Raw genomic sequence first — 72,089 nt, forward strand, 5'->3', positions numbered from 1 at the left:
GATCTTCCCGACCCAGGGATTGAACCCAGGTCTCCCACATTGGAGGCAGACACTTTAACCTCTGAGCCACCAGGGAAGCCCATTTAAGAGTAAAGAAACAGGCAAAGTCAGCAGGACTAGCATTTTTGTAAAATACATGTGAATGGTGTTCTGCAGAGTTGTGCAGCACGACAGTTCTTATGGACTAAGGTGGATTGCCACTGCATTTGAGATATAAGAGGGAGAAATTACCATGAGTGGCTTTAGAGATTCCAGGACAGTTTTCATATTATCTAATAATTATTGATCTTTCCCCCTTAGGGTATGACTTTGATCCTGGGGAAAATATACACACAGAAGGGAGTGTTTACACTAAAATATTTTCACTTCATTACATTTTACTGTGCCAGGACAACTGGGAGCAATTTCAATGGGGAAGTAAGAGTGTTAAGGCACCCTGGGGTGGGATGGGAAGTGTGTCAAGAAATCTTCATGTACTTTCCAGTTCTTTTTTTGAGATTTAGCACAACCTGAATGTTGAATCCTCTAACAAAGGGTGTTTGTCTAACAAAATGTTCTATTGGTCTAACTAAAACTAGTTTAATCAAGGCAGAAAATTATTGAAAGAACACGGGAGCATTTCATGGAACACAAAGCAACTTGACCTAAGAACTAGGGCCACTCACTGTTCTCTCTGCATCATATAGGGTCCCTCTTGACTGCTTCTCTGTTCATATCTATTGCATTCCTTTATTCACTGCAGTTTGTCTTTGCATCCCTGCACATACCCCCGAACTCCGTAGTTTATGCATTTTATTACTAGCTCCATGCAGAGAACAATTCCAAATTAATGGGCAAGAGAAACAGAGGGGGCTAGCTTAAGGCAGGAACCATCTCTGATGTGTGTAATCACCTCTGACCAGGGGTACAGGGTCATGTGGTGCAAATATGGCTGCCTGCCAAGCCTTCTAATGTTCTCAGAAAAATCATCATGGGTGGAGCCTAGACTCCAAAGCTGATCAACTATATCAGCCTTTCAGATTTCTACCCTCATAAAACTGGTCTTATACCACACAGTTTTGACTAAATAGTAAAGATCCAACTGTTAGATCTCCTATTCCCATATATATATATTTCCAATTCTTATGCTCTCTTTGTATATTTTCATAGACTGTAAACAATTCTAAGAATGCACTGATTTCAAAATAAAAAATATGTGCAAAACATTCTAAATATAAAAACACACAAATTTGTATTTATAATCGTAAATCGAAATGAGCCTACCTTTAGGAAAACAGCATGCTGCATGTGTGCGTGTGTTTTCGCCATCCAAACAGCGCAGTAGCCAAACAAGCCTAACTGAAATCAAATAGTGCTTTTGACTTGAATGGATATAAGAAATCTTAATTGTTGACGCAACTTTTAGAGCATTTCTGGTTTAAAGATGTCATGCAATCAGCAGCAGCAGGAGGAGGTTGCCCTGTTTAGGTTCATACTTGAATTTCCTAAAGCTTAAATATCTGCCCCAATACACACTAATATTTATTGACTTTCTGATACAAATAGGGAAAAAAATAATTATACCCATGCCTGAAAAAAATGTGGAAAAGAAACTCAGAATTTTCCGTATCTTTCAAGTTGGCTAGAAAGATGTGCTAAATATTGAGGTTTGCAAAGAAATATTCTGAGAATGGATTTTCCAAAATTCTGCTTCATTAAGCATTTAAAAATGTAACTGAAAATTTTATATGAAAAATATAACTGGAAATTTTATATGAAACATGCCTCTATAAGGATTTCTATATCAAATTTATGCAAATTTGTTCCATAGTGAATAGCACCCATAACTTGGGAGTTGAATGAGAAGCATACTTTTCATCCCTACTGTATAGCACATGGAACTATATTCAAAATCCTGTGATAAATGATAATGGAAAAGAATATATATATATATATATCTGAATCACTGTATCTGAATCACTGTACAGTAGAAATTAACACATTGCAAATCAACTACATGGGCTTCCCAGGTGGTGCAGTGGTAATGAACCTACCTGTCAATGCAGAAGACACAAGAGATGTGGGTTTGATCCCTGGGTGGGGAAGAGACACTGGAGTAAGAAATGACAACCCACTCCAGTATTCTTGCATGGAAAATTTCATCGGCAGAGGAGCTTTGTGGCCTACTCCAACATAGCATCACAACATTTCATTCTGCTTTTTTCACACATGCCGTGACTCAAATAATTAACATAGACATAATGGCTGGATAATGTGTAAGAACAATTACCTTAAAGTTAAAAATTGAAAGACTTGTTCTTGATGTTAAGAATCGTCATTATTACCACTGAGTAGTGATATGGCCACAAAGGGGAAGTTACTCTCCAAAAATGGTTTGATCCACAAGTTTTTCAGGGAGAGGGAGCATGATAGCATTATTTCTATCTTTTGTTAAAACACATTATCAAAGTCGAGTGAAGTAGTTTCTCCTCCATTTAACCCTTGATAATATAATTCTCCATTCATAATAATTTTAACAGAAATGTCTTCTCTTCAGGTTTAAAACAATTTCTTTGAACTCTTCATTGTGAACTATTTTTACCAAAAAATGAAATAGGTTGTATGACAGTTTTACCTTTATGATGATAAATTCAAAGCAACCAAGGGGCAGTCTTGAGTACCATCATCACATATATGTAAAGTGTTTTAACTCTATGCCTCTCTTTTGTAGTATAAGAAATGTCTTCAGGTCACCCACAGAACATCCTCACTCAAATCAAAATTGGTGTATAAACTTTATATACTTATATAAAGTATACACATATAAGTTATATATATATATAGATGGTGATTGCAGCCATGAAATTAAAAGACGCTTACTCCTTGGAAGGAAAGTTATGACCAACCTAGATAGCACATTAAAGAGCGTCTAGTCAAGGCTATGGTTTTTCCAGTGGTCATGTATGGATGTGAGAGTTGGACTGTGAAGAAAGCTGATCGCCAAAGAATTGATGCTCTTGAACTGTGGTGTTGGAGGACTCTTGAGAGCCCCTTGGACTGCAAGGAGATCCAATCAGTCCATCCTAAAGGAGATCAGTCCTGGGTGTTCATTGGAAGGACTGATGTTGAAGCTGAAACTCCAGTACTTTGGCCACCTGATGCGAAGAGCTGACTCATTGGAAAAGACCCTGATGCTGGGAAAGAGTGAGGGCAGGAGGAGAAGGGGATGACAGAGAATGAGATGGCTGGATGGCATCACCAACTTGATGGACATGACAGGGAGGCCTGGCGTGCTGCGATTCATGGGGTCACAAAGAGTCGGACACGACTGAGTGACTGAACTGAAACTATATATATAGTATACATACTATACATAGTGTAGATACTATTTTCTTCATTGATCCATGACACATGCAGAAACTGTTCAAGGTTTTTGCTGGTTTGATGACATTTTCCAGCACTTGTTCCAAGCTTCTTTTATAATCACTATTTCTATGAAGTCATTCAACTTGAAAATAATTGCTTGCCAAAACTGAGTTTCTCTGGTGAGCCACTCAACACAGTTTTAGTTTTACAAAGAACACCATTCTTTGTGTGCTGTTAATCTTGGCTTTGAAACACCACATATTATCCTTCGCACTTGAACAGTTCAGCTCCTGTTCTCTTGGTTACACTTTGGAACCATTAGACTTAACGGCTGGAATATCAATGTGAGTCACCAAGCTGGTGACTCTTTGAAAAAAGATTTTCCAAGTATGGATATATGGATCCTCTGCTCATAGCAACATCTAGTAGTTGTTAAAAATGTGAGGACTTCCTGAACAGTCTGCAAACCTGCATTTAACCAGAAAAATTGTTCGCATTTATTACATGGAGTTTTTAGTCTAATTTTAACTTTGACTTTAAGTATCTATGACATTGTGTCCCCAATACTTGACACAGAAGTCATTCAAGTTAAATTATTCAAATAAATTAGTGCTTCCTGTGAAAATACTAAGAGCTTAATTTTCATTTTTATTTGCTCCTTTAATCTTATCTCATTTAAGACTGCACTTCTAAAAAGCTATTAACAGAAGGTCATAACATGAAAATTTGATCAATAAATTAAAAATCCAGGTATTCAATGGATTATTCTACAGAATACAAAATAATTTCACAATCAGTTCATTTTCTAATCAAAATGACTTAAAAGACTACCAAAATGGAACATTTTGTTGACAAAGCATGGGCCTGACAATAAAACAAACCACAAATTGACTATATGGCCATTATGGAAAAGCAAATTAAAACTGTTTTCCTATTTCATGTTCACAATGAAATCTCTGAAGGCAGTGAATTTTCCCTTGTCAAATCCTAGTGAGGTTATGTCTCCATGTCTTCCAAATTCATAGAAACTGGGTCATGGATAATTACCAGGCTAGACATGTTTGTAAAAGTGTTTTGTACATGAGAATTCTGTATGAAAATGAAAGTACTTTATACTGAAAATATAGTACATCAAATGAATGATGCTACTCCATCAAAGTAGAATAAGGTCACTGAAAAGCAAAATTTCTACAATGGTAGAAAATTTGTGAAAGTGTTAGAATTTATTTGGATTGGCCAAATAGTTCATTCTGGTTTTTTATAACATCTTTTTTTAAAAATTTATTTATTTTAATTGGAGGCTATTTAACATCTTACAGAAAAACTTGAACAAACTTTTTGGCCAACCCAATATAACTTAAACATGCATACTTTTCAACATCTGATATTAAATATCTCATAGATTTACTAATGATTTATAATTTTTCAGCAGAAAAATATACTGTGAACCTGTCAAGATTTGAGGGTTCATATGAGACATAAAAGGATGTCTTCATGACAAAAATATGTATTTTTATTTAAACTGATTTTATCAACACAGAAAGTTTGCTCAATTATATATGGTTCTATTTCTATCTTCCAGAAATTTTCCGACAATCATATAAATAAATTTTTTGCTCTACTATAAATTCCTTTCCAAGTATACTCACAATTTATTTAGCACAAAGGGTGATAGGAAATTTGGACTTACAATTTATGAACTTCTTCACATACACATACATACATATGAAAATTTTAAGTGTCTAATTAAAAAACAAATAATGCAGGGAAGTCTTCTTTAATGTACACTGCAACTACTGAAAACTGAACAAAAACCAAAATAGAGGATCAAATCCTTCACTACTCCTCTTTCTAGCTGTGCGATAAAGAGCAGGAAAAAGGATAACCTACACTCTATCTCCTCTCTATGCCTTTTAAAATGAAAGTTTTAAAAAAGACATTGAATATCCTTTATTTTATTGCTCACATAACTCAGCTGCAGTGGACAGAAAGGATTTGGGGAGATAATTTGAAACAAAAAAAGTTTAAAAAAATTTTTACACAAAATGAACATGTCATATCAAGCTATGTTTTCTAAATAACATATATTTTACAAAAGAGAAAATGAAGACATAATTTAGAAACCTGTTAAGAGAGTCCACACAGTAGAAAAGACACAAAGTCAAACCACATCAGGGAAGCCACTTTTATTTTTATTTTTTCCACATAGATAATTTCATGTCAGCTACAAAAATCATGAAATGAAGAACTGATCGTGAAACTGCAAACTCAAAAACCACTGGAGTGATAAACAGGATCTCCCCAAAGGACTGTTAAAAAAATAACCAAAATACCATGAATTCATATTTAAGTAGTAAACATGTCATATATTTTAAAATAATAAATATAGAACAGCAGTAGAGAAACTAATAGCATAAACAGCATGGAGTATATTTTCTTTTTAAGACAGATGAAATTTCTAGGCACAGTTTTAGGCATTAAAGAGGACACAGAGGCATAGGTTAGTGTGTGCTGCTCTGTACAAAAATACAGTCTGAATAAATTACACTGCTAGCCATACAATTAGACGCCACTTACCAGTCAGCTCATTGCATGTTTAATAATATACAGTTACATGCTAATCCATATATATCATTTATATTTCAAACACATAGGTCTCTCTATATTTATGTCTTTAAAATTTACATGTTGAACTTACAAAAAGCTAAACTGCTGTGCAAGAAATCCAAATAACTAGCCCTGCTGAGTACTTTATGCTATATGTAGGTGTGTATGTCTCTCTCTCTCTCCCTGACAAACAATGGGATTAGAGTTAATAGTTTGGCTAGTAAGAAAACAATAAACAAACCTAAAACTGCAAAGACATAATAGTATTGTGGGTGAAAAATTCACTTGTGTTTATTCTGATAGACGTAACAATATTTCGAATGAGCCATGATAATTTTCATGTTGTACTGAACTTGTTAGTAATGAAACACTTTCAACTATTAGTGATGGTAGATATATAGCAAAGGACTCTTCACTGGAAAGGGGAAAAATAATATAAGAAATTTACTTTTCATTAAACTGCAAATATGTGTGCTTTAGCTATACCATATTCTGTCACTTCCAGCTTTTTCAAATTGACAGAGAATGAAAACTTGATCAAGACTCGAGATGTGATATTGGTCTAACAGCACACTGCATCCTCTACCAGGACTAAGAAAAGTGCCTCATTGATGTCAGCAGCGCCAAAGTACTGTTCTTCCATTATTCAGGAATAAAAAGATTCTCTCACAACAGAGAGTGTTTAGTAGCCGAAATCCCTATCCAACAAATATCGTATTTCCCATGCTGTTCTGATAATATGCAATTAACTACAATATAGTCTGGCCCAGATTTTACTATTTCTCAAGAAAATTGCTTCAAAAGATTTTATAATAGTAATATCTTTCTGGAAAATATCCACTCATAGTTTCTTACGATTCTATACAGGATTATATACTTTTATAAAGGTTTCTGTCTAGAATGCATTTAATTAGTTTTGTCTGTCATTGCTAAAATAAGAATAAGCCTGGTTCTTCAAATTTACTTCATGATTCCATAGAAAAGTCACAAGATAAGAGGTTTTATTTTATGCATTTGAATAATAAAATAGTGGATTTTTTCCTGTTGCTTTTGGCAACAGTTCTTAAGACAAGCTGAGAGCAGAACTCTGCTTTGGGAGGTAAAGCAAATTATTAAACACTATTGATGTAGTCCTGTTCTTAACGGATTTTACAATACAACAGAAGATAAGTATTTTTTAAAATGGTTTCTCCAATGTTTCTTTCTGCAAGAGGGCCAAATAGTGTCCTTGTTAACAAAAATAATTATTTATAACTTTTATATTAGAACTGTATATTTGCTATAAAAATATGTTTATAATTAAACTATCCAAATTTGTATATTAAACAGGATTAACACAAGTTTGCAGTGTAAGATTCGCTGCAAACTTATTCCCTATTATTATTTCCTTCCATTTGAACAATTAATAAATGATTCCCTTACCATAAATCCATCTTAATTGTGTGCACAAATCAGTTAGCCCATTAGTTAACTTCAGAGGACCAGGTGATAACCAGATGAAAATCAGATGAATTCTACTCCTCTACTGACAATTATATAAATCTATCACTATTCCTTTTTTAATGAAGACATTTAAAATACTTGGGAAAAAAAGAAGCCTTCTATTTTAATGACTTTTAAACAAAATGATCATCCTAATTGCTACACTCTTTTGAACTACAGTGCTTACAAAAGAATCATTAATTTTCAGATTAACACCATTTCGATTTTTCTTCTTATACAATTCTATTTAACACTTTCCAATGAGAACATAGAGCAAAAGCTTTAAGGTATATGCACTTTTGTACAGTAAGTAAGTGTGAATACCGATCTAAGCCTCTTAACAACGTGTACAAGGTTAGTGTTCAAATCACTTCACTAGAGCAAATATTAATTTTATGTGCAATAGGCAAATGCAGGTGTAGGGTTAGGGAACAACTTATTACCATTTATACTAATGGCTGACCTTCTATAAAAATACTTAAGCTTGTTACATATGCACAATTGTTTGCTGTAATGTTTGGTAAGTGATTTAAAGGGTACTTAGGACAAAAGCAATCATGCATATTTCTTTCTAGTTGCCCCAGGGAAAATAGAGATTCTCAATTTTTCCTCATTCTAGATATGGCTGAGGCACAATTTCTAACCACATAATGAAATGCACATGTCTCCAAATCATGACTCCCTTCCCAGAGAGATACTCATTGCCAAAGCATAACCTCCCATTAAAAACGTAGGTGGAATATGTATCATTAACCCAGTTACATTCAGAACTCCCATTAGATGCTGAAGGGAAGTTTACTTTTCAAGAGTTCACTCAAGCAAATAACCAGTGTAGTCATTGCATGGGATAAGCAGGCGATAAGGACTCTAACAGTGGAATCCTTGTTAGCGCAAAGGAACTTCTAAATGTTGCTTATGCCAGCTGTTCCCCTGCAGGCAATAGGAGATTCAGGCATTTCTCATTCCAACTAGTTTCTCACAATGGTTGCTGTCATATAGACCCTTCACTTGTCAAGAAAAGTGACATGAATATATTGGAAGTTTGCAGCATTTGCCTATGTCTAATCAGCTCTCTTAATTTGTGCAGGTCCCTAAAATGGATGTAAAATCTGGTTATGATGTTGACAGCCAAAAGGCAAAAGATATTAAATCAATTGAGCAAATTGTTTGATGCTCCGCAAGTGTTTTAGAAAATGATGAATTAGAAAAAATGCAGACGTAATCCTTTTGTTGGATGGTTGATTTTTTTTTTTAAATTTGAGACTATTGGTTCTAGTAATAGTCTTCGTAGTTCTTAGGGTTCAGGCAATAAAGGATGGCACCCCCAAATGAAAATATAGTTGCACCCCAGGCCAGGCCATAACCCCAGTTGAACTCATGGTAAATTTTCAAGCTCACAGTTTCAATGAACTTGATTGGGTAAAGAACCAGGCTGCAAACCTGTAAAACAACTGAAAGAAGAAAAACAAATCAAAATTAGGAAAATGTTATTTACAGGAAATAAAATGATATACAAATATACATATGTATGAGAATTACACTTTAATCAAATAAAAAAAGTCAAAAAATTTGAAGCATTGCTTATTCTAGAAGGTATACTTTAAAATACTGACAACTTTTTCTGTTTAACACTACTTCACAGTACAGTAAGGATCACTCTATTAATAATTAGCAATTACTATAATAGTATTTGATGAAATAGTATAATATACTAATTTTATATGAACATACAAAGTAGTGATTCTCAGCTTATAAACACATATAATTATCACTATTATGGCAAGTAGTACTAGTTTAGGTAAACTGTTTTACTATATAAAACTTGTAAATAGCTTCCCAAGAATAGTGACCCCAAATACCAGATAAAAACCTTTGTTATTTATTTATACTCTTGAGAAACTGGGGAATCTGAATTCATTTGTACCAATTAAACTGGTATACTTGTGATTCAAGATGTACTTTTGTTGTTGTCACTTCTCAGTACCATCTAACTCAGGCCAATACTCGAGAAAATCCTACCTTGATGTCCTTACTTATATTACTATTTTTATTCTTTTCTTCTCATCTAGTTTATACCTCTCATCTTTTAAAATGGGTTCAAAAGTCATCTTTGTCAAGAAGCCACACCGACTCATACCCTATTAGATATAACAGATGACATTTATATATTTATACCTCACTTACTTTCAAAAAAGAATAAAGTCTCTGAAGGCACGGAACATAATCAGACTAGAAAACCTAAGCTAATGATGTCTATCACAATAGGACACAAAACTTAGCTTTTATTTCTGAATTAAATCTTAGTTCTGAGTCAGGGCTAACAGGGAAATGTGATGAGTCATACTTAGTAAAATATTTATATGAGCGACGGTGGATTACACAAGAGATGATATCTTCCATTCAAAATCATAACCTTCTATTATATGTAGCATTACAACTGCTACATAATTTCTCTTTTATTTCAATCAATTTAACGAGAATTTACAGGATGCATCTGCCTTATAGATGCATCTCTACTATATGATGGCTCCTACTCTCAAGAAAGAGACAACCTTCTCCCTGAAAACTCTGAGATACACATATACTCTGAGTATGTGACATGGGTTGGCAAACTACCAAATCTGGTCTGCTATTTATTTTTGAAAAAAGTTGTACTGCAACACAGGCCCATTCATTTATGTACTGTCCATACTACCATGGAAGAGTTGAATGGATCCAACAGAAACCATGTGACCCACAAAGCCAGAAGTATTTACTATCTGGCCCTTTATAAAAAAAGTTTGCCCACCCCTAATATATAACATAAATTCTGGGTTAAAATGATTCTTATTTAACTCATCTTAAAAATGCTATAAATTCCAAAAATGCAACAACAAAAATGTGAATAATGTGTAGAAAGCAAGAATAAACTTTGAAAAAGTAAAAGATGATACAGTTTATTACATTTTTTTAAAAAGAGCAGCAGGATTGATAGCATGTTTAATTAAACTGGAATTTCGTGCTTTAAAATCTACTCTCATCTATTCTCAGTACCTGTAAAATATCATTATTACCAATATGATTACTGTTCCTAGAAAGTCTACGTAACAGTCATCTGGCTCTGGCATGAAACTGATGAAATACAGAAAACTCATGAGGGCATGATTCCTCAAAATCATTATTTCCGATAAGGCTCAGACTTGGAGTGACGTGACCTTTCTGAAACCAGATACAAGAATTCCAAACATTTTTGCTATGTAGCTCAACACTCCTCTGGGCCAGCACTGGCCTACCATACTTCCACATTACTACTGAGCTGTTGTTTGCTATTTAGTCAGTAAGTTATGTCCAACTCTTTTGCAACCCCATGGACTGGAGCCCGCCAGGCTCTTCTGGCCACATGATTTTCCAGGCAAGAATACTGGAGCAGGTTGCCATTTCCTTCCTTCTTGTGTTCCTACTTTCTTGTGTTATCACATCTCTTAGCAACACCTGCCACATTTTGTACTTCTTTACTAATAATGGACTGCCTAACCATGAGGGTAGCAACTTGTGTTACCAATGCCTTAAACTGCATCACTTTAGAAACATTGAAGCATTTGTTGAATGAGTAAATGAATTTTACTCATTTACTAAATGAGTAAATATACTAAATCTACTACATATTTAATATTTAATTCGATCCTGACCCAGGGATTGAACCCATGTCTCCTGCTTGGCAGGCAGGTTCTTTACCACTGAACCACCTGGGAAGTCCTTACTACTGAGAGTGGATAGATAAACAGGTCCATATAAAAGGAGAATCTCTCAACATTCAAAATAGAAATCACACTTTGTTTATAGTTTAAAAATCTCAGAAAAAGTTTTAAGTCATTGTTAGAATAACTAACAGCATATTATGTAATTTACACTTCTATTTCCAGCCAGTAAGTGCTAAATGTGTATTAATTTAAAACCATTCAGCTAGGTCTGTGCTTTTGTGAGGGAAAGGGTGCTTTCATGTTTTAAATGTCTTAAAATTAACAAGAAGTCAATTAGTATCAACTGTGAAATACAGAAAAAAATATGTCAAAATTACTAAGTTAAAAAGAAAAAATAGTATTTTTCTCCTTTGGTTTCTATACTCTGGTCACTAATCAAATCATGACTGATCCTGCCAGGATATGATTGAAATATGAATGTGAATTAGGAATAGTAAAATTCATTTACTCATTCAACAAATACTTGAATGTTTCTAAAGTGATGCAGTTTAAGGCACTGGTAACACAAGTTGCTACCCTCATGGTTAGGCAGTCCATTATTAGTAAAGAAGTACAAAATATGGCAGGTATTGCTAAGAGACGTGATGATACAAGAAAGCAGGAACACAATACAGAGAGCTGCAGGCTGCTCTTTCAGATGAGACCTGAAGAAGGTCTCCCTGGAGAGTAGTCATTAGAATACAGACCTGAATGAAGTGAAGGGTGCAGGTCAATACAGTAGGAGGTGAGAGATCCTGGGTAGAGGGCACAGGCAGAAAACAAATGAAGGAGTACATTATGTATAGTGGAATATCAGTAAGGATGCTGCAGATATAGTACAGCAGTACAGAGGGCAAGGAAGGGAACAGCATGAGATGAGATGGAAAAGACAGCCAGGAGGCCATTCAGAAGTGGTCTTGTGAACCATGGTCAGGGGTCTCGATTTTGTTCTAAATGTGATGAGCAGCTCCAAGAGGAGTGTGAGCAGAGAAGTAATAACTGATCTGAATTATATTTTAAATGGATTATACTGCTTCTTTGTCAATCGGTCAGTCCCTGGAGTGAGGTGTTTAACTAGCCTGCTTTTAATATTCATTTCAATGTGTTTTATTTAGCAAAAATTTGGCCTCCATGGTATAATACAAATATAGTTTCCCTCTAGTGGGAAAAATAAAAATACAACTCCATTAGGCTTCACTGGCCTCCTCCACTCTTCTGAGCAGCTTTCTTAGAGACAGAATTTTATTGTGTTGTTTGCCAGATGAAAATGACCCTAAAATGCTTTATGCTTCTTAATTATTTTTACTCTCTTTGGAATCACTGAGAAAAATGTGTGCAATGCAAAATTGAGAAAAAAATATAAGCCTGCATTTGTAAATGATTTTCTTCATTTAATACAATATACAGATGCAGGTTAAAATGTCTCCTTGCCTTTTGGTGAGCTGCAAAGGAAAAAAAAAACAAATCTAGAGTCCAGAACTCAAGAAAATACCACCATACTCTACCACCAACCAATGAAACATAACAGATGCTGGTCATGGTATTTTCTATGCTCTATCTCAGAGACATAAAGTAAAGTTGTGTAGCATTTTAGAATTTGAAGGGAATTTGAGGTTCATTTTATCCCCTCACCCTACTTACTGGAAAAGAAGCAACAAAACTACCAGCCATGAAATTCTGCAGACAAAAACAAGACAAGAACTCAGAGGTTCTTATGTTATTTCTAGTTTTCTTTAAGGGGATATTTTTCAATGTTTTCAATACTGAAATATTCAAAACACTCAATACTGAAATAGTCAATACTCTCTAACATGGGGATAGTTCAATATTTCAACAAATATTTATTGGACATCTACTGTATTCCAGGTGAAAGGGATAAGACAGATAAGACATGGCCCTTGTCCTTTGATATTTCATACCCTATCGTGGATACAGACACACAGATACAAACAAATGCGTTCAACAGTAGTAGTAAAGGCATGTTCACTTATAATACATTCAGCACGTTTATTGAGCTCTAATGATACTCCAAGTACCACTTCTGCCTGGAGAAAGAAGGGAGGACTTCAGAGACGAAGCACTATTTGAACTTGTTCTTGAAGAGAAAGATGAAAAGACCTCTAGGAAGAAAAGACAGCTTGCATAAAGCTTAGATATAAGAGGGTGTGCCTATAGAAAATTCACATGGATAGAATGAAGGGTAAAGTCACACGGAGATGTTTGGTTTAGACTATAAAAGGCTTAGAAGAAGAAGAAGAGAAGTGGCTCAATCGTGTCCAACTCTTTGCGAGTCCATGGACTGTAGCCCACGAGGCTCCTCGGTCCATGGGATTTTCCAGGCATGAATACTGGAGTGGGTTGCCATTTCCTTAAGACTGGTTTCTATAGGGAGACATCTCAGAGGTTATTTGAACTATAGATGGTGTTGGTACCCTATCCATATGCTCTCATTCTCATCATTCCAGTACATGTCAGCCTGACTTCCAACTGTCAGCACCTACACTTCTTTGCCCAACTTTTCCTCTGGCCACTAAAGCTACTTTGTCTGACTGTGGGGCAGACACAGTGTTCTGAGGAATTAACACTACTGTTGTTCCATCATCATCATCATCACCTCTTACCAATGACTATCAAAATTTGGTTTATAAATACTCCAATTCCCTAGTCCTTCCAGTGAGGTAACTCTGAAGGGCATGTTGTGCACTGGTTTCCAGAATTTTTCCGGGAAGATGAAGCTCCAGGTGCTTACGGTGACAACTGGTTTGATAATGTACTGTTTATTGGTTGCCTTCTCTTCCCTGTCTCATTTTTCATATCTGCTCTTTTACCTCCCAGATTAAGTACTTGCACTTGATTCGTGCCTTAGATTCTGCCTCCGGGGAAACCAAAAGAGCAAATGATAAGACCAGATTTGTATTTCAGAACTATACCTCATGTGTTTGTATGCAAGATGACTAAATGGGGAGGAAACTGGAGAAGAACAGGCTCCTAGGAGATAAGTCTGGGCATGGATACCTGTGCAAAGTGATGATTAGGTAATGTCAGTGGGAAAGGTCAGGGAAAGAACGACTATAAAAGAAAAACTGAGTAACTGGATTCTAGGAAAGGGAAAGGAAGGACTCACATACACAGTTTTAAGTAAACAGAAAAATAAAACAAATTAGGGGGAGATTCAAATTTGGGAACTGAGATGTTCCACTTCAGGAAGAGATATTCTCTCAACTAAGACAGTAATGGTGGTGTATTAAAAAAAGCTACAGATTTAGAAGATAATTTAAATGCAGAATTGATTGGACTATCCAGCCAAGTCTTCTATCAAATTTGCATAAGGGAAACAATCATTTGGAAAATAAAAAGCATTTACACAGGAAAGGTTAACATGAAACTATCAATTTCCTTCTCTTTTAATTTAATCTGTTACTACTTCAAGGTAAGCAGCACATATGAAATGAATTATTGGTGGTGATACTGTAAATTGTTCTAACCAAAGGGCAGTTTGATATGGATAAAGATCTGCGAATGGAAGAACTCATTTTCAATTTGAAATATAAGCTGGATACTGATTTGTCTGTCAAACTCTAGACTTGAGATACCTCCAGCCATCTCACTGCTCCTGATAGGATAGCGTGAAGGTCTGCAAAACACAAGCCTTTAGTCAGAGATGGAAAGCAGGTGCAGGATCCACCCCCAAAAAAATATCCCCATCCTGCATAAACAATCATTTACAGGAGGCTTTCTGCAGCAAAAACAGAAAGGAAACATCCTTAACAATACAATTAGTGGGGATTCTGTTATTTAAAATCTAGATTGTGAATGACTCTCAATTTTCTGCAACTTGTCTTAAAGGCCATGGGGTGGGGGGCGGGGAAGGAAACACTCATCCTAACTCCCAGTGGGGCAGGGCCTAAAAAGATTCACAAAACCAGACAATAAAAAGGGGGCCAGAAGAAGGCAACCCTTCTAATTTCACTAAGTTTTTAGTGAGAACTAGACGTCAGGTATCAGAATCTCATCATGCATTATCTGTCACTGTCAATTATACAAAAAATAAACATGCTATAAGTCAACTGTACTGGACATGTGCACAGTTTTCACGATGTACCAGGGTTCAGTCATGCTGTACTGATTAGTCTGTGGTCTTTATAACACTTTGAGTTGCTGCTGTCCTTCAGGTATTGCTCTTAAGAAGACGGAGTAACTCGAGTTATAAGATGGACTCCAACTACAGTACACAGTTGACAGCTGACTTGAAAAATTCAAGGCTGATTCAGCTCTTGTTTTTCTACGTGTTACACATACCCCAAAACAGGTGACTTGTGAAACTTCACTTGGGCTCTCAAGTCAGAGTGATACCCTGAATTGAAACCCTGGCTCTATGACTTATTGGTTGGACAACTCCAGAGAATTACTTAACCCTTCTGATTCTGCTTCTTCACTGATAATATGGAGAAAATAAATACCTAATCTTAAGACTGTTATAGCAGAGATAGGAATGTGCCATGGGTCTAGCAGTATGACACACGGTAGGTGCCAAGTTAATTATTATCATTATCAACATTATTATAAATAATCTATTATTCTGAACTCTAAGTTCATAGGACCAAAAAGTGGAAGAGTTGTAGAATACAGATGTTTTAGATGGGCTGCAGCAATGGCTAGCTCTTAAGCTCTTCTAGCCATTATTCAAGCAGTTACAAGCCCACCCTAAACCAAGGTCCTCAGAGAAGATGAACACCTTTACAATTTGTTTCCCTATGTTTATAAGACTTAATCACCAGCTTTTAGTAAAAGCCTTTAAGAGTATATTATCTAAGGCCAGGATAGTGTAGTTGTATACTATAGGCACCCACCATGTATTTGTTAAATAAATGAATGAAAAATGAATATATGAAGAATAATTTCCAAACTATTACTTTTCTGAGCTGTCTTGGTCTTAAATTTGTGGTCACAGTAAACTTGCTGCTTCATAAATTCCCAAGAGAGCAATGGATTAAGAAAAACTGATTTACAGTTAGCTAGTTGTTTTCATCGGAGAAGGCAATGGCAAGCCACTCCAGTACTCTTGCCTAGAAAATCCCATGGATGGAGGAGCCTGGTTGGCTGTAGTCTGTGGGGTCGCTAAGGGTCGGACACGACTGAGCGACTTCACTTTCACTTTTCACTTTCACACATTGGAGAAGGAAATGGCAACCCACTCCAGTGTTCTTGCCTGGAGAATCCCAGGGATGGGGGAGCCTGGTGGGCTTCTGTCTATGGGGTCACACAGAGTTGGACACGACTGAAGTGACTTAGCAGCAGCAGCAGCAGCAGTTGTTTTCATGCCTGTCTTTTCCTATCAGATTATAAGCCACACACCTCAATCATCTTTCCATCATTCACTCAACTATTTACTGAGTGCCCCGGAGTACCAGGCACTATATGGTACTGAATCCATGATACAGTTCTGTGTAGAGATGTTTCCAAGTTGCTGTGCTATGTCTGTTTTGATTTTATGTACTGCATGTCTTAGCAGAAGCAAAAAAAAAAAAGAATTTCTTCATTGTTGAGGTAAATATCATTCCCTATGTGTGTGAATACCAAGATAAGGTTTAATATTATTTGCAGAAGAAAACATTGTGAGAAAAGCAGAGAAACACAAACCATTTTCAAGCAGACCACAATGAGTAAAAAGGGAATATAGCCCCAAATACACGTTTACAAAGAATCACTAAACTGGTGAGACAAGCCAACCACTAGAGTTAAGTATGTTTCATAAGAAGCAAGCAAGATAAACAACTGTGATTTTAGCTAGCATTGTTTCAAATAGGCAGATTTTCCAACTTTGTTAATCTTAACACCCAAATCATAAATGCATTATTATGTGTAATATCTTTTCCAGAAATCAGCTACAGGCAACTCTCATAGCTTTTGCAGATGGGAAAGAGAAACCTTTCCATCTTTCCATAACATGTTTCAAATAACCAGTAAGTTTTACCCTACTTATATGCAAAGTGAACACTAAACTAATGGGTATTTCAAAGAAAATTTCTATAAGCAGAGTCTCAAAAGAGAATGAGTAAAATTAAATTTCAGCACATGTCCATTTTCAAAATGTAGCAGTGTAATGATCATTTTAGGTCTCAGCAGGTAGAATAACATATGAATACTGCTGTAGGACTTTGTCTTACTATTTTATAATTTACTAATATCTGTGACAGCAAGAGCTAAAGCAAAAACTTTTTGACCAAATCCATTACCTTTAACTTATATTCATTTACAATGTTTTCTGCTACAACCAGTACTTAACTTTCACATTTTCATAAATTTTGCTATACGTGGAAAAAAAATATAGAACTTCTGAGGAAAAAACTGGAACTTCTAGTTATTTCTGTAAGAGTGTTTATAATACGTACATTAAACAACAGACTTCTTTAGTTTCTGCATATGCCATTATGGGGTAAATTAAAGGCTAAACAGGATGGTAACTAAGTAGCACAATAATACTGGATATTTACAAGAGAATGCCTACCATGCCTCTAAAATCTTCACAAATCAGAAATAATGAGTATTCTAAAAATTGTTCAAAACATAATTTATTTTAAAGAATCATATAATTTCAGAAGTTTATCAAATAATTCTATTATGATTGACTCTCTAATCACTATGTTAATAAATCCTAGCTGCAAAGACAAACTTATACTACAATTAAAATATCTACTTTATTTCATTCTAATAACAGGAAAAGAGTCTTGGTAAATCCATGAACTGAGAAATAAAGTGGAGAAGAGTAGTAGAATCTTTAGGAGAATCTTTATGGTGTTCACAATAGAGAATTTTATTACACATGAGATCAACAAAATAATGATACTGTGGTATCTCCCTAAGAATTCAAATATTTTTTGTAATAGTGTTTTCTACTCTTATTAGACAATATCTGCCGTGCTATTTAGCCTGTTTTATAGGTGTCACAATACAATGAACAGTCCATAACAGGCACCAAATAAACAGTGAATAAATGAATGAGGGATTCAGTAGTGAATGAACCACCAGTTTAAGATTCAGTAGCCTCCTAGCCCCAGGTCCACCAGCAACTACTATGTGATTTTGAGCAAGTCACTTAAGAGATTTTAACTAGATCTGTTTCTACATTCTTTCAGTCCTATGGAGGTTTGTTTTTTATGATCTTTGCATTTTGACAAGTCCTCATGGGCAATGGCAACCCACTCCAGTACTCTTGCCTGGAAAATCCCATGGGTGGAGGAGCCTGGTAGGCTGCAGTCCATGGGGTCTTTAAGAGTCGGACACGACTGAGCGACTTCACTTTCACTTTTCACTTTCACACATTGGAGAAGGAAATGGCAACCCACTCCAGTGTTCTTGCCTGGAGAATCCCAGGGATGGGGGAGCCTGGTGGGCTGCCGTCTATGGGGTCGCACAGAGTCGGAGACGACTGAAGCGACTTAGCAGCAGCAGCAGGGGTATAAGAAGATGAACACAAACAGCAGGGGGCAGCAGAACACTTCTGATTTTATACTTTTAGATCCAATGACCCTTCAAATCCTGAGAAATTTCAGCTATCCCCATCTTTAAACAGCTTTAAAAAATCCATCTAACAGGCTAGATGGTTCTGTCAGTGTCTTCATTACTGAGAGTCACAGAGGCTTATTTTGCAGTCTTCAAATCAGATATGATTGACAGGGTAAATTGAAGGTACCACAGGAATATTTCAGCTCTAGTCATTTTTAAGAATATTTAAGGAGATGCTTATAAACGAAAATTAAACCCATATCAAATAATGTGCTGGGCTTTTAGCCTTATAAGCCCCTTTTCTAAACAGCCCCCTGACTTTTAGTAGAACTTTCATTTTACCTGGGTTGATCCAAGCTGTGCTTCATAGAAAGATGGTTGCTAAATGAATATGCCACTCACCTCACAAAACTGAATTGCCTGATGGTTCATGTTATACATCATGATTTTTCAGTATAACTGTTTTTATTTCAGAACAGATGTGTACCTTTAAGGGGACAAATATTGGATTTCTCTTTTGCAGCTTTATGTCAGGAAAAAAAAATAACACTGCTTTAAGATCATCAATGAGGGCAGAAAAAGGAAGAAAAAAATATTAGATGTAAAGAAAGACTATTGGTAAATACACCTGCTGCAATTCCTAAGGCAAGAGCCCCAGCAAGAGACACTATCTATTCATGTAGAATTTTAGAAATTGCCACTGTGTTATGTGAAACGCTTTAATACACTGAAAACTGATACTATGATAAGCTTTAGCCAATCTACCCTAAAATATAACAAATGCCTCTCAACCTGTAGGTAAATATAGCAACCACATATTGCTTCTTCATGAGAGGGGAGGATGGCAGAAAGGTTCATGAAACTTTATTACTGGTTTGAAAGTAATGAATATATTTACCTGCTGCAAAAAGCATGACAGCAACAGGTCTATAGAAGCGCCTTCGAGATCCCACGCAGATGGAAATCAAACCCACCAGGAATGCAATGAGAATGATGGCAGCACCACCCAAGAGTAAAGCCAGAGTAGCAATCTGCCAGTCTGCAAAAAAAAAAAGAAGAAAAGCATTGCTTTTTTAAAGCAGTAAACTATGCTCAGCAGCAGTCACCTTGCTACAGCTAAATAGATGCGATTTTACTGCATACTAAACATCCTTTGGGATTTGAAATGTTTTGCAACAAAAATTACTATAAATGTCCTTATTCTGAAGTCTCCTATGTCAAGCTAAGCAGTTTTTAGACCATGGGTTTCACATGCTTTTCTTCCAAGGATTCTATTAAGCATTCAGACTAAATTTGATGCCCCGTCTACAACCTATTTTCATTATTATTAAATTTTCTATTGAGCTATAACATGCACAAATCATTAAGTAGAGAAAGTAGGGAACTTGATGAATTTTATGTATACACTCATGTAAACACCATCCAGATTAAGATATAAAACATTCCTACCACCCAGAAGGTTCTTTTGTGCCCCTCCACAGTCAATAATCACCCTCCCACCTGGGCAACAAACCAACATTACTTGTGTATTCAATTTGATTGTTCTTGAACTTTATGTAAATGCTATCAACTCTTATGTCTGGCTTTTAACTCTGTGATATTTATTTTGTGTCTGGCTTTTATGTCTCTGATTCTCATCCATGTTGTTGCAGTGGTTGTAGTACTTTTTTTTGTTTTTTTTTTTGCTGTTCTTTTAGAAATCCTTCCTTTGCACTAAATCCCCACCTCCCAACTTTTTATTTGCCTTTCTCTCCCCCCTCACCAAAACAACTCCCCCAGCAAATTAGCATCAGGAAGATTTGTTGCTTGTTTTTTCCTCCTCTCTTTCCTTTCATTCTAATCTTACTGTTATATTTACCACCATAGGGATGGTTTCTGAAAATAAGTATTCCCAAGGTGCCAGAATGGACTCTAAACGGCTCCCTGGCTCCTTTCTTCATTCACACATATTAACAGTAAGCATATACTGACCACTTACTACATGCAGGCCTCTGTTCATAGATTCCTAAGAGTCTACCATGCCCTGAATGAAACATAAACCTCGGTGAAATGTATTTGTCACTTCTTATAAAACAGAGATTTAGAACGAGTATGACAGAAAACTGGCCCATTTTCCATTTTATAAGGGTAGAATGTTCTCTAAGAAGTAGAGTGAATATGTAAAAGCACCACTCAGCTTAGGAATTATCATAGAAAATGATACAGTGAACATTCTTCTGTGGGATTTGTTTGGAAGTTCCTCTTCTGACCCTCACCTTAATGTATGTGCAAGAAAGAAAAACAGACTTTAATCCATGGTTAAATTGCAATACAGTCTATCTAAAGTCAAGAACTCATGATATTTTGATGCTTTACTTTGAAATTATCCCTCCAGAAAGCTTACAAAGTGCACCCTTTGCCACTGCAGGATAAGGGGCAAGTAGAGAAACCTACAATGCCCTAAGATTTACTTCTTTTATTTACACTTACATAACCCTGCCTCAAGCATCCTCTTCCATATCTTCTCCTCCTAATAAATTCTGGATATATAGCTGGCACTGAACTAGAACTTGCACAGCGTTCAAGAAACAAACAAACAAGTGGAAAATAGAACAAATCCACACTCCTTAAAATATAAAGATGAATCACCAGAAAGTGGAGAGCATTTTTTATGCCATCTATTTGCAACAAAGCAATATAACTTCAAACAAAAGTATATCTGGCCTTCAATTAAAGTTTAAAAGGATAGCCATACTATGGGTTTTTTTTGTTGTTGCTGCTGTTGTTCCATAAAAGCATCATGTAGCTTTGAATAAAAAAAATAATAATAATAGTTCTTATATTTGGAAGTCTCCATTTCTTTGAAAAAGTTTTTTCATAGCACTATTTTATTGTACTTTAACATAAGAGAATTCCTTTTGAAAAGTTGAAAGTTGAAATTTCTCAATAATAAATCAAATTTTCATGATTATCCAAGGGTTTGTGGTACAAAGAAAATAATAACATCAATCTACCCAGACATCAATCAAATCCCTGGAGACTTTAAGAGTCAATGCTGAACATTTTCTTGCTGGAATATTATTTTCATAAAATGATTATTGCTTTTAGTAACTTTCTCCAATTTATTTTAAATAAATAAGAATTTTGAAAGTATCAATTTTGTTTAAATCAAGATACAACTAAATATTCACTCACTTTAAAAAATCTTAAAAATATAAGCACAACAGATTGCCTTTTTCTGATAACCTCTTTCAAATAGCCCCAAAGGCATAAATTGCCATACATTTGACTATTTCTAATTTTCAATCCAAAATAAAACAGGAATTTTGATCACTTTTCTCTACTTTAAATATCCTCAAATAGTTAAAATATGTTATTTATTTGCATTTTGTAAAAAACAAGACTAAGGAAAAAACTGGCAAACTTTCCCCTATAAAGGGCCAGATATTAAATATTTTCGGCTTTGCAGGTCATGGCCTCAAATGTTATAACTACTCAACTCTACCACGCTGTGTGAAAGCAGCCCAAGACAGTATGTAAATAAATGAGCATGGCTGTGCCAAGAAAACTGTATCTACAAAAAGAAGTGGGAGGCTGGTTCTGACCCTCAGACTATAGTTTTCTGGCCTCTGGTCTATGCCTGTTAAACTTTCTTCTAGGCTTCTCAGACATAATAATTTCAAAATGAAGTCAATCTGATAAACAGACTAGTACAGAAGTACAAAGTGGTGCTTATCCAGCATAGCAACAGATTAACTGCAAAAAAATCCTAATCTCACATAATGTTCAATTTCCTTAACACAGTAATACTTTATTTCATATGGAAAGCCAATAAAATGCAATAGAAGCTACAAGGAGAATAAGAAGTATTTATTAAAAGGGACTAGAACCTAATTAGGAAGAGAACCTCTTACAGCACAGGAAATAGTTTTAAAAAGCAGATGAATACAACCAGTTCTGCTTTTCTTCTGTATGTCCTATATTCACTTCAAGTATTGAGGCTGCAGCTAATGAGAAAGTCACTTCAGACATAGTGAAAAAAGCACCAATCACCAGCATCTCCACTGTTGTGATATTGCTACCCTTCCCTTTGGGCCACAACCATAGTTATGCCTGCTCAGGCAGAAAAGTCATTTTTATTTTCCGAGAGAGACTAGACTAGAATTGGGCCACATATGTCTGCCACTGTCCTGGCCAGAAGCTGAGGCTGAAACTGAAGTATTGAGGCTGTATCCCTGGTGGACGGTGCCAAGTTTGGGGATTGTTGTCATTATAACCATTCGGAATGAATCACTCAGGCAGGTTGCCCAGGACCAAAGCTTTAACTCACTAACCAGCTAAGTATCAATCAATAGGTTGAAAGAGTGGTTGGATATGGCTACCATAGTCAAGAAGGCTTAGGGCAGTTTTCAAGGTTTAGCACTAGTGTCGCTTTCAGTAAATAGCAACAGAGTCCATTGTCCAAATATTAGGACCTGCCTCATAGATGAAGTCAGGGACTATGTAGATTGGTCTGATACCATTTTCCTCTTTCTTACTGAACAAAACTAGGAAATGGGCAATAAAACAAACCAAAAATACTTTTACAGATAACTACTAATGGCCATTAAATAATAGGCTGGGATTCCTGTTTACAAAGATATATTTATTTACATAACAAATGTAGATTTAATAAGAATATATACATATAAAATGTTTTGTTATATACTATAGGACTTGGGCAATTTTACATTAATAGCATAATAAATGACCAAAAATCTCTATGCGAATTGCTTTTTCCATTAGAAGGTTTGCATGCCACAAATACTTGCTATCCCACATTCAGTATCTGCAAAACAAATTAAAATATCATAAAATTCTCAATTTTCAGCTCCATTTCTTCAAAAAATCATCTATTTTAAGTTCTCATAATTGGTTAATTTCTGTATCAATCTTAGGTCCCCAATTTTATAGCCCCCACAGTATTTAATCAGATGAAGTGTTAAGAGTCCTTAGAGATTTATTACTCTGCATGAGTTTTACACATTTCTATAAATGATAAACTGATACTGTAGTGGAGCAGTGAACATAAACCAGCTCTGCAGAACATCAGTGGCCATAGCGCTGTTTCACAAACTGCAGTGCTCTGTACAATTAAAACTGGTCATTGTTCAATGTCAGGCCAGCTGATTTGAAATCTGAGTCTGGTTTCTAAGACCTGAGAGAACAAGTGATAATCGGTTTTGAGGAAATAATGTACAGCCTTCGTCCATAAACTGGTTAGGTCTCAAACAGGCTGGAAGGGATGTTTTGGAAATGGAAATACAACCTGAAATGAGGCTGCCATTTCAGACTGTACTTTCACTTAAGAGTATTTTGGCAAAACTGACACAGTGACACACTGGAGGCATTGGCACTGCACTTACAAAAGTCAAGGCTTAAGATAAGTATGCACTTCCCTATGAGAGCTTTCTCTAACAGAGAAAAAAAAAAAAGGAAAAGGAAAAAATAATAAATATATATATATTACACACACAATGTTATAATTTCCCTTGTAGTAAGAGAATAACAATTGGGCAGTCCTTATAACATCAAGTCCAGCATTAATATGCAACTCAGGAATTAAATTCAAATCCTCTTTCAAGGTATTTTTATTAGCTGGTGCCAAAGCCTCCAATGTCTATAAATGCTTTAGTATTCTGCAGAATTGTGCTGACTTACTTAACAGTCTAATACATGAGACTGGCCTAAAATTGCTACTGCATTATGAAAATTCTATGGGCCACATTACAGCTGCCAAATTGGAGACTTCACATCCCCTTGGGGAATTCATGGTCAAAATTTACTTCTGATTTTTGGGAAAGGCAAAATCTAAATGATGATACATTTTTCCACACTTTTTTGAGCCAAGGTCAGTGTATCACACCAGTGCCTAAAGCTTTCCTCCACCTGTCTCATTTCAAAACCTTTACCTCATCAAACACTGGCTAATTTATTTAATTCTGTAGGTATTGTTTATACGCTAAGATGAGTTCTACATATGTAAATCCCTGAGCACACAATTGTCACTTCTTTAGCAAATTAGATATAATTAAAAAGTAATGAAGAAACAGATTTTTACCCTTATAAATTCAGCTCCCACAGCTGGACTGGGTAGTACTTCCCCAAGTGTATTCTAATGTTTTAATGCACGATTCTCACTATTCCTATAATTCTCATCACAAAGTAAAATATTGATTTTAATAACTTTTATAATTACATTCAAATTTGCAAACAGGCACTTATATATTTACCTTTGAATTCTGCAAAAGAATATTAACCAAAATGGTATCTATAACTGCAATAAAAATCATTCAGTCTTCAACCTAGAACAGTATTCTCTCCTATGATCTTGACACTGCCTTACAAGTCATCCAGAAGTTCTCCCTAAAGTTTAGTCTGCATTTGGCAGATGAAGCGGAAAACCAGAACCATTATTGAGGGACTTCAAACTTTGTTTTCTTGGCTAAGTTGCATCCTGACCTAAATCCGTCAGCATTGCGTTAATTTTCCACTGTTCCATGAGATACAGACACAAACAAAGGCAGCCAAAAGAAGAGTCTGTGGATTCTAACTTCAAAAATTAAAATGACCATCTCTTTTCTCAAACAACTAATAGCAAAACTAAAATTCTTCATGTGCAAACAAATATTTATGGCCAATAACTATGTGTCTTTCATTAAATGACAGAATTTAGGCACTGTGCAGTGGGTTGCGGAAAGTTAAGTGTAATGTCAGAAAGAAGCACCTACTTTAAAACTCATGTTAATCAAGTTGGCAACAATATGATTTAAGTCTTACTCTTTAGGCCCATTTATGGATTAAAAAAATGGGTCAAAAGTACAGTACCAACCTGATTTTAAACACATAAATGACCCCAAGTAACTATCAAAATACCACAACAATTCTAATGACCAAAGTACAGGTCAATTTTACTAACATTTTGGTGGTAATTCTGGTGGTCTAACAGTGCCAAATTTTCAGTTTTCAATCTGTGACAGTTACAGTCAAGACTTTTGAGTTGTTTTGTGTTGATGCTTGATGAACACACATTCTTTTTTCTTTATAAAGGGGCACTTCAGCTGCTTCACAGAATTTGGCAGAAATATGATTTATCATCTAAACACCGTAACATGTGGTGTTTTTTCCCCAAAATAAAACTATTGTATACAGTGCTTAGCAAAAGCCCTACTATTAGAGTATGTTTCAGTATTTAGACAAAAAAGAAAGACACCGTTACCACTAATGAGTGTTGTTTCTTACCAAGTATTATATTAGAAAGCTTACATCTGCATTTGATGGTAACTAATATGGGAGTTGGTGATGGACAGGGAGGCCTGGCGTGCTGTGATTCATGGGGTCGCAAAGAGTCGGACACGACTGAGCTGAACTGAAGTGAACTGAATATTAACTAATGGGTACTGGTATTTCTCAACAGTAATTACTAATCATAGTACATAAACTTGTGATGTGTTTGTTACATCAAAGATCATTCCTTCTACATTCTTTGGAAAAATCCTAAGAAAGCTACAATTTAAATAACTTGGCTATTTGGAAAAACAAGAAGAAAATCCATGCCAAGACAGTGGGTGACCTGCCTCTAAGCAACTAAAAAGCTTTTGTGATGGGTTTAGTGTAGATAATAATAATTAAAGAGCAGATGGAAGACAGCCAGCCAGTCACCCATGATCAGTATTAAGACACCCCTAGTAAATATGGAGGAACAAGTTTGGCAAGCTAATGCTCCCACCAGTTCCCTGTCAACAAGTTTCTTTAGATGAAAGCCCTTCTTTGTCCCCCTGCAAAAGGTGAATTTATATTTATTTTCTCCTTCATACTACTTCATACATTTATATTATTTCATCAACTTGTTTAAAAGAAGCCGTTTGTTTCATTAATCACCCTGCTCTCACCACTAGAAAGACTGGCTGAGTTTGTACCAGGACAAAGCCCACTCCCTACTAGGAAATCAATGAATGTTTCAACGAAGTTAACTCCTTGGATACGTAAGAGGAGACAGGAAAGACCCTCCCTGGACATTTCTCTCTTTAAGTCACCTCTTAGTGCTAGGAATAGACTCCAGGTTGCATTCACAAAGTGCTATGCATAACAATGAACACTTTGTTTAAGGACCTTAAAACATGACAGAAAACGATGGAAATCTGAGTTCATTCTTTCTTTCGTGGGTGTGCTTTTTCATGCATAGAGACTATGTGACTTGGGGTCCTAACTTCTATTTTGTATCATCGTTTTGCCTAACATATATATTTTATAAAGATAGAATCAAGATATGTGGCATTATCTTGAAAAAATGGCTCATTAAACTATCATTTTAAATCTCACAAGTTAATAAGCTGTTAGAGACAAAATAATCTAGATATATATTTTCCTGGTTTTCTGGGAACCATGGATGCTTCATTTTTGTTGGGGTTATTGTTTTATTAATGAGAGTCTTTGGTGCCAAAAGCAACACTACAATAGAACAGAAAATTGATGGTCTACTAATGACTCAGAAATCCCAAACAAATATAGCAGCAAAAAAGGGTAAAGAAGGTGTCCTTGTCTAATTTTCAAGGGAGATGATCCAATACTTTGAAAAGACTGACTGGTAAGATTTAACTCTCCATGACCTTTGACATGCGAGGATGAAATTCTGCTTAAGGAAAAATCTGTCACTTGATAAGTAAGTGTATCTTTTAAGAAAAATAAAACCAGAATGCAGTAATAAGTTGATCTAGTAAAATTTATTTGCATATAGTCAATTTAAGAAACTTGCATGGCTGACTTCCAAAGGCTTTTGGAAGTGGTTTTCAACTTAAAATTAAGCAGTTGTTTTAAAGCAGACGATCGAGGAGAAATTTAAAGAAAAAGAATTTTTTGTTGATTTTTAAGGACTAGCCATAGCAACTATAAAATTTGATGATAATAAACATCTAAAACCTAACGGACTTAACATATATGAGTCTATTAGAAAACTCTTTAAATTCCATAGGAAAATGAAATTTGGATGATAAATAAATAATCTTCTAAAAAGTAGACACCTGTTTCAGAGTAGTCCTTAACTTCTTCATCCAAAGCTCCATACATGATGCGCTGTGTGTGCTAAGTCGCTTCAGTCGTGTTCGACCCTTTGTGACCCCATGGTCTGTAGCCCCCCAGGCTCCTCTGTCCATGGGATTCTCCAGGCAAGAATACTGGAATGGGTTGTCATTTCCACCTCCAGTGGATCTTCCTTACCCAGGGATCAAACCTGCATCTCTTATGCATTTTGCTTTGGCAGAAGGGTTCTTTAATATTTTGTCTCACCTTGTTTTTTTTAATCTATGCAATAAATTCAATTGGGCAAGATTATTTTAAAAAATCTTTTCTAGTCCAAATGAGCTATGATTCTGTGATTCAACATATGGGCAATTATCAAAAGAATCATGTTATTAATAAAAAAACAAGCAAACAAAAAGCCTCTGCAACTCTCATACCTTTCTAGCACTATAAAATTTAACTACTATCTGGAATTTTTAACTTTTTAACATTGTAGTGTTCATGCACAAACCATTTCATCAGACTCATACAAAACTTTCTAAAATGGCAAAGATTTTTATCATGCAACATAAAGTATCAAATTAAGAAGCCAGATGGGGGCTTCCCAGGTAGCTCAGTGGTAAAGAATCGACATGAGTTTGATCCCTGGATGGGGACGATCCACTGGAGAAGGGAATGGCAACCCACTCCAATTTTCTTACCTGGAGAATTCTGTGGACAGAGGAGCCTGGTGGGCTATAGTCCCTAGGATCACAAAGAGTTGGACACAATTGAGCATGCACACATGCATTCTCAATCAGTTTGATCCTTTTGAGAGTATAAACCAAAAGTGACTTAAGGTGTTTATATATAGACAGAGAAAAGCATTGTCTGTTTGTAGGCAGGTTAGGTTCTTGAGTTCATTTCCTTCCAAATCCAGAGTAATCCCATCCAAGTGACTAATCATTAAAGCCATGTGTTGGTTGAGGGCAGCCTTCACCCCAGCCAAACATTATTTATATAATTGATTGAAACTTCTCAAAGAAAGGAGCTATGTAGTTGTCTTTGTTCTTCAGAGGTAATAAAGAAAGAAGGCAGATTTGTAGTTAGACTCTAGTGTCAGACTAGCAAACGTGGCCCAACAGCACTTCCTATCCTACATGCTTTTCTACAATGTGACCTTGCCACTGCTCCATCAAGAAACAGAACCCAGTTCTCTTCCCCTGGAATCTGGGCTGTACACATGGCTCCTTCTGATTTCCCAGGCTGGTTCTAACGGAGACTGGTTCTTTTCCAACCCTTGCTCTCAGGAAAACTACTCATCCTGTAAGAAGTCAACTATCCCAAGACCACCATGCTAGACAGGCCAGTCCCAGCTGAGTCCAGCCTCCCAACCATTCCCACCAATGTGTCAAACCTCATGAAACTATTTGGAAGAGGATCCTGCAGTTCTGCCTCTTCGAGTTTCCAGCCATTCAAATCACCCTGGGCCCCAACTCCAGACATCCAAGAGCAGAGACAAGCCATCCTCATCACACCCTATCTTAATTCCTGACCCACCAAAGTCATGGACATTATAAAATAAATGTTATTTGACACCACTAACTTTGGAGGTGGTTTGTTTTCCAGCTTTAATAACTGGAACACTCTTGGGAAAAAACCTGTCTCTACCACTGATTTGAGAACTTGGTAAATGTACAAAAATGTCTAGCCTTCTTGCCTGGAAAATTCAAGGGACGGAGGAGCCTGGTAGGCTACAGTCCATGGGGTCGCAAAGAGTCGGACACAACTGAGCCACTTCACTTTCACTTTCTCAATAATATATGAGGTAGCATTACCTACATTTCAAATTTATTCAACACTGGGAATAAGTGAGATGTCTGGCTTGGAATAATACTGAATAAAAGGTAGATAATAGGTAATAATTTTGTGATTAGGATCAACCAAGAGCACTGTTAAATGCTGGGTAGTACCTTTCAAAATTTAAATTTGAGATGAAAACATACTTAATCATTCGGTGCGGAAAAAAAAAAAAGCTTACCAGCTAAGGAAGAAAAAGTCCTCAATTAATGAAAAAGAATATATCATTTTGGGTTTGCTTCTCTGAATATACCATAAGGAAGAAATGCAACCCTAATGAGCAGGTATGTTTAATCTTCATGGCAAACCATGTGAAGATGTTCAGTAAGTTTTATGAGGTCATATGATTGGGAAGTGGCCAAGTTCAGGGCAGTTTGAATCCAAAGCCTCCCTTGTGTATTCTTCACAACACTACTCTGCCTTCTTACAGGATTATGCTATAATTAAGGATAGTTCATACAAACATTGCTGTGATATTCAGGTTATGTAATCCAGGGACTTGTTTGGGAACAGCAGTCCATAGGGTCTCAAAGAGTCGGACATGACCTAGAGACTGAACACCACTACCACCAAGCCCACTCAGTGAAATGGTGGCGTACTACTAGATACATTAGTGAACAGGATTGCTGCTGTGGCTGTTGTTTAGTCACTAAGTTGTGTCCGACTCTTTGTGACCCCATGGACTACAGTACACCAGGGTTCCCTGGCTTACTCGCTATTAAACTTGAACGTGATTCTTCAAATTTATTCCTGACAGCAGGCAAAATCTATTGCTTGAAATATGCTTTTGTTTGTTTTGGTTTGGTTTTGAAATGTTTTATGAAAGGCCAGGCTTCTCACATATTCATCAAATCCCTTAGCTGACAAAGATTGATCTAAATGGCCCCCTGGAGATTACAATCATTCTATGATTGTGAGCAAAAGAGGAATTATATCTGCCCACAAATTAAAATGTCCTTTGTAAAAAGTCAATTGAAGTTCTGGGGAACTTCAGAATCTTAGGAGATCTTAAAAGAAAATCACCATGAGGATCTTGAAATGTTATACTTCGTTTTCTCTGGATTATTAAACAAGAAAGTTTCAGTGCTAAGTGCTGCTCTTTGAATAATTTTCCATCAGTCTACGCTGTATAGGTTAAATAAAATTCTTTTGTTGTAGTTCTGATCTTTTTTAGGAAGCCAGAATAGAGTATAACTGTCATAACCTCTCCGGCTTGCCAAGCTATTTGTAAACATGCATCAATATCAACTCACTTCAAGCAACAAGCCGAACCTTCCCTGGAGTAAATCATATTGTGAAGTTTTCCAAGGAAATTCAGTTTCCCAATTAAGGTATGGATTCAAAATATGCATACATGATACACATCTGAACTCAGAACCACTGTACCTCAAGTTTTCTAAGATTTGCAGGTGTTTAGACAGGTTTTCTTATAATGCCTTTTAAAGTGGATTTTTATATCAGTTTTTAAAAAATGAGCTACATAGAAAGCACTCTGAAAAGAATCCCTGTCAACTGAAAATAATAATATTCACCTGTTATTAGCATACAGTGCACTGCCATTTCAAAACTGCCAGTGACTCATGTTACAAATATAGCTATTTTTAGGACAGTGCATGGATGATGTTAACAATATTGTATGAAAAAGGCACTAACTATCTGATCAAGTATTTTGTGGATAGATAGATAATTGCCACTTGTTATATTCCAAAATTACTCTCAGTAAATTGTGTTCATTTAGCCATCTGCACATACTTGCATTCTGCTTAGTCAATATGTAACACAGACATCAAAAAAGCAATCTGATTTATATGAAATAGCTATGTATTTATAAATTTTATAGAAGAAACATAAAATCACCCAAAGAGGTTATACAGTATGTTTGCAGTTTTAGGGTATCGGCATTCTGTATACACTGAGTAATCCTACTTGCACTAAGGATTTCTCTTGTAATTGCTATCGCTGTGAAACTCTAAAAATTATATTCTAGAAAAAATGTTATCTAAATGTGACTAAGCAAATGTCTAAAACATTACTATCATTTAAAAGAAAGATTTAAGATGTATTAAAAGACTGCCAAAATCAGAAGTGGGGAAAACCATCCTTAGAAATTCTGTGGCCGACAGCCATGTGAGGACTACCTATTCTAAACTTCCTAACAAACATACTTTATCTTTGTTCTTTCTTCTTTTCGTGTTTTTACTGTGAATGCCAGTCTATTAGCCATTTTCTCATTGGTCTTTTGGGAAATTTATAGCTTAAAGATGAATGCCTGGGCAGTCCCCCATAAACAGAATTGGGACACCAGAGAAAAGCATTACGGTTGACCGACACCAACTGGTTCATACTAGAAGTGCTGACGCAACCTTCAATACACCAGGACAAAAAAGGCATGGTTCTGCTTTTGCTTAAAACCATAAAACAGGTTATAAGCAGTAAACGACGCATATTTGGTACCAAAATTTAAAACGCACCTGTAAAAATAATGGCTGAGAGGAAAGTTTCTGTAAAAACTGGGCCTAAGTAGGACATACTGTCATCAGTAGAAACATTCCTGAAATTTCCCTTCTGTATTTACAAGCTTGCCTCTTCACGGCAGTTTTAATTCTAATTAAAACAAAGGTTTTTAATTAAGCCCTGAAGATGCTGGTAAAGGGCCTTCAGTAAAACTGTCCTTGGTGGTTCCTCCTGAGGTAATTCATTTCGAGAGACAATGAAGTGGATCTCTTAAAATCTTCAGAGAAGACATTGCCCTCCCTGCTTTCTGCTATTCAACACAGCAAACAGACAGAAAAGCTGCCTGCCCTTTGGAACGGGCAAGAAAAGAACTGCTCGTTTCACTTCAAGCTTCCCCCCTTGTTTCAGAATACTGGTGAACAGAAGCTTCAAGTCCACCAAACACTGTAAGAAAACAGACTTTGTAAAGTGGGGAGATGGAGCAATTTTCCATATTGTGTTTCTTTTCCTCCTGCACCCTCCCCTCCCACCACCATGAGGAGGAAAAACGAACTGCTACTACATAAAGCAAGTCAAGAACTTGTTTCAGATAGCCTCCAACCAAACCGTCTCCACCACCCCCGTTCGCTTCTGAGGTATACTTTTTTTCTAGGATGAAAACTATTCTCAGGAACGAAAAAAGAAATAAATGCTGGAGTACGAGTTCCTGCAAGAGGATAGAATAACGGGCTCAGAGGGGGAAAAAAAAAAAATCGAAAACTGTACCAGTCTCTGATTTTTACCTTGCAGAGTCCTATTATCACTATATTTTCATTAAACTTGCCTCTCCCTATTTCCTTGCTTAGAGAGGATAAAAGCAGAGATAAACGGGTATGGAGGCAATTAAGGAAATTAACAAACACTGCAGACGCTCAACAAACTCGAGCTGTCTTCTCCCCATTCCCCACATTCCTGGTCGAGAGAAAAGGATATGGGCCTGAAAAGAAAATGAGCGCTGAAGCTCGTTTCTCTAACCTATCTGAAAAGTCTTTATGCAATTAGGGGGCTATTATTTCAGGAGGCAGTGAGAAAGGGGCAAAAGATTCACGTTGCTAAGGAGACATGCTGAAGCTGGCATTCATACATAAATTTCCATTTCTACTGGAGTAGAGAAAGAAAAGATATTCTCTCCAAAGTTTATTTGGATCCCCTGGTTACTGAAGAAAGGCATTTTACCGATTTATTTTATCTTTAGTTGTAAACAACCAACCCTGAAAGAATTAGAAGACCTAAATGTTGACCTCCCGCTGCCAACCAGTCCCCTCCACAGTGAATTAAGCAACAAAGACAAAATCCTTCAATGGAAATTTTGAGGTAATATCAAAGAAAAAAGCCTTTTGTAAACACAATCAAATTTATGGAAGAAACTAAAGCAAGTGAACTAATTTCCCTTATAACAAGAAAAGAAAGACAAAAGTAAATCTGATTTTTGTGGCTTTTTTCCTATTTCAACTTGCCTAGAACTTGACACGTTTTCAGTAAAGCTTTATAAACAGCCCCAGAGAAGACATGAAACTGTCACGAAGGAATTTAGTGAGTTTCTCAGGGGTGCACGTGTAGGTGTGTAAAATCACAGCCAGGTCCTCTTTTATTCCCCTTTCTCTGCACTGACACCAGCAATTGAAGAATCAAGATTAGCAAGGAATAGCGGTTTGAAGGAAGAAATCCGAATTTTGGCAGATTTCTGCTAAGGGCGTAACTGGAGTGCAGGGGAAGGCAACCGGGGCTCGAGAGAGAAAAGCAGTAAAGCCGCCCCCCTCCCCCGGGGACTACCTTCTCCATCCTTCACCCCATCCCTTTGCAGCTTCCAGTGCTGCCCGAATAAGCAAAAACTTTCCAGGCATCTTGTGAGTACCTCATGCAGGGGAAAGATCTGGAGGACAGAGAAGGCACTCGGAGTGGGAAAGAAGGAAGAGCAACTCTTAACCAAGGACCGTATCACCAAAAAAGGAAAGGAAATTAAAGCCTGTCCCTCTCCCAACTTTCCACATCCCTCAAAAATTTAAGGACTAAAATCCAAACCGAAACTCATCGGGGACAAGCCAGATAAAGTGGAGAACAACAGACAGAAACGCGGATACCAAGAGGTAAACTCGGGCAAATTTCTCCCAGAGAGAGCAAAGTGGGGAAGGCAGAGAGCCCACAGCATCCCGGTGGAATTGGGGCGCTTTTACTTTTTTTTTTTAACGGGGGTGTGGAAGGAGTTGCATTTTCAACACATCCACACGGTTCTCGCCTTAAATGATGACAATTACCCAGAATAGCATACATATTACTCCAGAGCCGGGGCAACGGCCACGGAGGAGAGGGCGTGGGGCATCGCACTGGGTTCGGCGACCCGGACCGGGGATCGGAGAGGGGTGGGGATTGGGGAGGTGGCTGGCGAGAATCCGCGAAGGGCCAGCATGAAGGGGGCGGACTAGGGTCGGGGGGCACAGAATGGGGGGGGTGGGAGGCAGCCGTCCCAGCAGCGGGGCGCGGGGCGCTCCGGGGCGGGAGGCAGGGGTCGCGGCGCGCGGGACCCTCACCGCTGCTGAGCGTGGACTCGCAGTGCCAGATGTCCAAGCTGGCGGGTTTCCGGCAGGACTCCCACAGGGACAGGTAGTACTGGTGGTCGGCCGTGACCCAGGCCGGGCTCAGCACGGCCCCCAGGTCCAGACACAGCGCCAGGAAGATGCACACCAGCCCGACCAGCTTCAGCGGGGTCAACACCGACACGCGCACCTCCTCCATGCCGCTGCCCGCCGAAGCCATGCCCCGGGCGCCGCAGCCGGCCCGGCCCGCGGGAGACGAGGACGCCAGGCGGGTCCGGAGAGCCGGGAGCCTGACCTCCCACGGAGGGAGGCAGCCGAGACGCCGAGCGCGCGCGCGGGGATTCGCTCCCTCGGAGCTCCGCGCGCTTCCCGCCGCGCCGCGAAGGTGGGTCTGCGGGGCGGGCGGCCGGGCACCGGGTCGCAGGCAGCCGCAGCGATGCCGAACCCGCCGCCGACCCTCGCAGCCGGCCCCGCGCCGCGTTCTGCCCGCGCCCGCTCAGCCGCGGCGCTGCCCGGCTCGCTCGCTCCGCCCCGGCCCCTCCCCGGCTGCGGGAGGCGGCGCCGAGCGGGGAGGGGCAGCGGTCAGCACTCAGGCGGCGTCAGGCTCCTGCTCCGGCTCCGGCTCCCGGCTCCCCGCGCGAGAGCCTCGCGTCCGCCCCGCCCGCGCCCGGCGCGCGCCCAGCGGATCCCCTCTTCCTCGGCCCCGCGTGCGCGGCGTGCGCTCAGCGAGTCCTCTCTGCCCCTGCACTGCGCCCCCAGAGCCCAGTGCGATCCCTCCGCCCCCGAACCGCCGCGCCGGGCGATTCCTCGAAGCCGCGGGGCTCCGGCCCCGCCCCTGGCCGCGCTGGCTCCGGGGTCGCCTGGTTTCCCGCCCCCGCCCCCTCCCGTCACGTGGTTTTCCTTTTCTTAGGGAGCCGGGGTGGGTCCTTTTCTAGAAGGCGTCAGCTGTGGATTCCTAGGTTTCCTGGGATGTGGCCACTGGAGCCAAGGGAGGTTCTCTCAGTGATGTAACACGCCCCCTCCCGCCCCGCCAACTTCTCATCCCGGGGATTTAGAACATGGAGAAAAGTGACAAAAGTACTCTCTTTTCAAACTCAGGATGGACCTAGTCTTGGAGCGAGTCACCTCCCCTCCAGCCTCCAGTATTCCCTATTTCCTAACTTTCCCCGCCAGCTTATCGGCGCTTCGCTTCTCTGAGCTCGCCTATTTTCGCGCCCCCTAGGAAGGGCGCTTGCTCAGGGAACGAACGCAGGAGCTAAAATGGGAAGGAGAGCTTCCACAAAATGTGATGTAAACCTTACTTGCTTACCGGCTGCTGTGTTTTCGCGCGTTGTCTAAAACCTTTATTCACTGGGGTTTTCATATGCCAACTTGGATCTGAATCTGTAAATGGCGTTAACCTTTTCCTGTGCCCGGAAGACCTGGCCCAGGGCCTGGCACAGGAAAAGTGGGCTATCTTTAAGTAATCAATCTATCCGCGTTTACTGTGTGCTTGGGGCTAAAGATTCAATCCGGTTTGACTGGATTTTTAAGGAGACGCTTTCTGTTTTTAAGGAGATGCCCCCCCACCCCCGCCACGTGAGGAATAGACTCACCTTGAAATTGAATTTGCAATTCTCTAATTGATTGGTTCAGCTTGTAATGGTAGGTTATCTGTCTCTTGTATCTCTTTAACTACTTTTCCTTTTTCCTGTAAAAGAAACAATTTATTGAATAGTTCGTTGGGGGTAGGGATATTCCCAGATCTTTCGCTATCTGGGAAAGCGAAAGATTTTGGGGGAGAAACCCAAAAATACTGGTTAAGAAAGGAAGACTGGATATACAGAGTGAGGTAAGTCAGAGAAACACCAATACAGTATATTAACGCATATATATGGAATTTAGAAAGACGAAGACAGCAAAAGAGACACTGATGTAAAAAACAGACTTTTGAACTATGTGAGAGAAACCAAGGGTGGGATGATTTGAGAGAATGGCATTGAAACATGTATATTACCATATGTAAAATAGATGATCAGTGCAAGTTCCATGCTTCAAGCAAGGCACTCAAAGCCAGTGCTCTGGGACAACCCAGAGGGATGGGGTGGGGAGGGAGGTGAGGGGGGTTCAGGATGGAGGGACACATGTACACCCGTGGCTCATTCATGTCGATGTATGGCAAAAACCACCACAATACTGTAATTAGCCTCCAATTAAAATCAATAAATTTATTTTTAAAAATAGGAAGAATGGAAAAAATGCTTTCTTTTAATGAAACATCATCCTTTCCCACTGCAGGAGTTACTTTTTATGGGTAACTGAGTTTTTGTTGTTTGCTGTTTTTATTTTATTTATTTATTGGTCACACTGGGAGGCATATGGTATCTTAGTTCCCTGACCAGGAGTTGAACCCATGTACCCTGTATTGGAAACTCGGGAGTCTTAACCGCTGGATCACCAGGGAAACCAGGGAAACCCTGACAGTTTTTCTTCTAATCACATTTTTCCATACAGCTGACTGCGTTTTGACTGAAGCAACAATTTGAATGTAAGAAACAGTTGCTGCTGCTGCTGCTGCTGCTAAGGCGCTTCAGTCATGTCCGACTCTGTGCGACCCCATAGACAGCAGCCCACCAGGCTCCCTCGTCCGTGGGATTCTCCAGGTAAGAACACTAGAGTGGGTTGCCATTGCCTTCTCCAAAGAAACAGTTGAGTTAGTATCAAACGGCTTGAGAATAAGAACCAATCCAATGAGAAATAAAAACCCATGGTTTTCTTACATTTGGAAATTAGAGAACTGACAACTTCCCCTTGCCTCTCCGTCATGATATTTACTGCCCTTAACAAAGAATGCTAGACACTTTGAGCCCCTTAACTTCTAACTTCCAACAGGCTTTTTGGCCTCCTAGCTTTCCAAGGAGAAATAATCTTGCATGCTTATCCTTAAAAATAGTTCCTAATGGAATACTGAAAAAATAAAAACAATGACGATTAATAGAGATGACCAGACCTGGGATATTTTTCTATTCAGTTCAGTCGCTCAGTCGTGTCCAACTCTTTGCAACCCCAGGAACCGCAGCACACCAGGCCTCCCTGTCCATCACCAGCTCCTGGAGTCCACCCAAACCCATGTCCATTGTGTCCGTGATGCCATCCAACCATCTCATCCTCTGTCGTCCCCTTCTCCTCCTGCCCTCAATCTTTCCCAGCATCAGGGTCTTTTCAAATGAGTCAGCTCTCCGCATCAGGTGGCCAAAGTATTGGAGTTCAGCTTCAACATCAGTCCTTCAAATGAACACCCAAGATTGATCTCTTTTAGGATGGACTGGTTGGATCTACTTGCAGTCCAACAGACTCGCAAGAGTCTTCTCCAGCACCACAGTTCAAAAGCATCAATTCTTCGGTGCTTAGCTTTCTTTATAGTCCAACTTTCACATTCATACACGACTACTGGAAAAACCATAGCCTTGACTAGACGGACCTTTGTAGGCAAAGTAATCCAGGTTGGTCATAACTTTCCTTCCAAGGAGGAAGCGTCTTTTAATTTCATGGCTACAATCACCATCTGCAGTGATTTTGGAGCCCAGAAAAATAAAGTCTGCCACTCTTTCCACTGTTTCCCCATCTATTTGCCATGAAGTGATGGAACCAGATGCCATGATCTTAGTTTTCTGAATGTTGAGCTTTAAGCCAACTTTTTCACTCTCTTCTTTCACTTTCATCAAGAGGCTCTTTAGTTCTTCATTTTCTGCCATAAGGGTGATGTCATCTGCATATCTGAGGCTATTGATATTTCTCCCAGCAATCTTGATTCCAGCTTGTGCTTCCTCCAGCCCAGCGTTTCTCATGATGTACTCTGCATATAAGTTAAATAAGCAGAGTGACAATATATTGCCTTGACGTACTCCTTTTCCTATTTGGAACCAGTCTGTTGTTTGTTTGCAGGTTTAAAGTGTACATTAATCTCACAATTTGTATGAAATACAAAAAACCTCGAATAGCCAAAGCAATCTTGAGGAAGAAGAATGGAACTGGGGGAATTAACCTGCCGGACTCCAGGCTCTACTACAAAGCCACAGTCATCAAGACAGTATGGTACTGGCATAAAGACAGAAATATAGATCAATGGAACAAAATAGAAAGCCCAGAGATAAATCCATGCACCTATGGACACCTTACCTTTGACAAAGGAGGCAAGAATATAAAATGGAGAAAAGACAGTCTCTTTAACAAGTGGTGCTGGGAAAACTGGTCAGCCACTTGTAAATAATGAAACTAGAACACTTCCTAACACCATACACCAAAATAAACTCAAAATGGATTAGAGAGCTAAATGTAAGAACAGATTCTATAAAACTCCTAGAGGAGAATGTAGGCAAAACACTCTCCTACATAAATCACATCAGGATCCTCCAAGACCCACCTCCCAGAATACTGGAAATAAAAGCAAAAATAAACAAATGGGACCTAATTAAAATCAAAAGCTTCTGCACAGCAAAGGAAACTATAAGTAAGGTGAAAAGACAGCCTTCAGAATGGGAGAAAATAATAGCAAATGAAGAAACTGATAAAGGATTAATCTCCAAATTATACAAGCAGCTCCTGCAGCTCAATTCCAGAAAAATAAATGACCCAATAAAAAAAATGGGCCAAAGAACTAAACAGACAGTTCTCCAAAGAAGACATAAAGATGGCTAACAAACACATGAAAAAATGCTCAACATCCCTCATAATCAGAGAAATGCAAATCAAAACCACAATGAGATACCGTTTCACACCAGTCAGAATGGCTGCTATCCAAAAGTCTACATGCAATAAATGCTGGAGAGGGTGTGGAGAGAAGGGAACCCTCTTACACTGTTGGTGGGAATGCAACCTAGTACAGCCAGTATGGAGAACAGTGTGGAGATTCCTCAAAAAACTGGAAATAGAACTGCCATATGATCCAGCGATCGTACTCCTGGGCATCACACCGAGGAAACCAGAAATGAAAGAGACACATGTACTCCAGTGTTCATTGCAGCACTGTTTATAATAGCCAGGACATGGAAGCAACCTAGATGTCCATCTGCAGACGAATGGATAATAAAGCTTTGGTACATATACACAATGGAGTATTACTCAGCCATTAAAAAGAATGCATTTGAATCAGTTCTAATGAGGTGGATGAAACTGGAGCCTATTATACAGAGTGAAGTAAGCCAGAAAGAAAAACACCAATACAGTATACTAACACATATATATGGAAATTTAGAAAGATGCAAATGATAACCCTGTATACAAGACAGCAAAAGAGACAGATATATAGAACAGTCTTTTGGACTCTGTGGGAGAGGGTGAGGGTGGGATGATTTGGGAGAATGACATTGAAACATGTATGTTGTCATATGTGAAACGAATCACCAGTTCAGGGTCGATGCATGTTACAGGATGCAGGGGGCTGGTGTGCGGGGATGACCCAGAGGGAGGATAAAGGGAGGAGGGAGGTGGGAGGGGGGTTCAGGAAGGGGAACTCATGTACACCTGGGGAGGATTCATGTCAATGTATGGCAAAACCAACCAATATAATATTGTAAAATAATTAGCCTCCAATAAAAAATAAAAAAAGAAAATAATATTTTTTAAAAAGAAAATAATATTTAAGAATATTTCTTGACTATGCTGTCAAAGTTACCTTTTTTCCTCCAAGTTCTATCACTTTCCGTTTATAAATTCCATTCCCAGTCAGCCAATATTTTTCTTTATCTTTGTTCCATCTAATTTGGGCTTTCTTCTTTCTCTACCCCCCTCAGCCCCCTAAACCCCACACCCCTTTTGCTTAGTTTTTCTTTCTGGTTTGGTCTCAACTGCTTACTTGAGTGACTCCATCCTTCATTATACCACCTATGAAATTGTCTTTGTACTGTCTCAAATTTAAAAAAAAAAGAAGGCATTTTAAACAACAAATAACCAAATTCTCCTAGAATACCCCATTCCTCTTTTAATTATGTCAAATTTACAGAGTATAATACAGCTCAACAATCCTAAATATTTATTTTCATAATACAAAAAGCTCTCAAAACAGAAGTTTTTTTTCCCCCTTTTCATAAGTTTGTAGCAAATTCATTTGGTTAAAAAAAAGTACAAACTGATATGAGGCTGTTTATGGTTTTGGTTTATTCCACTTAGTGTGAATAAATATGGAGCCGCAAACCCTGTTGGGTATTGTCTGTTTTACAGCATATGAGCCACAGTATCATTCAATGATATGAAAAAGGCTGAATTCCTCAACACAGCTGGCCCCAAAGGTTTTATAGGATTTGGGATGGTGGGCCTGCATTTACTCTAAAAATGGAAATAGTGAAGCAGGAATTCTATCAATTAGTAAACACTGAATGAAAACCTACCAAAAAAAAAGATATCTGGCTGGAAGTGAGATGGGAGGTGACAACCAAAGACTCTGTGTGTGTGTGTGTGTGTGTGAGGGGAGCAGAAACAAAAATTGAAAAAGACCCATACTGAGAAATGAGATGGGACTACACTGAACTGTGAAGAGAGTCCCTTGCTTAGGCAAATTTTCAAGAGAAATGTTAGAAGTGATGACTTTGTTGGCCCTTCATTATGATGTTACACAGACGACAGAGACCCCCTCTTTCACCTGAATCTAGCTTGGACATCATGTCACCATGGTCACCCCTATTCCTGGACCTTAGCGGGGCAAAAGCTAAGGGCCCAAATTCTGTTCCACAGTCTAGGAGTTCCATGAAAATTGGAGTCAGAACTCTGACACGTAACTTTGCCTGAGTTATATAGCCAGGAAAAGGCAGGAAGGAGTCATTCCCAGACTCTGAAGTAAAGGAAGAGATCAGACTCAGGTTTGGAACAGTCAAGTCAGAAAAACAGGCAGCAATATGTGAATGTTTTAACTTCAGGCTACTTCTTATTTCATAATAGTACGTATGACCATAATAGTTTACTTGGCCACAAAGAAAAGAAATAAATCATGAAAAGGAAAACACAAGAAGCCCCTGGAAATGAAGGATGATTAGTTTTAAAGCAAATATTGATACGTTTATTGTAATGAAGGAAGTGTGTCAGATTTCCCGGAAGGTAAAAATACAGGGAAAATTAGAATATTCCCAGTGGGATTAATATTAAATGTCTCTTCCATCTTTTTCAAACTTCTGTTTTCTTAAAATCACTTCTGGCACAAATCCTACTGCATATTTATATTTTAGTTTTATTCACTCAGAGCTTTGTGGAGAAATGACCAAGTATAAGCTCTTCGAGTACTTCATGCATACTGTGTGAAGTTGCTTCGATTGTGTCCGACTCTTTGTGATCCTATGGACTGTAGCCCACCAGACTCTTTTGTCCATGAGGATTTCCCAGGTGAGAATACTGGAGTGGGTTGCCATTTCCTACTCCAGGGGATCTTCCCGACCCAGAGATTGAACCTGCCTCTCTTACGTCTCCTGCACTGGCAGGCAGGTTCTTCACCACTAGCACCACTTGGGGACTGCATTTAAAAAAATGTTTTTATTGGTGTATATGACTGCATTTTTAAACATCTGGTTTCTTTTTTTCTACAACTATAAATTGAACCTTTTGGTTACCCTGAAGCAAATGGATGCCTAGCCACATATTCTCATCCTGGTGGCATTTCAGTTACCCTTGGCCATCATCATCAGGATACATCATTTCTACATCTCTCCTGATGTGCCCGATACTTGAGGACTAAATTGAAATTGGAACCGTGGAAGCCTCAGAAATATTGGGGTTGAATGAGCAGGTTTAGATTATGCTTTGTGAAGCTTGAAGGGGATTAGTGCTGAATCATGACTTGGGTGTTGGCTTAAACACAAATCAAGGAAATTAGAGTAGAGATGGAATCGTCATCATTAGGAATCACCCTGGGAAATTGTTCACATTTTCCATTGCTCTCTTTGGAGCTCATAAGCTAAGCATTCTCTGTGACTTTAGATTTTAGTCTAAAGCCATCTTCATGCAGGTCATCCCTGGTGGTCCAGTGGGTTTGATCCATAGTCAGGGAACTAAGATCCCACATGCTACAAGGTGTGACCAAAAAATTAAGGGAAAAAAAGCCGTTTTGTGCACTTTTTGCTGAGTTTTCATAGAGATCTTTTACTCTTGGACATTTAAATGAAGATACCCATGACTTGATGAAAAAATTTTAAGAAGTGCCAGTTTAGAACCTCCCCTCCCAAATTAGACTGCAACAGTGTCAGTTTCTCATCTCAAAAATAATTTCATAATACACAATGGTTAGCACTGTTGTATCCTGTCCCATGTGTTTATTTTGTGTAACATCAGTTCAGTTCAGTCACTCAGTCGTGTCCGACTTAGATGGTCTCAAAAGTGTAACTGGAAGTGCTTCCAAATGCTCTCCTGATAGGTACTATATAAGAAAGTTCTCTTTCATTAGAAAGTCTGGATCCCTTCTCTCTTTTGTGGCCTGAAGCACTCACAATCACGATGGGAAAAAATGAACCCCAATTCATACATCTTAAGTATAGTGATGGCTCAAAGTTAATTGAAGGAAAGGCTGAAATTAAAAAAGGATTAAGTAGAAAGGGTACCTGGAGCAATTTATATTCACACTTCCAAGCAGAAGAATGCAGCTAAGCTATTTCTCCCTGGAATTTCCAAAAGGTGGTCTTAAATGTCAGCAATGCTAGGGGATTGAAGCTAGTGGGAAAAAAAGATCCTCTTAGGAATTGTATTTCAGTGTAACTCTCACCTCTAGATTTCACCTTTTAAATTTTGCCTGTAGAGTTAGTGAGTAGTACTGCATGCATGATTCATCAGTAGTTTGTCAAAATTCAAAATGTCAGTTCATTCAGGGCCAAACAGATATCGGTAGAAATATCAGAACAATATGAAGATCAGAGCTTTTTGTCATTCCCTGAATCATTTTTTTAAACTTTTCCTTAACCTATCTGTTTTACATTTTCTCGTCTTTCCTTTCAAACTTTCTGGTCTTCAGTAAACAAGAACAGGTGTTGGTTTGATTCAGCCAGACCAAGGTTAAGATAATCACTCTGGAACCTACTGAGTATATGGATTTGGGCATGCCATTAACCTCAGATCCTTCCTTTATAAAATAGGGTTATACCTACATCATCGAGTTGTGAGGATTAATGAGGAAATTTATATAATGTGTAATGTCTAGCATACGGTAAGCACTAATCATAATTATTATATTAGCATAATCCAGATGTCAGCTTAAAGCCTTCTGATCCCTAGGAGATTTAGGTAAACTTTGTTTGACTCTATAATTTCATGATCCTTCAAAATCCACAATCCTTTTCTAAATCCTTACTGCTTCTGTTCTTCTCTGTATCTGGTTCTGCATCTAGTCAAATGCTCAGTTCTACCCCTAACCAATCTAGATGCAAATATCAGCCCTCACCAAATTTCCAGGAAAAACATATCCAGTAGCACAATATAGTTTTTGAATTTATGAAAGTTTTCTGACTGCTTGAGACATCATGAGGAAAGGGTGCTACACTGTAAAAAGGAAAGCCTCCATGTCTTGCTTACCTCATCAGAACCTGCATCTATCCTCTCTTCTCTGCTCAGTCCCATCCCTTTCTCCTCTCTCCATCTGCTCAAGCAGTGGGTTCCATCCCTACAGCTCTAAATCCTTAAGTGTGGTGCATGGGCACCAGCAGTATTGGAGTCACCTGAGAGTGCAGGAAACGCAGGTCCTGACCTCACCCCCCACCCCCAGCCACATACACAAAGCAACTGAGTCAGAATTTGTAGTTTAGTGAAATCCATAGTGATTCGTGTACAAATTAAAGTTTGGGAACCTCCTGATCTACATGTACTCAGGTCTCTCAGGGCTCAACCTCTACTGCAAGTAGCTGCGTAAAAGCAGCTACTAACAGAATTATTTTTAAAAGCACCTTTTCTTCCTTACTCTTCAATGCATTATGTGGTGACCAAGAGAATGGAGTTTCATTCATGTGCACTTCATGGCAGGCTCTAATTGTCACTGATTTTTTATCCCATTGGCAATGATTAGTCAGTGTTGTGTACCTTAAGTGTCATCAGTGCATTTCTGATTCAGTAGTTCTTCGTCACCTTTTTGGATGTTGTTTTTCACCCTCCTCTAAGAGCGGTCATTCTCAGTGCGATTCCGGGAGTTGGACATGTTAATTAACTGATGAATACAAATGATGATGCTTCTTCAATTGCACATTAAAAACCAACTTTTAAGACTGAAGTACACTAAGAATGACCCCTGGCTTCCTGTGAATTCACTCTGAGATGTTTATCATATTACATAAATAAGCTGCTGCTGCTGCTGCTAAGTTGCTTCAGTCGTGTCTGACTGTGCAACCCCATAGACGGCAGCCCACAGTCTCCTCTGTCCCTGGGATTCTCCAGGCAAGAATACTGGAGTGAGTTGCCATTTCCTTCTCCAATGCATGCATGCATGCTAAGTTGCTTCAGTCGTGTCCGATTCTGTGCGACCCCATGGACAGCAGCCCACCAGTCTCCTCTGTCCACAGGATTCTCCAGGCAAGAATACTGGAGTGGGTTTCCATTTCCTTCTCCACATAAACAAGCTACTAGGGACCAAGAAGTTAAAGGCAAAAGTTCAATTATCCAAGTCATCTGAAAGAGCTTCATGGAACAAAGTAGAAAAGAGTAGCTAATCCCCACTGATAAAGACCATCAAATACAGAGAGTCATAGACCTGGGAATGATATCTGTAGGTAAAGGAAGAGGGTGAAGCTGCATTGTTGTAGTTTCAAACTCAGGCCACTTTGACATTTGCTCTCCAAACTCTTTTTAAATTCCTTATCTTTAGCCAACCCAGTTACTAGATCGGGAAACTCACATATACTGTTCTTAATTGAAGAAATGACAAACAAAAAGTGGTGCACCAGTTAACCGTGTTGAGAACATAAATTGGCTGTGGAGTCAAAAGTAAGCTAAAGATAGCATTTGGGAAAGTTTATCCAGGGGATATGTAGAGATGTATAGAGTGAATGAACCCAGGATTTTTCAGTATGATGAAGAGAAAATGAAAGTGAAAGACAAAATTTCCTTTAAAAATTATATAAAGCTCAATTATATATGAATAGTTAGCAGGTCAGGAGGAAAAATAGAAGATAAATAAAAATTATTGATTATTAGCGTTGACAAAACTAAAGGTCAGGCTAGTAATGCTTGTAGGAACCAATTTTTCATAGTTGGCGTAAAATTAATGTGATTGACACCACCATTCTATGTTTTGACATCATCACCCTACTGTGAACTAAGCTGTGATTTCTGATAACCCTTCACTATTTCTTGACAAGATATCACCAATTTTGATAAAATAAGACAGATAAAGCAGATTCCTAAACACATTCAGGGAAGTACATTTTTTATAATATATTCTAGTCAATATCGTTTGTAATTTTTCTCAACATATTTTGAATTGTTTTACCAATTCACTATCACTTTCACTTCAATCTATGGACACTTCTTTGTGTCCATACATTTTAATACTTTGTTTGTGTCCAGGAGGGAGAGCACATGTTTTGTGTGTGTTGTGTGTTCTTTGGGTCTCTTAGTCTTTTTAAATGTATTTTTTCATTGACTAAATTACTGTGTGCTGCTGTTTCTCATGCCTTTCCTGGAGTCCATTTCTTTCTTAGAAACAGGTTTTCTTTTAGGAGAAAACCCAGATCTACTTTTCATTCCTTGCTCAAGTTTCTGAATGTAGGATCAAATAATATAAGAAAAAGTAAATAAATTAAAGTTGTTCTTTGGAGTCAGCAAAACTAAAATAGAAATTATTTTAAAGGGTGTAGTTTTAATTTTTGATAGACTTGAGCAAAATCCCTTCTGTTACTCCATGCATTTTAATTCTACTCTCATATTCTTTTAAATTCATGGTGTTTTCCCAATAGTTTTTGATGTTTATTCCCTTTCCCTAAATCCAGTGAGAAAAACAGACCCAGAAACAGAGAGGTTAAAGCAATCAAAAGGCATTTAAGTATGTATACACAAGTTACCTTTCCCCATTTTAAAAATCTTTACCTCTTTTTATTTCTTTTTCTGCTGTTGTCTTAGTCTCTCACATGATCCACAGTCTGCTTTTTTTTAAAAAAAATAAGCAGTGAATCAAACTGGCTTCCCAGGTGGCGCTAGTGGTAAAGAACTCACCTGCCAATGCAGGAGACATAAGAGACGCAAGTTTGATCCCTGGGTCTGGAAGATCCCCTGGAAGAGGGCACAGCAACCCAATCCAGTATTTTTGCCTGGATCTAGGTACATGACCACACCATCATGGTTATCTGGGTCATTGAGACCTTTTTTGTACAGTTCTTCTGTGTAGTCTTGCCACCTATTCTTAATCTCTTCTGCTTCTGTTAGGTCCTTACCGTTTCTGACCTTTATTGTGCCCTTCCTTGCATGAAATGGTCCCTTGATGTCTCTAATTTTCTTGAAGAGAGCTCTAGTCTTTCTCATCCTATTGTTTTCCTCCACTTTGCATTGTTCACTTAAGAAGGCTTTCTTATCTCTCCTTGCTATTCTCTGGAACTTTGCATTCAGTTGGGTTTATCTTTTCCTTTCTCCCTTGCCTTTCAAGTCTCTTCTTTTCTCAGCTATTTGTAAGGCCTCCTCAGACAACCATTTTGCCTTCTTGCATTTCTTTTTCTTTGAGATGGTTTTGGTCACCACCTGTCATACAGTGTTATGAACCTCTGTCCATAGTTCTTCAGACACTCTGTCTTACAGATATAATGCCTTGTATTTATTCATCACCTCCGCAGTATAATCATAATGGATTTTATTTAGGTCATACCTGAGTGGCCTAGTGGTTTGCCCTACTTTCTTCAGTTTAAGTCTGAATTTTGCCAAATGGAGCTCATGATCTGAACCACAGCTCCAGGTCTTGTTTTTGCTGACTTCATCTTCAAAGAATGTAATCAGTCTGATTTTGGCATTGACCGTCTGGTGATGTCCATGTGTAGAGTCGTCTCCTGGGTTGTTGGAAGAGGGTATTTGCTATGACCAGTGCATTCTCTTGGCAAAACTCTGTTAGCATTTGCCCTGCTTCATTTTCTACTCCAAGACCAAATTTGCCCATTACTCTAGGTATCTCTTAATTTCTTACTTTTGTAAGAATCCCCTATGATGAAAAGGACATCTTTTTTTTGGTGTTAGTTCTAGAAGATCTTGTACATCTTTATAGAACCATTTGACTTCAGCTTCTTCAGTATTAGTGGTTGAGGCATAGACTTGGATTACTGTGATGTTGATGTTGTTGGAAACAAACCGAGATCATTCTGTCGTTTCTGAAGTTGCACCCAAGTGCTGCATTTTGGACCCTGTTGTTGACTCTGAGGGCTACTCCATTTCTTTTAAGGGATTCTTGCCCACAGTAGTAGATATAATAGTCATCTGAATTAAATTCACCCATTCCTGTCCATTTTAGTTCACTGATTCCTAAGATGTCAGTGTTCACTCTTGCCACCTCCTGCTTGAACACATCCAATTTACCTTGATTCATGGACCTAATATTCCAGGTTCCTATGCAATATTGTTCTTTACAGCATCAGACTTTACTTTCACTACCAAACACATCCACAACTGAGCATCATTTCTGCTTTGGCCCAGCTGCTTCATTCTTTCTGGAACTATTAGTAATTACCCTCCACTCTACCCCAGTAGCGTATTGGGCAGATGGAGGTTGGGGGGGCTCATCTTCCGGTGTCATATCTTTTCATACTGTCCATGAGGTTCTTGCAGCAAGAATACTGGAATGTTTTGCCATTCCCTCCTCCAGTGGACCATGTTTTGTCAGAACTCTTCACTATGACCCGTCCATCTTGCATGGTCCTGCGTGGCATGGCCCATAGCTTCATTGCGTTACATAAGCCCCTTCACCACAAAAAAGCTTTGATTCATGAAGGGGGTGGTAATCATTAATGGTACTTTAAATGGAAAGAGATCAGAAATAGAGAAATTTGTCTAGATTAAGTTAGAGATGACTATGCATGTGTGCATGTGTGTTAAGTCGCTTCAGTCATGTCTCTTTGCGACCCCATGGACTATAGCCCACCTGGCTCCTCTGTCCATGGGATTCTTCAGGCAAGAATACTAGAGTGGGTTGTCATGCCCTCCACCAGGGGATCTTCCTGACCCAGGGATTGAACCTGTGTCTCTTATGTCTCCTACCTTGGCAGGTGGGTTCTTTACCACTAGCACCACCTGGGTAGCCCAGAGTTGACTATACTTTGAATAATTTATTTGACAACAATTCCATAAGGAAAAAAGTCTGGAAAAGCATTATATAGAAAGAAAAATGCAAAGCTTGTTTGGAAACAACCTAGATATGTGATATTAAAGAGTGAATATTTGAAAGATTCCACCATTCAAGTCTGTTTGGAAAAAGAATATTCAAAAGATAACCAACAAAAGTAGGATAGTGGTTGGCAGGGGCTGGGAGGAAGGAAGGAATGGGTAGTTACTGTTTACTGGGTTTAGAGTGTCAGTTGTGACACACTAGTATTAATACCTAGTAAGTGAAAAATACAGGTAGCTCAAAATCAGATTTCATTACACATCATTTTATTAATATTATTTTTAGTTATAATTTTTGAGCACCTATCAACTGCTAGCATTTTTCTAGATGTTTTAAATTTATTAAATGAATCCAATCACACAAAGTGGAAGGTGACAGCACTGCTTTTTAGCTGAAATAACTGAGTTGCATGAAGTTTGAGTTACTTACCTAAGGCCTTGCAATTAAGTAGTAAAGCTGAAATTTTTCTCTTATATCATCTGAAATTGATAGAACATCAAGATCACTTCATTATCCTCAACTAAGAAAGCTGAGCGCAGAAGAATTGATGCTTTTGAACTGTGGTGCTGGAGAAGACTCTTGAGAGTCCCTTGGACTGCAAGGAGATCCAACCAGTCCATCCTAAAGGAGATCAGTCCTGGGTGTTCATTGGAAGGACTGATGTTGAAGCTGAAACTCCAATACTTTGGCCACCTGATGCAAAGAGCTGACTCATTTGAAAAGACCCCGATGCTGGGAAAGATTGAGGGCAGGAGGAGAAGGGGATGACAGATGAGATGGTTGGATGGCATCACTGACTCAATGGACGTGAGTTTGGGTGGACTCCGGGAGTTGGTGATGGACAGGGAGGCCTGGTGTGCTGCAGTTCATGAGGTCGCAAAGAGTCGGATATGACTGAGCGACTAAACTGAACTAAAGCTATATTATACTGAAGGAACAAAAGTTGACAAAGACTGCTAATTGCCTTTGGTTCTATTCCTGCTAGTAGATTTCAACTCAGGACTGACACCCCTGGTCCCCTACACACCACCAATCATTCACCCTTTTTCTTCCTCTGGAATTTCTGGTGGGCTTTTTCTCCAATTTGAGATTTAGTTTTTCAGACTAAGTAGTATTTATAAAAATCACACACCAAGCTCACTTTGTGCGAAGCATGAGCTGAATACCAATACAGGTCAAAAATTTGTAAGATTACTGTGTTAACCAGGGATGAATGATGTCATCTTAAGTGAAAGATAATATATAGGGTCACGGTGACTCCTAGTTCATATATCTTTTGTATTTTATATGTCATTTTTGGGGGGCCACACAGCATGCAGCTGTAGGATCTTAGTTCCCCGACCAAGGATGGAACCCAAGCCTTTGGCAGTGAAAGTACCAAGTCCTAACCACTGAACCACCAGGGAATTGCCTATATGTCATTTTAATGTATCATGATCTCATGTAAGAAACCTATTTCTATTCAACCAACTAACTAATCAAATTAACTAACATTCTCTACTGTCTAGGGCTTCCCAGGTGGTGCTAGTGGTAAAGAACCTGCCTGATAATGCGGGAGACATAAAAGACATAGGTTTGATCCCTGGGTCGGGAAGATCCCCTGGAGGAGGGCATGGCAGCCCACTCCAGTATTCTTGCCTGGAGAATCCCATAGACAAAGAAGCCTGGCAGGCTACAGTCCATAGGGTCGCAAAATAATCTTACACTACTTGGTGACTGAACATGCAGGCACACATTCCACTGTCTCATTAAAGCAGGCCAACTGATGCCCAGGGCATACTCAAGACTCAGAGCTACTAGGTTACTCTATTATAGCCCCACTTGCTGTAGAGATGAGTGTTTACCAATAATTATTTGTTTGTTATGATACCTGTTTATGGTGCTTGCCCACATTTTGGTAATTGTCAAATTAACTATGGGAGAAGCAATGGTAAAAAATTGAAAATAATTAACATTCTAGCTGCAATTCAACTCCAGAATAACTCCTAAGTGTCTAAGCTCTCTTTGTCCTTAAAACCAAAAATATAACCCAGATAATCACATATTTTTGAAAGGTGTTATTAGACTTCTAATAAGGAGTCTTATTCACAGGAAATGTCTTGGATCTATACCACAAGATTGGTAAATAGGTGCTCTTTTATGAGAAGATCCTGTTTTACTTGGAAGAACAAAGGCTGAGAATATGAGTGTGACATTAAAAATACATACACATGTGCACACACATACATACACACAGAACGATAAAGTTGGAACCCTAGACCAGGATACTTCTTTGTCCCACAAAGGGTCCAGATCACCAAAGGCGTCACCTCAGTAGAGAATGAAGAACCATCAGACCTCAGAAAACCCCAATCCAATTGTGACTCCATTCATCACCATAGTATTGGAACCAGACTCTAGCTCTTTGTGTGGGTCAATTCTGGGAGAAGAATCGACCATGTAAATTCTCCTTTTCTTGATTAATGCAAGCTAAAGCCCTAAAAAGGGAAAAATCGGACACAATGCCAGTAAAAAGATATGAGGTTTTAAGCAATCACTTTGAAAAATAAGAGATATAACCTTGTTTATGTCCCAATGTACCGAAAAAGGTCATAAACTTTAAACCTCATTTTAGGAGATATTGTTAAATTGAGTATGAAATGATTTAGTTATCTTTTCAAGACAAGAAATGCATTTATTTAATATTTGGTTTTTGCAAATGTAAAAAATTAAGATTCCAGACTTCTTGGTGGTCCAGTGGTTAGGAATCCACCTGCCAATGCGGGAGACACAGTATTGGTTGGGGAAGATCCCGCTTGCCATGGAGCAACTGAGCCCATGCTCTAGACCCCACGCTGCAACTACTGAGCCCATGTGGTGCAACTACTGAAGGCCACACACCCTACAGCCCATGCTCTGCCACAAGGAAAGCCAACACAATGAGAAACCTGCATGCCACAATGAAGAGGAACCTCAGCTCACTCTAATTTCGCTTAAGAGGTACATATCCTAGAAAAATTCTTTATAGTTGTAATATTAACTTTATTGTTCTGATATTGCAGTTGGACCAATTTTTACACTCAGTTCCATCCAGGTTACTTGTTTTTTGCATCACAAAAATGATGAGGATATGCAGTTAAAAAGCTAAGCTAAGGAACATTCCATTGTACATATGTACCACATCTTCTTTATCCATTCCTCTATTGATGGACATTTGGGTTGCTTCCATGTGTTGACTATTGTAAATAGTGTTGCAATGAATATTGGGGTCCATGAATCCTTTCAGACCATGTTTTTCTCCAGATATATGCCCAGGGGTCAGATTGCAGAATCATATGGTAGCTCGATTTTTATTTTTCTTAAAGAAGTCTCCATACTGTTCTCCTTAGTGGCTGTACCAATTTACATTCCCACAAACAGTGTAGAAGGGTTCCCTTTAAAAATAAAGAAATAACGCCATTTTCAGCAACACGATGGACCTAGAGATTGTCATCCTGAGTGAAGTAAGTCAGAGAGTGACAAATAGCGTTATGATACCGCCTATATACTTATATGCAGAATCTAAAAGCTACGACACACAGGAACTTAGTTGTAAAACATTAGCAGACTAACGGACTTTGAGAACATGAACTTATGGTTAGCAGAGGAGGAAGCTTAGAGGGAAGGGGTAGTTAGGGAATGTGGGATTGACATGTACACATTGCTATGTGTAAAATGGATAACCAACTAAGGCCACTCACTGTTTGGGGGGGAGCTTTCACAGGCTCTCCCATGGCCTAAAGTTTGTAGATTATGTCTCAGCTAAAAACACATTTTTCAGTTTCCATTGAGTTTGTGTACATTACTCTAACTTTGTGGAGACACTACTGAGCATTTAGGTGAGGATAGATATTGGAGCTCAGTTTAACTAGGTCCCTAGAAGGGGTTTTGTCCAAATGACCATAAATATTGTAAACTATTTCCTCTACTCTAGGAAGCAGGTCTACATTTTATAGTCTACCTCTGAGTAAAGTACCAACTGTAAAACTATTTTTCTTCATAGTCACATTTTTTATTATGAAATATAGCATATTTGCAAAAGGGAGGTATATCAATTTCAGTCAGTTCAGTTCAGTCGCTCAGTCGTGTCCGACTCTCCATGACCCCATGAATCACAGCACGCCAGGCCTCCCTGTCCATCACCAACTCCCAGAGTTCACTCAAACTCATGTCCACAGAGTCGGTGATGCCATCCAGCCATCTCATTCTCTGTCGTCCCCTTCTCCTCCCGCCCCCAATTCTTCCTAGCATCAGAGTCTTTTCCAGTGAGTCAACTCGTTGCATGAGATGGCCAAAGTATTGGAGTTTCAGCTTTAGCATCAGTCCTTCCAATGAACACCCAGGACTGATCTCCTTGAGGATGGACTGGTTGGATCTCCTTGCAGTCCAAGGGACTCTCAAGAGTCTTCTCCAGCACCACAGTTCAAAAGCATCAATTCTTCGGTGATCAGCTTTCTTCACAGTACAACTCTCACATCCATACATGACCACTGGAAAAACCATAGCCTTGACTAGACAGACCTTGGTTGGCAAAGTGATGTCTCTGCTTTTTAATATACTATCAAGGTTGGTCATAACTTTCCTTCCAAGGAGTAAGCGTCTTTTAATTTCATGGCTGCAATCAGCATCTGCAGTGATTTTGGAGCCCCAAAAAATAAAGTCTGACACTGTTTCCACTGTTTTTCCATCTATTTCCCATGAAGTGATGGGACCAGATGCCATGATCTTTGTTTTCTAAATGTTGAGCTTCAAGCCAACCTTTTCACTCTCCTCTTTGACTTTCATCAAAAGGCTTTTTAGTTCCTCTTCATTTTCTGCCATAGCAAATTACCTGACACCATATTTAGAGTAAATAAATAAATAAACCAGTCAATCCTAAAGGAAATCAGCCCTGGATACTCATTGGAAGGACTGATGCTGAAGCTCCAGTACTTTGGCCACCTGATGTGAAGAACCGACTCACCGTGGTGCTGGGAAAGATTGAAGGAAAGAGAATAGGAAGGTGACTTCTTCTTGGTTAGATAGCATCATCAACTCAATGGACATCAATCTGAGCAAACTCCAGGAGATAGTGAAGGACAGGGAACCCTGGCGTTCTGTCATCCATGAAGTCGCAAAGAGCTGGACATGACTTAGAGACTGAACAACAACAGATATTTAGAATTGAATAGTACTGAGCGACTTCACTTTCACTTTTCATTTTCACACATTGGAGAAGGAAATGGCAACCCACTCCAGTGTTCTTGCCTGGAGAATCCCAGGGACGGGGAAGCCTGGTCGACTGCTGTCTATGGGGTCGCACAGAGTCAGACACGACTGAAGTGACTTAGCAGCAGCAGCAGCAGCAGCAGCAACTCAGAGCCCCATGTATGCTCCTCACTGATCTCCCCTTCCTTTCTTCAGCCTAAATACCATGGTCCAAAAATTTATATTATCCTCTTTCTTTTACTTTATATTTTTACCACATAAATAATCTAGTATTTAGCTTTATCACATTTAGTGCTATATGAATAAAATCCTACAGAATGTCTTTTTCTGTGACTTTGTTTTGAACTGCATGAATGCCAATACATGTAGTTGCTATTCTTTCATTTTTTTCTCTGGCATAATATTCCACTGCATATTTATACAATGAATGAATATTTGTTCTTCTGTGGAATACCACTTGGATTGATTCATATTTTGCCTTTAAGAATAGTGCTGCTCAGAACATTCTTTAAGCACTGCTTTAGGCCTATGTGCAAGTATAATGTGCTAAGGAGTGGAATTGTGGGTTGAGTATGTACTTGTTTACTTTTATTGGATTTATACTTCTACGCAGTGCATTAATATCTGCATTAAAACCCAGACATGGTCACTGGTTGACCTGCAAGCTGGACCCAGTTCAATGAAAGACTCCTCACTGACCCCTGGTGTCCTTGGACGCTAGGAGCTGTTTCAAGGACACAGCCTTGAGAGAGTAATGTGTTGTTGAGATCATTTGGATGGTATATGTGACTAAACCTTGTTAAAGCTTCTGTATAGACTTTTAAGATTCTGGTGGTTGAATGCCGAGATCTGCTCATCTTGCAGCCACCTACCAGTCTGGATTGGTTGGTTCCTTCAGTCTCTCTTTGCCTTTGTGAACAGGGTCCTATTTGCAAACTAAAAACGAAATATATTTTCTGCTGCTCCATCTCTTCATGAACACTTGAAATTTCTGAGGCAACCTGGGAAAAACACATCAAAACTGTTCAGCTGTCGGAAGAAGGAAGAAAGCACTGATTGATATCTGTTTTTTTTTTTTTTTTTTGCACTATTGGCCAAGATGAACTCCAAACTTTAGTGTTAGTTTCTCTGTATTTTTATGTTTCACATGCATAAGTGCAAGTGGGCTCATGCAGGTAACCCTGGCCAGCCCCTTCCAGAAAGGGACAGGTAGAGGATGCAGCCCCAGGAGAGGTAACTCCTGAAAGTAACTGTGAACAAACTCATTAGAAGCAGAGTGGAAATGGTTGCTGAAGCAGGAGATACAATAAGAGTTAACACACAAAATATTTTATGATTTTTGTAAGTTGTTGTTCTTGTAGATGTCCTTTATCAAGATGATAGTTCCTTTTCTAGTTTTGTCAGCTTTATTGAAGTAAAATATGCACAAAGTAAAATTCACCAATTTTAAATATGCAATTTAATGATTTTTAAAATTTATTTTTATTGAGGTAACATTGGTTTATAACCTCATATAGTTCATAATTTCACAACCACATTATATTTCTACTTCTATATAAACTATGGTGTGCTCACCACCAAAAATTTAGATTCCCCTCTTCACCAGAGTTGACCCACTTTACCCATTTTACACTCTCCTTCTTACACTCTGGTAATTACTCCTGTGTTCTCTATAGCTATACATTTGCTTTGTTCATTTTTTGTTGTTGTTGTTGTTTTATATTTCACATATGAATGAAATCACACTATTTGTCATTCCCCATCTGACATTTCATATAGCATAATGCCCTCATGGTCCATTCACATTGTTGCAAATGGCAATATTTCATCTTTTTATTGCTGAGAAGTATTCCATTGTATATATACAGCATATCTTCTTTATGCATTCATCTGTTGATGGGCACTTAAGTTGTTTCCATATCTTGGCTCTTGTAAACAATGCTGCAATGAACATAGGCACGCCTCTATCTTCAACTATCCCATTTGTGAGTATTTATCCAAAGAACATGAAAACACTGATCTGATTTTATGGCAACCCACTCCAGTGTTCTTGCCTGGAGAATCCCAGGGACAGGGGAGCCTGGTGGGCTGCCGTCTGTGGGGTCGCACAGAGTCGGACACGACTGAAGTGACTTAACAGCAGCAGCAGTGCATATATTAGTATAACCTCTACCATTATCATGATATAAAACACTTCCATCACTCCAATATGTTCCTTCGTGTTCCTTTTGCAGTCAATCCCTCATCACCCTAACCCCACCCCTACCCATGTCACCTAGGCCTTAGCAATTGCTGATCTGCCTTCCATAGTTAATGATTGTTGGTGGTTTAGTCACTAAGTCATGTCTGACTCTTGTGATCCCATGGCCTGTAGCCCACCAGTCTCCTCTGTCCATGAAATTCTCCAGGCAAGAATGCTGGAATGGGTTGCTGTTTCCTTCTCCAAGGGATCTTCCTGACCCAGGGATTGAACCTGTGTCTCTTGCACTGCAGGCAGATTCTTTACCGACTGAGCTACCAGGGAAGAGGTTAATGATTTCCTTTTATTTCTAGTTCTCTAAAAATTCCTATTAGGAAAGGATGTTGAATTCTGTCAAATGTGTTTTATTGATCTATTTATATGACCATTTTTCTCTCCTATAGTCTCTTAATGTAGTAAATTTTATTAGCATTTTTAGTAATATTAAAATAACTCAGGATAATACCAATTTGGTAATGATGATTTTTTTTTAACAAGACTATATTTAGATTGTTAGTTTGTTGATGAGTAGTGCATCCATGTTCATTCATGAATTGTTCCTATAACTTTTCATAGAGTTCTCTTTGGAAGGAAGTTATTATGCAAGTACACAATTAATGAGTGGAGACTTATGCTCTCCCTCCTTAAAGGAGGAAGACTTACATAAATTACTTGGAATTCTTCCGCACAAAAGATTTTTTCTTCTCCCTGAACTTTTTTATTTTTTGGCCACGCCCTGCAGCTTGCAGGATCTTAGTTCCCCAACAAGGGATTGAACCTGGGCCCACAGCATTGTAAGTGCCGAGTCCTAACTACTGGACCACCAAGGAATTCACTAATTATTTATGTATTTATTAATATCACTGTGCACTCATGTATACTTATTTTATATTTTGAGTTATAATTCAATACTATGTTATTTATTTTGTTACTCAAATGCTGGCTTCTATGTTCCTTTGGCATACCCAAACCATTGAACTATTTTTTTTTGTTTGTTTCATTGTTTTTTCAAATACTTTCTTTCTGGCATTAAATGGTTTATTGTGTACATTTTCAACCCCAGTCCTAGAATCAGCTATTTCTCTAATGAGCCCAGTTCTATAACTTTTTAATACACTATTTAAAAGTTGCTATTAAGGTTATTATGTCATCACCAAATGAGCTGGAGGAAATATTCCTTCTTTTCCTCTACTGGAAAATTTGATTATTGGAATTCTTTGTTACTTCACATTTTTTGCAACTTCCCTGGAAAGCCATCTGGTTCTAGTGTGTTTTCTGATAGGATAACTTAAACTATTGATTTTGTATTTCATGGGTTTCTGTTTGTCTAGTTGAACCAGTTTAGATAGGTTACATTTTTCTAAATTTTTTTTCCCATTTCACCTAATATTTTAAATTTGTTAACAAAATTATTCAGAACATGCTTTTATCTTTTTAATCACTGTAGTATCTGTAATGGTGTCATCTCTTTCACTCCTAATATTTCCTCCTCTATTTTGTTTTATTTATTAATATGATCAGAGATCTGTGCAAGTAATTAGTCTTGTCAAATAATTGTTTTTTGGGGATTTGTTGGCCTCTCTTTTCCTATTTTATTTATTTATAATCTTTATTATGTATTCCTCACTGTTTTGAGGTTTATTATGTCATTCTTTTTTTATTCTTAGGTTGGATGCCTGGTTAATTATTTTTAAATGATTCATCTTTTTGAATAAACATACCGAAGGCTATAAAGTTCCTCTAAGTACCACTTCAGCTATATTCTACAAATTAGATGTGTGTGATTTTTGTCATATAGATTGAAATATTTTATAATTTTATTATGATTTTTTTCTGACTTAAAGATTATATTAAAAAATACTTTCAAATCTCCAGATTCCTTCATTCTTTACTCATTTGACCATTATTTGTCACAAAATACCAGGAACTGCTCTAGGCACTAACCATATGACAATAAATAAAGCAGAGTAAAAGTTACATGCTCTAGGAGTTTACATTCTAGTGAAGTGAGAGAGATTATAAAATAAATAATGTTTTAGATGGCATGAAATGATTTAGAGAAAAATAAAGCAGGGAAAAGGGGTAAAGAATGAGTTATGGATACGGTGTTGAAGACCTCAGTGAAAAAAGTAATATTTGTAAAGTGACTTCAGGGAGATGGAGAAAGTGTTAAAATATCTTCAGGAAGGAACCTGACAGAAGAAACAACCAGTGTAGAGTTCAGAGATTGAATTAGGCTTACTGTATTAATGGAACAGCCTGTGTACCTGGAAAACAGTGAGTGAGGAAGAGAGGAGGAGATGAGATTGGAGAAATAAAGCCAGCTTGGAAGGGTAGGCATGTAGGCCTTGTGATCTACTGTAATGACCATGGATTTCAGCTTTCACTTATAGCATGATGTGAATTCATTGGAGAAATTTGAACAAAAATATGACTCATCCAGGTGAGGTTTTCCCAGGATCTTTGGGGTAGAGTTGAATAGAAACCAAAGGGAAGCAAGAAAACCAAAAAAATGTATTGCCGTTCACTTTATAGATTAGAATATGGTCAATTTTCATAATGTTGCTCAAGTTCTTGTAGAAAACATGTATTTTTCAGTCACTGTATATACAATGCTACATATACATTCTTTAGGTCAAACTTGTTTATCGTGATATTCAAGTCTTCTGTATTCTCACTAAATTTTTATCTGCTTAATCCATTAGTTACTACAGATGTGTTAGTATCCCAATGTGATAGAATTTCTGTAGTTTTCCACTTAATTCTGTCAATTTGTACTTTATATAGTTTAAGGCTTAAATATATAAACATATAAACTTATAGTTTATATGGTATTGAGCCCATGAGTTAAGAATCATTATCTTCTGGCAAATTGAAACTTTTGATCAGTATGTAGGGCTCACTTTATCTTCAATAATTCATTGGTCTTAAAATCTACTTGGTTTGCTTTCAAATATATTGAGACAACCTTTGTTTTGATTAGTGTTTGCCTGGTGTATCTTTCTATCAATTGACATTCAATCTTTCTGAATTTTGATAATTTAGGTAGGCTTCATGCAAACAATGTAAGACTAGATTTGATTTTATTTTGTATACAGTCTGGAAACTCATTGTCTTTCAAATATAGAGTTTACTTTATATTATTATCAGTTCAGTTCAGTTGCTCAGTTGTGAACGACCGTTCACAACTCCATGACTGAAGGATGCCAGGCTTCCCTGTCCATCACCAACTCCCAGAATTTGCTCAAACTCATGTCCTTCGAGTCTGTGATGCCATCCAACCATCTCATCCTCTGTCGTCCCCTGCTCCTCCTGCCTTCAATCTTTCCCAGCACCAGGGTCTTTTCAACGAGTCACTATTTCAACAGGTGGCCAAAGGATTGGAGCTTCAGCTTCAGCATCAGTCCCGCCAATGAATATTCAGAACTGATTTCCTTTAGGATTGACTGGTTGGATCTCCTTGTACTCCAAGGGACTCTCAAGAGTCTTCTCCAACACCATAGTTCAAAAGTATCAATTCTTCGGTGCTCAGCTTTCTTTATAAGTCCAACTCTCACATCCATACATGACTACTGGAAAAACCATAGCTTTGATTAGATGGACATTTGTTGGCAAGGTAATGTCTCTGCTTTTTAATATGCTGTCTAGGTTGGTCATAGCTTTTCTTCCAAGGAGTAAGTATCTTTTAATTTCATGGCTGCAGTCACCATCTGCAGTGATTCTGGAGCCCAAGAAAATAAATTGTCACTTTCCATTGTTTCCCCATCTATTTCCCATGAAGTGATGGACTGGATGCCGTGATCTTTGTTTCTTGAATGCTGAGTTTTAAGCCAGCTTTTTCACTCTCTTCTTTCACATTCATCAAGAGGCTCTTTAGTTCCTCTTCACTTTCTGCCATAAGGGTGGTGTCATCTGCATATCTGAGGTTATTGATATTTCTCCCAGCAATCTTGATTCCAGCCTGTGCTTCATCCAGCCCGGCATTTCTCATGATGTGCTCTGCATATTAGTTAAATAAGCAGGGTGACAATACACAGCCTTGACGTACTTCTTTCCCAATTTGCAGTCAGTTATTCAACATTCAGAAAACAAGGATCATGGCATCTGGTCCCATCACTTCATGGGAAATAGATGGGGAAACAGTGGAAACAGTGTCAGACTTTGCTTTTTGGGGCTCCAAAATCACTGCAGATACTGATTGCAGCCATGAAATTAAAAGATGCTTGCTCCTTGGAAGGAAAGTTATGACCAACTTAGATAGCATATTAAAAAGCAGAGACATTACTTTGCCAACCAAGGTCCGTCTAGTCAAGGCTATGGTTTTTCCAGTGGTCATGTATGGATGTGAGAGTTGGACTGTGAAGAAAGCTGATCGCCGAAGAACTGATGCTTTTGAACTGTGGTGTTGGAGAAGACTCTTGAGAGTCCCTTGGACGGCAAGGAGATCCAACCAGTCCATCCTAAAGGAGATCAATCCTGGGTGTTCATTGGAAGGACTGATGCTAAAGCTGAAACTCCAGTACTTTGGCCACCTCATGCAACGAGTTGACTCACTGGAAAAGACTCTGATGCTGGGAAGGATTAGGGGCAGGAGGAGAAGGGGACGACAGAGAATGAGATGGCTGGATGGCATCACCGACTCGATGGACATGAGTTTGATTGAACTCCGGGAGTTAGTGATGGACAGGGAGGGCTGGCGTGCTGTGATTCATGGGGTCGCAAAGAGTCTTTCACGACTGAGCGACTGAACTGAACTGACACATTATTATACAGTTATACATTGTTATAGGATTAATGATGTATTAGAATTAATTTCTGGTATCTTCAGGTATTCATTTTGTACTGTTTATCCGTTTCACTGCCATTGTTAATTTTTCTTATTTTTATTATAATTTTCCATTAAGTTATTTTGATATAACAAATATCTAAATATCTAAAATATCAGGGGTGTCCCTGATAGCTCAGTTGGTAAAGAATCCACCTGCAATGCAGGAGACCCCAGTTCGATTCCTGGGTTGGGAAGATCTCCTGGAGAAGGGAAAGGCTACCCACTCCAGTATTCTGGCCTGGAGAATTCTGTGGACTGTATAATCCACGGGGTCGCAAAGAGTCGGACACAACTGAGCAAATTTCACTCACTATTTTAGATATAATACCCTATTTCTTTTGGTATTTATTCTAGCTACTTATACATGCATACTTTATTTAGTCTCTCTGAGCTCCTTTCAGGAGAGTTCTTATGGATCCATCTTACATTTCTTCTTTTCTCTTAAGCTGTTTAATTTGTTTTTAATTCACCATCAAATTTTGATTTTAATTATTTTAGTTTTCATTTCTACAAATCTCTTGATTCTATTTTAGATCTGCATTCTTATTTTTTATTTTTCTTTATTTCTTATTTAAATTTTTAAACCTCTATTTCATGTTTTGAAATACATGAAAGTGTTAGTTACTCAGTCATGTCTAATTCTTTGCTATCCCATGGACTGTAGACTTCCAAGCTCCTCTGTCCATGGAATTCTCCAGGCAAGAATACTGGAGTGCGTTGCCATTCCCTTCTCTAGGGGATCTTCCTGACCCAGGGATCTAACATAGGTCTCTTGCATTAGAGGCAGATTCTTTACCATCTGAGCCACAGGGAAGCCCTATTTTGAAATATATAACCATAGTTATTTTACCTTCTGGTTGTAAGAATTCCAATACTAGAATTCTTTGCACATTGGGTTCTGCCTCTTAATTGTGGTAACTAGTTTCTGTGGCTTTTGTATGTTTTTTTTTCTGTGATCTCATGTCCCTTAGATTGTTATTTTGGGGAATTATTTGAGGACTGGGTTACAGTTGTTTCCCCCAAGAAGGACTTTTTTGATTCTGCCAGTCATCTAGGGGTCCAGAGCTTATCTTAAAGCCTTCTCTTGAAGTTTCTGGTTATGTGAATTTGGGCTACAGACATATGTGAGGACTGCTTTTGTTAAATATTCTCAGGGCAGATTGTATTCCCCCTCCATACAAGGTGAATGTCAACACAGGCAACTTTACTTGTCGCTTTGGTGTGCCAGGTTTATTTCTCATTACCATTATGTGGAACATCTGTCCTTTCTGGATCCTAGCTTTAACCTGAGAGTTGTATTAGACTTCAGCCCTGGGCAAGCCTTAGGCTCTGCTCCTGTCCCTGTGACTTTCATAGCAGCAGAGAATGCTCTGTTCAAGGTCACCAAGGTTTAGAGATGCCCTGAGGATAAAGCTTACCTTTATTTCTCTTACATCTTGGGATTTCTATTTTCATTTTATTTTACTTTTTTGTCTTTTGTCTATTCTTTATTTCTTGCTAGGTCAGTGGTAACATTTAAAAAAGATGTTTATATTCTATGCTACTTTTTCTTATTTTCCTTAGAAGAAATGTTCAAGGTCTCAAGTCTGCCATACTGCTTCAAATAAAAGCCACTTCACACATGTAAATATGTAAATATTATATGTAATATTATATGTAAATATTTACTTCATATGTAAATATGAAATACATAGTTTCATTTTGATCCCCTGACAAAAGATTATATCCTACAAAGGAAGAGGTAACTGTGGTAATAAGTTTAACCTGGTAATTCTTAGTAAAAATTAGAGATAATATTTTAGTATGTCACGGGAAAATATCCAATTATACTTTCACCTGTGTCTACAAGACATAAGCAAAATATTACTGTAGTTATTAGTATAAAATGTGGACAAGCATTTTTCAAATTGGTCGTCTGAAAACTGGAGGTAAAAACCAGTTTATTCTCTATTTTAATGTTACATTTCCTCTCACTTTCTCTGAATATACCAGGAAATTGACAAGTAATGTGACAGAGAGATGGAGAATACACTATCCTGAACTTCTTTCTGATTTCTCCCTAGCCATTAATCTCCATTTCAACGACTATGGAATACTTAAGAGCTTATGTAACTTTTTACACTTAAAAGTTTGTGGAATTTGATTATCAAAAATTGGAAACTTTTAAAATACTGACGATAAGCTCCTTGACAAAGAGAAGCTTATTTTCTATTAAGAGGTTAGAATAAAGAAAAGCAAAGTATTATCTCTATATTCAAGGATCTCACTGGGTGGTAGTTCAGCCTAACCAACATAAACATAAATTATATTGGTATAATGAATAGACATTTATAAGTAGCATTAAGATATCGCATGGGAAACATCTCTGATCTAATATCAGAGGACTGAAGTGTTGAACCATGATGTACTTTGAGGAACAATGGGAAATTGAGTAGGGGAGAAATGGCGAGAACTTATCAATTATCCCATCTATAATTTATGATCTGCTTCGTAATTAAATTAGGCTGTATGACAGGTTCTGGTAAATGGACAATGCATGAAAGTAGTGTAAGTCTCAGCTTAGCTAAGGCAGTCAAGAGTGGGGGTGCCTTTTTCATCCTGCTTTTCCTCTGACCTAGCCTGTGTGGTCCGGATGGTGTGGCAACAATATGGAGAAGGACTAACCAGTCTTCATTAGACTTCACAAAAGTGAAAAAAAAAATGTGTTTAGTTATGAGATATCTGGCTATAGCTGCAGGTAATGTTAATTACCAAGGTCATAGTTTGGGATCCACCAAATCAGATCCCAACAGTGGGATTTGAGAATGAGTGGTTTATTTGGCAGGTGACACCAGGACACACCAGTGAGGAAGTAACATGGTGAGGTGGTGGTGGTGGTGGTTTAGTCACTCAGTCGTGTCCAACTCTTGCAATCCCATGGACTGAAGCCCACCAGGCTTCTCTGTCCATGGGATTCTCCAGGCAAGAATACTGGAGCAGGTTGTCATTTCCTTCTCCAGGGGATCTTCCCAACCCAGGGATCGAACCCAGGTCTCCTGCATTGCAGGCAAATTATTTACTGGCTGAGCTACAAGGGAAGCCCCAAAATGGTGAGGAGATGATCTTAATAAAAAGTTTGCTTTCAAGTATTTGCTATGGGTAACCTGAGTTTTATCCTGCTGGAGAATTCTGCAGGACAATATGGACTATGCATCTCAGAGTTATTCCTAAGTGATTACTAGGGGATGATGGGAGTGTGAGTTTTTATGCACCAGCTTCTGTTAGTCATTGATTAAAGTTTTCTCATGGGAGGTGTTGATTTCCCAACACTTTCTGCCTGACATAGAGGTGAGAAAATGGGCTTTGATGGTCAGAGAAAGCTCTCAGTCAAAGAAATGCAGGTGGGCACAGCATGGTTTCACTTGTATGAAAGCACAATACAACATGCCATATCCTGGGAAATGTAATGTGAGAGGCTATAAGGCATCATATAAAACTGAAGAGATAACATGGCATCCAATCATGGAGGCTCTTCTTTGCCATATGAGGACCTTTTGTCTTTCAGTCTTGTCGGTGGTAGAAAACTGTGGATGGATTATAAGAGTAGAAGTGATGTGGTCAGATTTGTACTCTAGACTGGTCAGTCTAGATGGTATTTGGAGAATGGAGTTGAAGTGGACCAATTCAGTGATTGTTATAGTTCTCCAGTGATGAGACCACAGGAGTTGAAACTATGACAATGGTAACAGAGATAATACTGACAAAAGTTAACATTATTTAGTTGTCAGCCTGGGGGTGCAGAGGTAAAGAATCTGCCTGCCAAGCAGGAGATGTAAGTTCGATTCCTGGGTTGGAAAGATTCCCTGGAGGAGGAAATAGCAACCAACTCCAGTATTCTTGGGAGGAATCCCATGGACAGAGGAGCCTGACAGGTCCATAGGGTTGCAAAACAGTTGGACACTTTAGCAACTAAACAACAACAAATGTGCCAAATATATAATTTTTAGTGTAATAAGTCATTTAATACAAAAATCATATGAATGGAAATTATTATTATATGCATTTTTAGGAAACTACAATGGAGAAAGCTTAAGTACTTTGTTGAAGGTCAGAGTTAAGAGTTAGATGAGCTTGGAATAAACCCAGGATAAGTTGTTCCAGAGTTTACATTCTTAATAAGCTCAACACTGGCTCTTGATAAAAAAAAAAAAGAATAGATTTGTTTACATTATTTGATAAAATAAGCAAATCATGGTGATTTTTTTCTAAGGAAAAGGAAAATGTGAAGGATGACTCTAACATTTCTACCATAGATAAAAGGTTAGATGCACATTTATAAGCAATATTTTTTAAAAAGAGAAAACTCTTCATTGCACAAATTGTTGCTAAGAGACATTTAACAACAAAACCAAAAATCTTCTGGAGTTTATTTTATCCCTATGGTTGTAATAAAAGAAATGAATCCTTGAACTACACTAATTTCTTCCAAGAAACTGGTACACTAATTTGGAGCCAAAGAGCTAAAATATGAAATAGTTCAATGACAGAGAGAATAGTATTTTGTTTACTGGCAATTGGGCAGGTAGAGTCTTCTGACCTAGGAAAATGGTCCTGTATGCAGGAGGTGCTGAATTTTTGTCATGATGTGAATAGCAAACCTAACATGAATAAGATTCAGTTCAGTTCAGTCGCTCAGTCGTGTCCAACTCTGTGACCCCATGAATCACAGCACGCCAGGCCTCCCTGTCCATCACCACCTCCCGGAGTTCACTCAACCTCACGTCCATCGAGTCGGTGATGCCATCCAGCCATCTCATTCTCTGTCATCCCCTTCTCCTCCTGCCCCCAATCCCTCCCAGCATGAGAGTCTTTTCCAGTGACTCAACTCTTCACATGAGGTGGCCAAAGTATTGGAATTTCGGCTTTAGCATCAGTCCTTCCAATGAACACCCAGGATTGATCTCCTTTAGAATGGACTGGTTGGATCTCCTTGCCGTCCAAGGGACTCTCAAGAGTCTTCTCCAACGCCACAGTTCAAAAGCATCAATTCTTTGGCGATCAGCTTTCTTCACAGTCCAACTCTCACATCCATACATGACCACGGGAAAAACCATAGCCTTGACTAGACGGACCTCGGTTGGCAAAGTAATGTCTCTGCTTTTTAATATGCTATCTAAGTTGGTCATAACTTTCCTTCCAAGAAGTAAGCGTCTTTTAATTTCATGGCTGCAGTCACCATCTGCAGTGATTTTGGAGCCCAAAAAATAAAGTCTGACACTGTTTCCACTGTTTCCCCATCTATTTCCCATGAAGTGATGGGACCAGATGCCATGATCTTAAATATTACTTTTGGTGGTACTGACAGCCAAATAATCACTGAGTATTTCCTTGGTTCTGCTGTATAGACTGAGGGTAATAACCATTCAGTCTTTGAAAGTACATTTCCTCAGATCAGTGCTCTAAAATATATATTTCACAGGCTAGGTGAGTGCTATAGGAGAAACTTGTTAAATGTTAGTAGGAACTACAGTTGACCCTTGAACTACACAAATTTGAACAGTCAGGGTCCACTTATACATGAAAAATTTTCAGTAAGTGCACACTACAGCACTACACAATCCATGGTTGGTTGAATCCAAGGATGCAGAACCATGAATATAGAGGGCCAACTGTAAAGGTGTACATGGATTTTGGACTGTGAGGCTCAGCACCCCTAACTCCCATGTTGTTTGAGTCAACTGTATGTTCTCTTTTAAGAGGACAAATAAAATTGACAATATTCTTGTTAAACTAATCTAGTTATAATTATTTTAATTGCGATAAAAAAACACATAAATTTACCGTCCTAGCCATTTTTAAGACACAGTTCACTAGCATTAAGTATATTCACATCATTGTGAAACAGATCTCCAGAACTTTTTCACCTTGTAAGTCTCAAACTCTATGCCCATTAATCAGCAGCTCCCCTTTCCTGCTTTCCCCTGGCCCCTGGCAACCATTGTTATTTTCTGTTTCTAGGAATTTGACTACTTAGATGTTTCATTTAAATTAAATATACAGTACTTGTGTTTTTGTGACTGGATTAATTCACTTAGCATTGTATCCTCAAAGTTCATCTATGTTGTAGCATGTGACAGAATTTCCTTCTTTCTAAGACTCAATAATATTCCAGTGTATGTATATACTACATTTTATTTATCTATGTATTTGTCAACAAACATTAGGTTTCTTCCATCTCTGGGCTCCTGTGAATCATGTTGCAATGAACATTTGGGTGCAAATATCTTTTGGATACCCTGCTATCAAGTCTTTTGGATATATACCCAGAAGTGAGATTTCTGGATCATATGGTAGTTATATTTTTAATTTTTTGAGAAACTTACATTCTGTTTTTGATGGCAGTTCCACCATTTTGTAATCCCACAACAATCCACAAGAGTTCCACTTTCTCTACGTCCTCTCCAACACATGTTATTTCTACCTTTTTGATAGTAAAGAAGTGTGGAGTGATATCTCATTGTGGTTTTAATTTCTATTTCCTGAATGATTAGTGATGTTTATCATCTTTTCATACTTGGCCATTTATATATGCACCTTTGCGTCTGAAGATGGACAAGCTCTATACAGTCAGACAAAACAAGACCTGGAGCTGATTATGAGCTCCTTATTGCAAAAGTCAGGGCTAAACTGAAGAAAGAAGGGAAAACCACTAGGTCATTCAGGCATGACCTAAATCAAATCCCATATGATTATACAGTGAAGGTGACAAATAGATTCAAGGGATTAGATCTGATAGACAGAGTGCCTGAAGAACTGCAGACAGAGGTTCGTAACATTATACAGGAGGCAGTAAATCATCCCAGAGAAAAAGAAATGCAAGCAGGCAAAGTAGTTGTCTGAGGAGGCTTTACAAATAGCTGAGGAAAGAAGAGAAGTGAAAGGCAAGGGAGAAATGGAAAAATATCCCCAACTGAATGCAGAGTTTCAGAGAATAGCAAGGAGAGATAAAAAGGCCTTCTTAAATGAACAGTGCAAAGAAATAGAAGAAAACAATAGAATGAAAAGGACTAGAGATCTCTTCAAGAAAACTGGAGTTATCAAGGGACCATTTCATGCAAGAATGAGCATGATAAAGGACAGAAACAGTCAGGACCTAATAGAAGTAGAAGAGATTAAGAATACACAGAAGAACTATACAAAAAGTCCTAATGAACAGGATAACCATAATGATGTGGTCACTCACATAAAGCAAGACATCCTGTAGTGTGAAGTCAAGTGGGCCTTAGGAAACATTACTACAAACAAAGCTAGTGGAGATGATGGAATTTCTGTTGAGCTATTTGAATTCCTAGAAGATGACACTATTAAAGTGCTGCACTCAATATATCAGCAAATTTGGAAAACTAAACAGTGACCACAGGACTGAAAAAGGTCACTTTTCATTCCAGTCCCAAAGAAGGGCAGGGCCAAAAAATGTTAAAATTACCGTCCGGTTGTACTCATTTCAATGCTATCAAGGTTATGCTCAAAATCCTTCAAACTAGGCTTCAGCAGTACATGGACTGAGAACTTCTGGATGTACCAGCTGGGTTTAGAAAAGGCAGAGGAACCAGAGATCAAATTGCCATCATTTGTTAATCATAGAGAAAGCAAAGAAATTCCAGAAAAGCATCTACTCCGCTTCATTGACTTCATGAAAGCCTTTGACTGTGTGGATCACAATAAACTGTGGAAAATTCTGAAAGAGATGGGAATCCCAGACCACCTGACCTGCCTCCTGAGAAACCTGTATGCAGGTCAAGAAGCAACAGTTAGAACCAGACATGGAACAACAGACTGGTTCAAAATTGGGAAAGGAGTACAACAAGGCTATATATTGTCACCCTGTTTGTTTAACTTCTATGCAGAGTACATCATGTGAAATGCCAGGCTGGATGAATTACAAGCTGGAATCAAGATTGCCAGGAGAAATATCAACAACCTCAGACATGAAGATGATGCTATTCTAATGGCAGAGAGTGAGGAGGAACTAAAGAGTTTCTTGATGGAGGTGAAAGAGGAGAGTGAAAAAGCTGTCTTGAAACTCAACATTCAAGAAAGAAAGATAATGGCATCCAGTCCCATCACTTCACGGTAAATATTAATTGAAGGGGAAAAAGTGGAAGCAGAGACATATTTTATTTTCTTGGGCTCCAAAACCACTGCTGACAGTGACTGCAGCCATGAAATAAAAAGACGTTTGCTCCTTGGAAGGAACGCTCTGACAAACCTAGATGGTGTATTCAAAGGCAGAGACATCACTCGGCTGACAAAAGTCCGTGTAGTCAAAAGTATGGACTTTTCCAGTAGTCATGTACAGATATGAGAGCTGGACCATAAAGAAGGTTGAGTGCTGAAGAATTGATGCTTTTGAATTATGGTGCTGGAGAAGACTCTTGAGAGTCCTTTGGACCACCAGGAGATCAAACCAGTCAATTCTAAAATAAGTCAATCCTGAATACTCATTTGAAAGACTGATGCTGAAGTTGAAGCTCCAATACTTTCGCCACCTGATGCGAAGAGCCAACTCATTAGAAAAGACCCTGATGCTGGGAAAGATTGAGGGCAGGAGGAGAAGGGAATGGCAGAGGATGACATAGATAGCATCACTGATTCAATGGACATGAATCTGAGCAAACTCTGGAAGATAGTGAAGAACAAGGAAGCCTGGCCTGGTGCAGTCCATGGGGTTACAGATGGTCAGACATGACTTAGCTACTGAACAACAACAACAAAATATCCTCTTTTGAAAAATATTTATTAATGTCCTGTTCCATTTTTAATTGGGTTATATTTTGTTGTCAAGTTGTAGTTCTATTTATATTCTGGATATCAATTCTTTATCAGATATATGATTTGTAAATATTTTCTCCCATTAGATGTTTCTTATTTACTCTTGTTGATTGTTTCCTTTGATGCACAAAAGTTTTAGTTTAATGTCTAATTTTGCTCTTGTTGTTTGTGCTTTTTGTGTCATATTCAAGAGCTCATTGCCAAGTCTAATGTCATGAAGCTTCCCAATGTTTTATTCTAGTTTTATAATTATAAGTCTTATCTTTATTTCTGTAATCTATTTTGATTCAACTTTTGTATATAGTGTAAGAAAAAGGTCCATTTTCCATTTTTGAATGTGGATATCCAGTTTACCCAAAACCATTTGTTGGAGAGACTGTCTTTTCCCTATTGAGTGGTCTTAGCACCCTGGCTGAAGATCATTTGATAATATATGTGAAGGTTGATACTGGGATCTTTGTTCTAGTCTATTGGTCTATTTGCCTGTCTTTATGACAGTATCATGCTGCTGGTTTTATTACTGTAGATTTGTAATATGTTTGGAAATTAGGAAGTATAATGCCTACAAATTTGTTCTTCTTACTTAAGGTTGTTTGTTTATTTAGGGTCCATTGAGATTCCATAAGAATTTTAGGATATTTTTCTATTTCTGTGAAATAAATACTGTTGCGATTTGTATAGAAATTGCATTGAATTGGAAAATCACTTCAGGTTTTATGGACATCTTAACAGTATTAAATCTTCCAGTCCATGAACACAGAGTGTCTTTCATTTATTTGTGTCTTCTTTTTAATTCCTTTCAGCAGTGTTTTGTAATTTTCAATGTACAAATCTTTCATGTCCCTGTTTAGGTTTATTCTTAAGTGTTTTATTCCTTTTGATGGTATTGTAAATGAAATTGTTTTCTTTATTTCCTTTTCAAATTATTCTTTATATTATATAGAAATGAAACTCAGTTTTTTGTGTTGATTTTGTATCTTGCTACTTTGTTGAATTCATTTATTCTAAGTTTTCTTGTGGAATCTCAAGGGCTTTATACATAAAAGACCATGTCATCAGCAAATAGTAGATATACTGAGTTTGAAATGTCTAATTGTCTGGGGTCCTGATACCATAGCATTGGCTGTGAAAATTTATCGATCAATTGATAGTTTTTTTTTTCTATTGCTCTATCCAGGGAAATAAGTACTTTGAGATTTAATTTCAGTGACTCAGAAGAACTGACATCAGACTGTATCCAAATAGAAATGATGTGCTTTTGCATCAATAAATAGAAGTGAAGTTCGAGTTCTGTATCCCCCAAGGATTATTTTTTACAGCACTCTGTGTAGAAAAACATTGCATAGTATGAAAGAAAATGTCATCACTGCTTCAGAAAGATATTTTTTAAGACTTTATAAATGAGATTAATGGTTAGCCAAGAGCAGTATCATCTCACATTTAAAAAAACAATGTTTTGTCGATAGAATTATTTTAATCCTCACAACACAGCCATAGAAATGGTCTAACAAAGTTAAAATATGTTAAATTTTTAAGTATTCATTTGAGCTTTTTTTATACTTCCTAGTCTTTTCTACTTATGGAATAGTTACAAACATTCCTAGCTTGTGAGTCTTTTTGAAACTTCCACCAGTAGAAAACAGAGTCATTGTTTTCATGTAAATTTTAGGAAACTGGTATAATCTATCCGGAAAACAATCTACTGACTATAAAAACAATATGTAAGCAACAATTTGCAGATTATGAGCCAACCATCCATTGAATTCCACAAGCAGTCAACAAAGAAACACCTGCCTGAGAAGCACAGCAGGAAAATAGGCAGCAGGTGCCACACCCCCGGAATTTGCTTAGAGTAAAACAATCTCTGGCTCCATTGAGGCAGAAAGAGGGTGTTCTTTCTTGAAGCTGTTATTTTTCTGTTTTCTATAAATGCAGAATTATATCTATAGTTTATTTATAAATGGATTAAGAATGTCTCCACATTTCTTAACTGACACATTTTGAATACCTATCAGTCTTTCAAATTTACTAAAATTGCTGCTTATCTACTTACTGGATGACTGATTACTTGTGAAACTTTATTTTCAGTCATTTAAGCTTTCAGTTTGTCTTGGAAAATCATAATAAAAAG

The 72,089-nt window shown here is 38.2% G+C and overlaps 1 protein-coding gene across 1 annotated transcript; it reads right to left on the bottom strand.

The window, feature by feature from the left end:
* Positions 1-5,516: 5,516 nt before the first annotated feature.
* On the bottom strand, positions 5,517-34,922 carry TMEM47 (transmembrane protein 47). Its single transcript, XM_055438687.2, has 3 exons — positions 34,556-34,922; positions 19,558-19,698; positions 5,517-8,885 (listed from the first exon to the last, which is right to left on the bottom strand). Exons 1-3 carry the CDS (start codon positions 34,779-34,781, stop codon positions 8,707-8,709), a joined length of 546 nt encoding a protein of 181 aa, XP_055294662.1. The 5' UTR covers positions 34,782-34,922; the 3' UTR covers positions 5,517-8,706.
* Between the last annotated feature and the right edge of the window lie 37,167 nt (positions 34,923-72,089).

This window comes from Moschus berezovskii, chromosome X, assembly GCF_049115385.1.
Source record: "Moschus berezovskii isolate FMDL1 chromosome X, NW_MosBer_1.0, whole genome shotgun sequence".
Classification (NCBI taxonomy): Eukaryota; Metazoa; Chordata; class Mammalia; order Artiodactyla; family Moschidae; genus Moschus; species Moschus berezovskii.

What these genes read in the sequence shown, in the direction of transcription:
- TMEM47 (XM_055438687.2), bottom strand. Translation starts at nt 34,781, where the DNA reads ATGGCTTCGGCGGGCAGCGGCATGGAGGAGGTGCGCGTGTCGGTGTTG. An exon ending in CGAGTCCACGCTCAGCAGCG is followed by an intron (nt 19,699 to 34,555) that starts GTGAGGGTCCCG and finishes TTTTTTTTGCAG; the next exon opens with ACTGGCAGATTGCTACTCTG. An exon ending in TGTCATGCTTTTTGCAGCAG is followed by an intron (nt 8,886 to 19,557) that starts GTAAATATATTC and finishes TTCTTCTTTCAG; the next exon opens with TTGTTTTACAGGTTTGCAGC.